The sequence below is a fragment of the Mirounga leonina genome, unplaced genomic scaffold, assembly GCF_011800145.1.
Source record: "Mirounga leonina isolate KUSES-001 unplaced genomic scaffold, KU_Mleo_1.0 Mir_200, whole genome shotgun sequence".
Taxonomy (NCBI): domain Eukaryota; kingdom Metazoa; phylum Chordata; class Mammalia; order Carnivora; family Phocidae; genus Mirounga; species Mirounga leonina.
The window spans coordinates 6,571,230-6,640,342 of record NW_023270503.1 but is presented as its reverse complement, the minus strand read 5'-3'; the positions used below and the strand labels follow the sequence as shown (position 1 = coordinate 6,640,342).

Sequence of the window (69,113 nt, the reverse complement as noted above, 5' to 3'; positions counted from 1 at the left end):
CCATTTAAAAGAATCTGGCATTTGAATTTCTAACAGTATATTACTTTTGTAATAAAACTGATAAATAAAGGACTGTTGAAAGTGACCAGGTAATAATCTATTGCTGTAAATCCAGAGTTTCAAATTTGTTTAAAGCAAGGTACATTCACACTCTAAGTGGATTCTAGCTTGCCAATAGAGTATGACTTTAAGGGAAACCAAATGGCTCCAAAGAGAACATTTTTCCCCTGTGCTTCTTAATAAATGCTCAAAGCTTCAAGGGTCAATTGCTAAAGGCTTTGAAGAACATCTCAAACCTATCATTTGGTAGAAAATATGAAAACGCAATCCCCTCACACTTCTACCCTTGACAGCAACTGTATGATCCCAGTATGGCATCTAGTAGTGTTGAGGGTTGTAAAGAACAGTTACAATCCCTTAAGGCACCTCAAGGGATTGGGTTTTATTGTAAGTTGACACAGAGAGCAAGAAGGAGCTTTGAGAGAACTGTAATCAAAACATCTCAAAATGGGACCTCACTTGTATGAATTGGTCCCTCCTGGGTGCTCTTATTAATACAATTCAGTGACTCTCCATTTCCTTTTAGGTACTGTGTTCCTTCTTGTCCCATCCCCTCTTCACTCCGTGTACCTTTTCCATATTCCTAGTTTCTACTTACTCATAGCTTCTGCTTCCTTACAACTTGGTCTTGTCAAGCTCCTCAAGCTTCTATCTCTGACTCATGGATTCTCTTTGTTTTTAACTCCTGTGTTCCCATCACGTAATTCTCTCTCTCTTTTTTTTTCCTTCTAATTCAGAGTCCCAAGAGGGAGATTTAAGTTAGCCCAGTTCATCTTTTCATGCCAGGTTTTTGGCCAGTCAATAGATTGGTTGTCCTTGAGTCAGGAGTTTCCTTGTGGTCTGATCAGTCGTGGCAAATTGCCCAAGTTCAGGTGGTAAGAAAAAAGTAGCTGTGGGTAGATCAGTTCCCTTTAAGAAGGGTTTTGGGTATATTAAACACTGTGAGTGACTTTTATAACAGGTGTTATGCATAATGTAAAGTTGTTTCTTTTTAGTGAATGTTTATTGAGTAATGTTTTCCATTGCTAGATTCTAGGGCCTTCAAATATAAACAAAACACTAGTTCTCTCTCCCATGGAAGTCACATATTATGAAGCGTAGGCATATAAAGACGTAAGTTACAATACAAACTAAGTAGTGCCCAGTATACAAATATTCATTCATTTATTCAACAAATATGTAATGAGCACTTACTACACGCCTAACTCTGGAGATTCAGCAGCAAACAATTTTAGCTCCATGGAGTTTATGTTTCAGTGTATGTATGAGGAGAGATAAATAATAAGCACTACTATATTTTAGATGGTGATCAGTGACACGGAGGGGAAAAAAGCATGTAGAATAAGAGTCGTTGAGGGTAGGAAGTGCAATTTTTAAAAAAATATTTCATTTATTTATTTAGAGAGGATGCGAGTGGCAGGGAGGGGCTCAGCACAAAGCCCGACGTGGGCCTGGATTCCAGGACCCCGAGATCATGACCCGAGCCAAAATCAAGAGTCCGACGCTCAACTGACTGAGCCACCCAGCTGCCCCAGGAAGTGCAATTTAATATATGAATGGTGTGGGCACCTGGGCTCAGGTCATGATCTCAGGGTCCTGGGATCGAGGCCCACATTTGGCTCCCTGCCTGGCAGGGAGCCTGCTTCTCCCTCTCCCTCTGCCTGCTTGTGCTCTGTCTCTTTTTGTCAAATAAATAAATAAAATCTTTAAAATAAAATAAAATATGAATGGTGTCCTTGAGAGAGTGACATTTGAGAAAGATCTGAAGGAGGTGAGGGAATGAGCCATGAATTTATCTGGGGAAGAAGATTCCAGGCCGAGAGAATTCTAGCCAGTGCAAAGGCCCTTCATTGCCACGTTGAGGGGATACCAAGGAGGCTAATATACCTGGAGTGGAGGAAACTATAGAGAGGAGTGGGAAACAAGGTCAGAGAGGAAAGGGCAGGGTAGGGCACCAGACCATATGGCACTTTGTAGGCAAGTGCAAGGATTTCAGTTTTTACTCTGAGTCAAGAAGCCCCTGCAGGGGGCGCCTGGGTGGCTCAGTTGGTTAAGCGACTGCCTTCGGCTCAGGTCATGATCCTGGAGTCCCGGGATCGAGTCCGGCATTGGGCTACCTGCTCAGCAGGGAGTCTGCTTCTCCCTCTCCCGCTCCCTCCTCTTGTGCTCTTTCTCTCTCTCACTCTCTCTCTCAAATAAATAAATAAAATCTTAAAAAAAAAAAAAAGAAGCCCCTGCAGGGCTTTGAGCAGAACAATGACATGGTCTGACATATTTTAACTTTGGCTGCTGTTAAGAATAGATTCCTGTTAAGAATAGACTCAAGAGGGCCCAGGAGGAAGCAGGGAGGCCAGGTGGAAGCTGTGGCAATAATCCAGGTGAAAAGTAATGGTGGCTTGCACTAGGATGACAGCGGTAGCAACGGTGGGGAGAAATCATAGTCTGGCTATATTTTCTACAACAGAGAGGATTGCTGACAAATTAAATGTGGAGTCAGGGACAACTCCCAGGCTTTGGCCTGAGAATCCAGAATAATGGAATTGCCATTAACCAAGATGGAGAAGATAGTAGTAAGAGCAGGTTTGGGGGGGAGAGCATCAGCAGTTTGGTTGTGGACATACTAATTTTGAAATGCCTGTAAGATCTCCAAGTGGAGATGTGGTTTTTTTTTTTAAAGATTTTATTTATTTATTCATGAGAGACAGAAAGAGAGAGAGAGGCAGAGGGAGAAGCAGGCTCCCCGCTGAGCAGGGAGCCCGATGCAGGCCTCAATCCGAGGACCCTGGGATCATGACCTGAGCCGAAGGCAGACGCTTAACCATCTGAGCCACCCAGTCGTTGAGTAGGCAGTTGGATATACTGGCATGAGTCTAGAGTTCAGGGGACAGTTATGTTTTATTTATTTATTTAGGATTTTATTCATTTATTTGAGAGAGAACGCGAGCAAACACGAGGTGGTGTAGGGGCAGAGGGAGAGGGAGAAGCAGACTCCCCGCCGAGCAGGGAGCCGGATGTGGGGCTCCCTTATTTATTTTTAAAAGATTTATGGATTGGTGCTATAAAATTGGCTGTGCAGTGACACCTGGGTGTCTCAGTCGGTTAAGCGTCTGCCTGCAGCTCAGGCCATGATCCCAGGGTCCTGGGATCGAGTCCCACTTCAGGGTCCCTGCTCAGTGGGAGCCTGCTTCTCCCTCTCCCTCTGCGGCTCCCCCTGCTTGTGCTCTCTCTCTCTCTCTGACAAATAAAATCTTTGAAAAAAAATTGGTTGTCCAATGTGGCAGTCACTAGCCACATGCGGAAATTTAAATTTATATAATTAAATGAAATAAAAAATTCAGTTTCTCAGTAGCTCTAGTCACATTTCAAGTACTCAATAACTACACAGGGCTCATTGCTACTGTGTTGGTTAGTGAGGATATAGAATATTTCCATCATTACAGAAATTCCTATTGGACAACACTGAAGATGACATTTAATATTATGGGCCTGGATAAGATCACCTAGAGGATTAGTGAGAGGGGGGGAAAAGATTCAAAGACTGAACCCTTCAATAAATGTATATAAGTACACAAATTGTGATGATGGTGGGATGGTGGGATGTTAAGGGCAGGCTTCCTTTTTTAAAAAATTTTTTCCCCATGAACTAAATGGATACTAGGACACAAGACATTCTAGGCTTAAGGGAATAACGCGTGTTAATAGAAGTATAAAATAACATGCATGGTATGGTGGGGAACTGTAAGATAGCTGGCATTTCTGGAGCAAGGCCATTTTATTTTAGTATAGTTAAATACACACACACACACACACACTTTAAACCTCTTCTTTGCTTAAACAGTTTGGGACTGAGCAAGCATGTGGTGCTGAGGCTAATCAGTCCAGGTCTAATTGGAGGGCAAAATGAGAAGGGGAAAAATTTTTTCTCATCAACTTGAAAATTGTGAATAAAAATGGATGTAAGAATTAAATTTAGGGAAATGGCTTTTCACTACATAGCAGATACCCCTTGCTTCTTTCAGTGATAAAAATTAAATGTGGTAGTCACTTTCAAATTTTTGAGGCTTTATTTGATAAAGACCTGAAAGGTACTTCAGCAGGGACTGGGTTTCTATCTGGATGAGGGGCAAACTGAAACAAAGTTGATGTACTTAATCAGCAACCGCTTGGATGAAATGTATTCATACACAATCACCAAGCCCCATCCTGGAAGCCAATCATTTCAGAACATGTTTTTTCAGAATGTCGGTTTGTTTTAATAGTAGGTTGCTATCCCCCAAACTACCATATTCTTGGTTTTCTTTTGTTTTTCCTTTTTTCAAGTTTGCAAAAAGCAATAACTTAAGCCACAAGAAAAAACCCACAAAAATGCTTTTCACCAATTACATGTGATTTGAACTAGAATAACCTAAAATTTTAAAAAAAGACTTCATTAGAATAAAAAAACTTTTAAAAGTAGAATCCATTAGAATCTCACGTTGTCATTCTATGCTCCTGCAGTTAAAGACTATGTCATTATTTCCATTATACTTACCTCCTAATTTTCAGGGCTTATTAGCCCGGCTGTAAAAACTTGCTCCAGTTGAAAATTGGCAAGCTGACAAGGCTGCGTGCCAGAAGTAATTTACTATCCAGTGTGGTTTGCAAAGTAAAAGAAGCTATATATAATAGAAAAAGAAATGAAGAGTTCCTGGTTCCAAATATTTTAATGTGTGTAATGTGTGTCACCTCAAACTTTTCAGCTTTTGTTGTTAGCAATGTGAGATAACATGAAAGGTTTGAAAAGTACAGATGCTTTGCATTCACATCAAACTGAGGGCTCCGATGTTCTTAGGCATCAAAGAGCAGTCTGGGTCTATCACTTCTGTTTGACTTTGAAGTCTCCCAGAGCTCTGTGTGGGAGAAGCGGGCAGAAGAGTTGGAACAAGGTAGGGGGAGGGGATTCCAGGTGTGTCCTCTCTCATTATCACTGAAATTAGGTACTTCCCTTTACCTAATAATGATGATAATAATAACAATAACAATAATAATAATGGGATAAAAAGGGAGCATTTCTTTGCTGTTTTTAAGCATTGAGCTGTTCATGAACTTAATCTTTAGATGTGACAATGAATATCCTAAGGAAATGTTCAAGTTTATTATGAAGTTTACTTGTAAGTACTTTGGGGACAAGAATAGATGTTTTAACTTGATTTGCAAATATCTCACTACTGTTCATCTGTCAGAGTCCTTAAGAGATTGTCTTGGGACCCTAACTGAGACTCCCTCTTTTCTGTTTTCCAAACTTGCTCATAAGCACTGCAATGGCACCAAGTGTTTCTCCAACATGGGATGAGCAGCATACACCTTTCTGGGATTACTTTTACTTGACAACCTGGAAAAAAGAATCACAAAAATTTATATTAAAATGAATACAAGTGGCTCCTGGCTGGCTCAGTCAGTAGAACATATAACTCTCGATCTCAGGGTTGTGAGTTCGAGCCCCATGTTGGGTATAGAGATTACTTAAAAAAATAAAATCTTAAAAAAAAGAAACTGTAAACCAAAAAAATTTAAAAAATTAAAATTAAATCTAATATATTGTGGGCTAGAATGTAAAATTTGTATGAACTCTTTTGCAGAGGGAGAAAACTTTGGTCACTTGTGTTTCAGTATTTTGACCCTGCCACATATAAAAATCATAGTTGAAGCTCTTGAAGAGAATGATATCCTCAAAGAGAGGGTCTGGTCATTAATGTTTTCTTTTAAAGTGTAACTTTCATAAGGTGTACAAAAAATTTATTTGAGAGAGAGAGAGCACGAGCTGGGGGAGAGGCAGAGGGAGAGGGAGATAAGCAGACTCACTGCTGAGCAGGGAGCCCAACGTGGGGCTCGATCCCAGAACCCTGGGATCCTGACCTGAGAGCCAAAGACAGGCGCTTAACCAACTGAGCCACACAGGTACCCCCATAAAGTGCACAAATCTTAAATGCATACCTCAATGGATGGATTTCTACATATGCATACACCCATACATATGTATAATGACCACCCAGATCAACTAAGTATAGAACATTTCCAACTTTCAGAGGGCTCCCTGGTACCTCCTACCAGGTAGTACATGTTTACCCATCTGAGTTTTGAAGATCAAATAAAAGACTAAAAGAAATACCAAGTTTTCTGCGGTACACCTTAGAGCTCCCGACTCAAGAGCACTTTTTCTCTGGACCTCCGGTTCCTTAACTAGGTGTGCTCATCTAAGGATTCTGAGACTCAGTGGGCATTATTCAAACACAATTTCTTCTGCCATATTGGGCTTTCTCTAGCAGGTGTTTTTTTTTTTTTTCCTCTTCAAGAGCTCCTTGAGTTGATATTTTAAAATATTTGTGATCAGAGTAGGTGAGTTAATATATAAGGAACTTAGAACAGTGCACATAGTAGCTCAGCATCTAGAAGCCCTAGATAAGAGATAGCTATTATACTGATATTCAGAGGAAACAAAAGAAGGCGTTGCCATTATTATTTATCTATTTAAGATTTTATTTCTGAGAGCACACATGTGCACGCTCACACACAAGGGGGGCAGGGGTGCTGAGAGAAGGGGAGAGAGTGAGAAGCAGACTCCCCACTGAGCAGGAAGCCTGATGCCGGGCTCCATCTCGGGATCTAGAGATCATGACCTGGGAGATGAAGACAGGTGCTTCACTGACTGAGCCACACAGGTGCCCCTGCCATTAGTATTATAATAATTCTTAGAGCAAGATAAACATAGATGCGAAATTTGAAAATAAGTGAGGAGAGTATTTATAGTTGCATTGATTTAAAAATCATAGTTAGCTATCAACTTTGCCTTGAAATGAAAGATTAAAATCTCTCAGCTTGCTGAGCCCCTTGGACCTGAAGAAATTCAGCAAGTGCCTTTTGTTATTCTGTCATGCATTTATTTATTGAGTGCTTATTATTTTCTAGGCACTGTTCTAAGCTCTCAGATATCTAGTGAACAAAACAAATATTCCCTACCTGTTTGGAACTTACTATCTAGTAGCATCCCTACTTTTACTGTTAACACAGGCTGGGGATTTTCTTTACAAAGAAATTTCATCTTTGTTTTACATCCATGAGTTTCTTCCCCTCTCATGTCTTACAGCTGAGGGATCAAGAAATGAAGCTGAAGCCAACCTTTGCTTCAATTCTGAGACCAGTGGGGTAAAATGTGAAAGGGGAAAAAAAAAAAAAGGAAAGGCAGAGAGGTGGAACATGGTTAATTGCTAAACTTAGTCCCCTTTCATAAATCACAAGGTGCTAATGCCAATGTTGAAATAAACAGGTCTAGCAAGAACTCCTGCTTTGGTTTTTTATCATCTTCCAGAACTTAAAAAGAATTCAGCCATGAAGTTATTATTTTAGGTTTAGTAATTATACCAACAATGTCGCTTCCAAGCTGAGTTGTCTGATGATTCCTTCAGAAATGCTAACTTGCGGGCACCTGGGTGGCTCAGTTGGTTAAGCGACTGCCTTCAGCTCAGGTCATGATCCTGGAGTCCCTGGATCGAGTCCCGCATCGGGCTCCCTGCTCAGCAAGGAACCTGCTTCTCCCTCTGACCCTCCTCCCTCTCATGTGCTCTCTCTCTCGTTCTCTCTGTCTCAAAAAAAAAAAAAAAAAAAAAAAAAAAAAGAAATGCTAACTTGCTTGAACAATGGTTTAAGGAGAGTCTATACCGTACTGATTTATTTCGGTAACTCCCAAACTTTTCAATACCAAGCTCCCGTCTTCTAAAAAATATATACTTTCTGATAGCCACCCAGGGCCATGTGTTTTATTAAACGATCTTGTCTACAAAGGCAGAATAATTATTTAAATAATGAAAAGGCCTTCCCATTTAAAAATTAATCGGGCAATTAGAGATTCTAATTGGCACGTGAAAAACCGGTGTTGTCACACTGGCTTACTAAGTCTAGTCGAAAGCAAAGCCATAGTATTAATGGACAGTCCGGCCAGTTTCAGCGTCCTTTACGATTTTCATTACTGACATTTTCAAATGTTTGCTATTGGAAAACGAGGACATAGGACGGCATCACAATAAAAGGAGACAATATTCCACAGAAAGCGCATAGCACGTCTCTCTCAGGTAACCCCTCTAGACCCAGGGAGGTGCTTTCTCGGATCCCCGCCTTCGTCTAGCCTAGCGCGCGTTTAGCACCGCCCCCACGCCGGCTCCGCCCCTCCACTCCCGTCCACGTGAGTAATCCTGCGTCGACCGGGTCCTCGCGGCAATCCCACAATCGGCCACAGAGAAGTGAAAGCCGCCGCGAGGGCCAGAGGGCCTTCTCCAGCGACGGAGGCTGTGGCGGCGGCGGAAGCGGAAAAGGCGGGACCTAGGGCGCACGTTGCGTCAGCACGTGCGAGCGCTAGGGCTGGGTCTCCGAAATAGAAGGTGGGCTCTTCCTGCGCTGGTTGGCGGTTGAGAGGTTCTTTGGTGGGTTGTAGAGTTGTGACCTCATGGCGGAGATAATTCAGGAACGCATAGAAGATCGACTCCCCGAATTGGAACAGCTGGAGCGCATTGGACTGTTCAGTCATGCGGAGATTAAGTGAGAGAGAGCTGAGGAAGTGGAGGGGCTGGGGCGGGCTGAGGGGAGGGGAGGGAGTCTGGCGGGGGCAGGGATGCGAGGGGCACTTAATTGGGCTTATTTTTCTTAATCTGGCAGAAGCCCATTTTCATATTTTGTTGATGCCCAGAATTTCTCCTTCGATGCAAGGTGGTCTGTCCACTACCCACCAAACGTCTGACAGCTCTTCATGGAACCAGTTCTTAGGGCTATAAAGGTGATAAAACTAGGATGCCTACCCATCAGGAGCTACCTGCCTTGTGTGTGCTGGGGGAGACAAATTAAACATTTTGCTTACGGTGCAGCGTACTGTACGTTGATTGTACTAGAGTGTACTGCCCTAGAGATGCAAAGAGTGCTGTTGGAGCCCAGGAGGAGTGGTTAAATCTTTCTAATAAGACTTGAAGATGGGGACTATTTAATTCAATTTCGTGTTCTACCCCAGGGCTTGGCCAACAACGTCTGGCACATGGTTGGCATTCAGTAATTTGTTAGAATTAAGTTGAATATTTTTTAATGGTTTTTTGCATTTTACAATGGTTGTGAATGTAGTGATGTGACTATGGGAGCCTTAAACATTTGTTAGTGAAATGGAACATAGCAATGTGGAGTCTTAATGAGTGTTCAATAAATATTATTATTATTATTATTTTGAGATTTTATTTATTTGACAGAGCACAAGCAGGGGAAGCAGCAGGCAGAGAGAGAGGGAGAAGCAGGCGCCTACTGAGGAAGGAGCCCAATGCGGGACTTGATTCCAGGACCCTGGGATCATGAACTGAGTAGAAGGCAGATGCTTAACCGATTGAGCCACCCAGGCACCCCTGTTATTTTATTATTACTGTTAACTAAAGATAGTTACTAGTCTTGCACATCTTGCGTTAAATTCTTCTAATATACACATGTTGTGTTCTGTCTAGCTAAATACAGTGAATCTCTTCCTGTGAGTCCTTTGTAGTGTTAATAAACCTTCCTAGGTAGAAATAGTAGGGACAATCGAAGTCTTTTTTTTTTTTTTTTTAGTCTGCATGTTGAAAACTCAGAAGTAAGAGGAGTTTAGAAAAGATACTTGATTATTATTAAAACCTAAGTGACCAGAATTTGGAGGAAAGTAAATCTTTACTAGTGTCACATAAAGATACTGTAAAGTACTTAACATTATTTGCTTTGGTGGTGGGAATGTCAGTGGTCCTGGCAGTCTATTAAGATGATTTTCATGGAAGTTTTAAAATACATCCTGATGCCCCTAAGCACACAGAAGTAATCACATAAGAGAATACTTGCTTATGAAGGATAATTATTTGGGAATTTCAGGTTTTGGCAAATGGGTTTTAAATATATTAAAAATAAACTTAAAAAAAACCCAAAGTTCTTTAACTTATGCTCTTTTCAACTGTTACATCTTAAATGGCTTTCTCCTCAGGGCTATCATTAAAAAGGCTTCGGATCTGGAATATAGAATACAGCGAAGAGCTCTTTTTAAGGAAGACTTTATCAATTATGTTCAAGTAAGTGTATAAGTTCATTACATTTTAATCCCTTCACAAATTTTAAATCAGTTCTAGAATGGTGAGCTTGATTCAGATTTCTATAAAATTCTAGAATTGACAATTAAATGGTAATTTTTGACCAGGAATAAAGGTGATTTAGGAATAACTATAGCTAAGGCTATAGTCCTTGGCAAACTGAACTTTTTTTTTTTTCTTTTATAGTGTTAGTAAATCAGGTACTGCCAAATATATTGTGTATCAGGATGTCAGCAAGAGAATTGACTTACTATTTCTTGTGGGTTGGGGGGAGGAGAGTGGGTTTGACAACAATAGATGGTTGGAAAGTTAATATTTATGTGTCTGTAAGTCTGCTACCTTAGAAAGAGGTATGCTGCAAATTCTTCAGTACTATAAATAGATGGAAGATTTGAGTGAATATAAAGTATATATGCTGGACCAATTTTCAGATGGAGAATAGCTAATATGTTGGATGATAAACTCTAGCTTCAGAACCCAGTAGTAAGATGAAATGTTACAATACTGAAGATTCTGACCTTAGATTTAACAAAACAACAGGTGAACAAGTGCGACCTGGCTATGAATCCTATATTTGGAAGAGGTTTGAGAGCTCATAGTAGTTTGCTAAATCAAAATGAGCCAAGAGTATATTACATCAAAAAATATAATCTCTATGTCAACTAAACTTCAGTAATAAGTTTTAGTTTTTTTTTAAGTTTTTATTTAAATCTTTGACCTGAGCCAAAGACAGATGCTTAATGACTGAGCCACCCAGGCGCCCCCAGTAAAAAGGAAAAAGGGAAAGAATAATCTAATTGACTCTATAACAAAAGTAGAGTGTTGGGCAAGTTAGCTGAGGACATGGCAAACAGTAGGCATTGAGAAGATGTTAGTTTGAAAAAAAGTGTTTTGCACTTATCAGACCATGCCTAGAGCATTGTGTTAGGCTTGAGACTACATTTTTTTTTTTTTTTTAAAGATTTATTTGTTAGAGGGAGAGCATGAGTGTGGGGAGGGGCAGAGGGAGAGGGAAGTAAATTTTTTTTTTTTAAGATTTTATTTATTTGTTTGACAGAGAGACACAGTGGGAGAGGGAGAAGCAGGCTTCACGCTGAGCAGGGAGCCTGATGTGGGGCTTGATCCCAGGACCCTGGGAATATGACCTCAGCCAAAGGCAGATGCTTAATGACTGAGCCACCCAGATGCCCCGAGAGGGAGAGAATCTTAAGCACACTTACCCCTGAGTGTGGAGCCCAATATGGGGCTCGATCTCATGACCCTGAGATCATGACCTGAGCTGAAATCAAGAGTCGGACGCTTAACTGATTGAGCCATTCAGGGGCCCTGAGACTACATTTTAAGAACTTTTTTTTTTTTTTAAGATTTATTTATTTATTTGAAAGAGATAGAGAGAGCACGGGGGTGGTGGGGAGAGGCAGAGGGAGAGGGAGGGAGTCCCAAGCGGACTCTGTGCTGAGCCCAACCCCACAACCCTGGGATATTGACCCAACCTGAAACTAAGAGGCGGACATTTAACTGACTGCACTTCCCAGGTGCCCCTATTCTTTTTTTTCAAGTTTATTTGTTTAAATAATCTCTATACCCAACGTGGGGCTGAAACTCATGACCCTGAGATCAAGAGTCATGTGCTCTTCCGACTGAACCAGTGGGAATCTTTTAAGTGTTATGATTTTGATAACATGCATTTTTTGTATCTAAGATGTTTATAACCATGCTAATGCATGGATTTATGAGTTTTGCAGATATAAGGTGAATTTTCAGTGACTGTTAAGACATATACTACAAATTGTGCTTGATAGCAGGTTATCTTGTTTTATATTCTTTTTAATTTATTTATTTATTTATTTTTTAAAGATTTTTTTATTTATTTGACAGAGAAAGACATAGCGAGAGAGGGAACCCAAGCAGGGGGAGTGGGAGAGGGATCATGACCCGAGCCGAAGGCAGGTGCTTAACGACTGAGCCACCCAGGTGCTGCCACCCCCAATCTTGTTTTATGTTCTTGATTTTTATTTATTTTATGATTTTAGCTAAATGTATTTCCTGTATTTAAAAGGTTATAAATGTTAATTGTTTTCTCTTTTTTTGTATGTTTTTTTTCCATAGTATGAAATTAATCTTTTGGAGTTGATTCAGAGAAGGAGAACTGTAAGTAGATATTCTGGAAGTTGGAAAAATTTAAATATTTTATTTATTTGAGAGTGAAAGAATGCGAGAGAGAATGAGCAGGGAGAGCGACAGAGGGAGAGGGAGAAGCAGACTCCCCACTGAGCAGGGAGCCCGATGTGGGGCCCAATCCCAGGATGCCAGGATCATGACCTGAGCCGAAGGCAGACGCTTAACGATTGAGCCACCCAGGCACCCCTGGAAGCTGGAAAAATTTAGAATTAAGCAGCGTGGCTCTGTAGCTAGAACTTTGGTTTGGGAAGCAGTTGGTACTGATAAATTGTGTGGTGATGTGCTCATAATGGATATTTGTAATTATTTGTTTTCTTTATCACCAGTACTGTTTAAGATTAAGAATATTGCTGTGGATAAATGTGATTAAATTGAGGCTTTGTGTATGTCCTTTCTTAGCGCATCAGCTATTCATTTAAGAAGGATGAGATTGAGAATTCCATTGTACACCGGGTACAAGGTGTCTTCCGACGAGCTTCAGCAAAATGGAAAGTAAGTGATCAGAACATCTTTAATTATAAGAGATGTAAAGATATGTATTTTATATACTGTGATTTCAATATTCAATTGCATTATTTATACTTGGGTGTGTCAGTATATAACCGAATTATAATATCATTGTTTGAAATCACTTACCAAACCATTAAGAAAATTGATCTCATTACCTCACCATTATTCTTTGAGGATGGTACTGAAAATGGTAGATTTGATACGTAATTAAGGATTAGAAATTTGGGATTTGTTTGGATAAATCTCTAAGTGAGGTACACCAAAGACCTCACTCACTTGATATTCTTCAAGTGGGCTCTGGGACTGGAATATAGTATATAGAGAATACTTTGGATCTTGGGAATGACAAATTTTGGGTTACTACCTCTGATTGAGACCATTTAAGAGCTGCATTGAACACACTGGGTAGACAACACATTTTGTCTTGGTGCATGGTAGGTGGGAGTGGTGGCCAGATGGAGTTACCATATTTAAGAGATCTAGGGCCTCAGTGAGGAAAAGCCTAATAGGCTGAGCAATGTGTTACCACATTGGCCTTTCTGAAATCTACCTCTGTTTCCAAAAAAAAAAAAAAAAAAAATTAGTGCAAAATTGTATTATATATAAATTTAAAATTCACGCAGCTCACTACATTGCTTTTCTTGCAGGATGATGTTCAACTTTGGCTATCCTATATAGTCTTTTGTAAGAAATGGGTGAGTATTGGGCAGCTGTGTCTTGCTTCCTTATTCCTTCTTTCAGTTAGTCTGCCTTTTAAGTCCCACAGTTGTTTACTGAACCCCATGTTTTCTCCAAAGTTGTAGGGTTAGCAAGTGGGAAAAGAACCCAAGAAGGCTGAACTTCAGTATAATCTTTGTATATCTGAATGACTATGTAAATGGTTTCTAAGCCAGAAAATGATCTTTATGTGTGTATTTCTTCAGTAAAGTTGAAAATTTTTAGATATTTAGGATGTTTACATGTAGTGGTTTAGGTAGAAGAAAACCATGAATGTATCTGTATTTATACGTCCCTACAGCAGGAGATCTTGCCCCATTGGATTTTAAGTTAGTAAGGAAACAGTACCAGATCATTTAGAGATTAGTAACAATGATTTCACTGGATAGGAAGTAGAATTGCTTTTTCTCTTTTACAGGCTACCAAAGCTCAACTTAGCAAGGTATTTTCTGCCATGTTGGCCATTCATTCAAACAAACCAGGTATGGTGAGATCCTCGTCAGTTTTTCTTCTACCTTTTATTTTATTTTATTTTTTAAGATTTTATTTATTTATTTGACAGAGAGATAGTGAGAGCAGGAACACAAGCAGAGGGAGTAACAGGCTTCCCGCTGAGCAGGGAGCCCGATGCGGGGCTCGATCCCAGGACCCTGGGATCACAACCCGAGCCAAAGGCAGACGCCTAACGACTGAGCCACCCAGGCGCCCCCTCTTCTACCTTTTATGTAGACTCAAGCTATTTTGGAATTTACTTTGCTTAATAAACCTACAATATCATTTTGAGAACTTGAGCATAGGTACTTGGCCTTAACACTTTTGGTTTCCAAATAGCTGCCTCTTAGTTCATCCCTGCATATTGTGTACCACTTATTGCGTCAGGTATTGTATTTGTGGGTAAGAAGGACTAAGTTTCTTCTTACTTATTTGTTTGTTTTTAAAAGTATTTTATTTATTATTTTTTTAAAGTATATTATATTATTTTATTTTTTTAAAGATTTTATGTGTTTATCTGACAGAGAGAGACACAGTGGGAGAAGGAACACAAGCAGGGGGAGTGGGAGAGGGAGAAGGAGGCTTCCCGCCGAGCAGGGAGCCTGATGTGGGGCTCGATCCCAGGACTCTGGGATCATGACTTGAGCTGAAGGCAGACGCTTAAAGACTGAGCCACCCAGGCGCCCCTTATTTTTTGTTATTTATTTATTTTTTAAAAATATTTTATTTATTTATTTGGCAGAGACACAGAGCGAGAGGGAACACAAGCAGGGGGAGTGGGAGAGGGAGAAGCAGGCTTCCTACCAAGCTGGGAGCCCGATGCGGGGCTCGATCCCAGGACCCTGGGATCATGACCTGAGCCAAAGGCAGACGCTTAACGGCTGAGCCACCCAGGCGCCCCAATTTTTTGTTATTTTTTTAAAGGAAGCTCTACATGCAGGGCATCTGGATGGCTCCGTCTGTTAGGCATCTCCCTCTTTTTTTTTTTTTTTAAAGATTTTATTTATTTGAGAGAGAGAGAGCACATGAGAGGGGGAAGGGTCAGAGGGAGAAGCAGACTCCCTGCTGAGCAGGGAACCTGATGTGGGACTTGATCCTGGGACCCTGGGATCATGACCTGAGCCGAAGGCTAGTGGAGGTGCTCCAGTGCCTATTTTCAAGTATTAGGCTCAACCAGGTTCACACAGTACAGGTTACATTTGGCACCAGTTAATTCAGAAGGATACAGCAGGACAGCATTAGGTGTGTATCTTTAGTAGAGTACTCTTAGCAGTTAGGAGGCTGGTCTCTGTTTCCCAAGATGACAGTTCAGGTATGAGGGAATGAGATCACACAAATGGGTTGAGGAGCCACTCTGGCTTGGAAGACCTATGGATGGGCATAGCTTCCAGGGATCCTAAAAAGGACTGTGCTCGATTTCAGGAGTCACATGTTCAAGAAAGCCCAGAGCATTGCTCTCTCTCATTCACAACCCTTCTAGTCCAGACGTGGTTACCAACCATAAGTCGTTTTTACCAAAGGAAATCTTATCTGGTGACATAGCTGACTTTTTTTTTTTAAGATTTTATTTATTTATTTGACAGAGACACAGCGAGAGAGGGAACACAAGCAGGGGGAGTGAAACAGGGAGAAGCAGGCTTCCCGCTGAGCAGGGAGCCCAATGTGGGGCTTGATCCCAGGACTCTGGGATCATGACCTGAGCCGAAGGCAGATGATTAATGACTGAGCCACCCAGGCACCCCGACATAGCTGACTTTTATTAAGTTTATTAAGTTGGGAAATAGCTTGAGTGTTAAGGTTAATTTCTTATGTAGAAAGACAAAGGTTTTTGATTTTTATTAAGCCTTTATTCCCAACAGGTGTGGTAAAAAATTTATTTTTAAAATTGAGCCATTCAAAAAAAATCATGAACTATTTAATAATAAAGCAAAAGAACGAAATATTTTTATTTCATTGATTCTAAAATGCATAATTTTCCAGCATTTTCACACTTTTAAAATTTGTATGTGACTTATAATGATGTTGACTTCAGATTGGATGAGGCACATAAGTATCCACGGATATTATCATTTACGTCTTTGGTTCAGACTACTCTAAATAAAGCAGTAATACTTTACAGTTAACCACTAGAAACAGTCTCCATCCCCTTTCTCTTTTGGTAAGATTAAAAAAAGTTCTTTTAAGTATTAAAATTGGAACATTGATCTTTTTTGGTCTGACTCGGTCAACTTACTGAAATGAAGTCTGATGTTTTTCATTTATAGCTTTGTGGATTATGGCAGCCAAATGGGAAATGGAAGATCGCTTGTCTTCAGAAAGTGCAAGACAGCTATTTCTTCGAGCTCTGCGCTTTCATCCAGAGTGCCCGAAACTTTATCAAGAAGTGAGTTGTACCTGTAAGATAAGAGAGTGTTGTCTGAGTTTTGGTCCTTTATGGACATACGTTCTTTATTAAGTTAAAAAAGACTCTGATTTATGGAGGCTAGGGATAAGTAGGGATTGCTGCTGGAGAAAAGGGGTAACAAAGATATTTCTTGGCCATTAATAGGTGTTGACCATGTGCAACTTCCATCTTGTTAGTGAGAGATGAGAACTCTGACCTACCCATTATGTTTGGGAGGGGTAGGGAACTGGACCCTACCTTTTTTAGTTGTGGGGCCAGGGTTCAGCCATCTTTATACGTTTTTTTTTTTTTTTTTTTTAAGATTTTATTTATTTGTGAGAGAGAGAGGAGAGCGCACAAGCCGGGGGAGGCGGCAGGCAGAGGGAGAGGGAGAAGCAGGCTCCTCGCTGAACAAGGAGCCCAATGTGGGTCTTGATTCCAGGACCCTGGGATCGAGTCCCGCATTGGGCTCCCTGCTTGGCGGGGAGTCTGCTTCTCCCTCTGACCCTCCCCCCACTCATGCTTGCTCTCTCTCATTCTCTCTCTCTCAAATGGATAAATAAAATCTTAAAAAAAAAAAAAAGATTTTATTTATTTTAGAGAGAGCATGCATGCATGCATGTGAGCGGGAGGAGGGACAGAAGGAGAGGGGAGAATCTCAGGCTGACTCTGCACTGAGTGTGGAGCCAGACACAGGCCTTGATCTCATGACCCTGAGATCATGCTCTGAACAAAGTTCCTTTTTATGCCCTGAGCTGAAACCAAGAGTTGGACGCCCAAACGACTGAGCCACCTAGGTGCTCTACGGTATAAACATTTTTTAAGAACTTGTTATTTTCGGGCGCCTGGGTGGCTCAGTTGGTTAAGCAACTGCCTTCGGCTCAGGTCATGATCCTGGAGTCCCTGGATCAAGTCCCGCATCGGGCTCCCTGCTCGGCAGGGAGTCTGCTTCTCCCTCTCCCTCCCCGTTTGTGTTCCCTCTCTCGCTGTGTCTTTCTCTGTCAAATAAATAAATAAAATCTTTAAAAAAAAAAAAAAAAAAGAACTTGTTATTTTCACATGTCTTGTAACAAAGTTCAAAGTCCTAAAAATTCTGGGGATGTCCAAGTTTACATGTTAGTTGTGCATGAGTTTTTCTTCATAATGTTTGACGGTAAATATTTGCCATTGATTTTTTATTTTGAAATAATTATAGATTGACAGGAAATTATGAAGATAGTACAGTGAGGTCCTGCATTCCACTAATCAATTTCTCCTGATGGTTGCATTTTATAAAATTACATAATATGAAAATCAGGAAATCAGCATTGGTATGATGTGTCCATATGGTTCTATGTCATTTTTTTTTTTACATGTGTAGATTTGTGTAACCACTACCACAATCAAAATACAGAGCTGTTCTGCCATCACAAAGATCTCCTTCCTTACAAATGTTTGCTAGTTTCATAACAAAATATTATACTACTCCTAGACTTTCCCAGATCTGATACTTAATGGGTGTAAAATGACATCTTATGTATTTCTGATAAAAAGAAATTATTTCCAAAGGTTTTTAGTTTATTTTTTCCCTTGTGTAGTACTTTAGGATGGAGTTGATGCATGCTGAGAAACTGAGGAAAGAAAAACAAGAATTTGAAAAAGCCAAAATGGATGTGGTAAGATCCGAGTGTGTTGTTCCATGTCAACAATTTGTAGTGTTTCGAGCCTGCTTAGGAGTAAGAGAAAATTTTTGGAAGGTATTTTTGTTCCCAATTTAATGTCTTATTTTGAAACTTTAGAGTTGATTTAATTAAATGGGCTTATTAATAAAAATGGAATTTTGTGCTTTAAAAATAGACATTTGGAGTAATTGAAGTAGTCCTCAAGATTATTTATTACTGATGGAATGGTAAATGGTCTTCTTTAATACTTTATAGTTTCATTAAATGACATACTAATCAGTTGAAGGAGTTTGAGGGGGGGGTTATGAAATCTGTGGTTCCTAGCCTTCTTTCTTTTTTGTTTTGTACAATTTTTTTGGTGTCAGTAATTTTAAAGAAGTTTTAGAATGTTAGAGCTGAAAAAGGAACTTTGCTATCATCTGTTATTGTGGTTTCCAGCTGTGAACTTTTTTATTCAAATAAGAGTTGACACATAAGGATAAGCAAGGTGTGTAAATTCTCACCTGTTTGGGTCTAAGTAGAGAGTCCGACCTTAAGCCGTGTGATCTTGCTATCACTCTAGGAGCCTGAGAGAACTTTCACTGTGGAAGTTCAGTGGTCTGGTTTAAGCTGCACATTTTACAAGTGAGGGAACTGGCCCAGAGAGAGACGTGATTTGCCAGAGGTCATACATATGGCACAGGTAGTCTAGGACTGTTAATTTTCATCCTGGTGCTTTTTCTAGTTACTGGCCTATCTGTTAAGTTATGTTTAATATAATACGCTTTAGGGGAATCTAGATTATCCTGAAGAAATCCTTAAGGGCGAGTTGGCACGGATCATCTACAAAAATTCTGTAAGCATAATTAAAGGTACGCATATTTTGAAATTTTATTTATGATGGGAGAGTGAAACATTCTATTTATAATAAGAAAGACCTTTAGCTAACTTGGAAATTTTCTATTAGAAATTCTGTTAGACTGTGCATAAAAATTCTGTACGAATAGTGTTCTCTTTCTTTAAGAAAAGGTTGATTGCCCCTTAGGATATACTTGAACATTTCAGTGAGTTTATTGAGTACTTTAGTCACGGGGGGGTGTTGAAAAGAAACAGGTGATTTAGAACATTTCTTTATATCGGGAAGAAGTTTAGAAGAAAGGAAGAACTTATGAATACTCCCGAATATCAATAATGGTTTTGATTGTGTAGTGGGTGCTTTGTTTATCTGTTTTGTCCTATTTCTTAATTAAAACCCCAAAACAAAAGAACTCTAGCATATAAGAAAGTAGTACTTTTTTATAGAAGAAAGTGATACTTTAGAGTAAAATGAGACTTGAGAGTCTTACTCCCTTCCCCCACTTTTTAAATTTTAGGTGCAGAATTTCATGTGTCACTGCTTTCAATTGCACAGCTATTCGACTTTGCCACAGACCTGCAAAAAGAAATTTATGATGAGTAAGTAAAGTCATGGAAAGGTGAATATGTCTATTTCTAATCTTGTGGCAAAAGTTTGAGATTGGGTGTTTAGAAAGGGGGAGAGAAGTTACCACGCTAAATCCTTGGAAGAAAGCAAAGTTTTAGGACTGTTGTATCATAGTAAGTTATATAAAAAAATAGATTGCTGGAAAAGTTGTTTGACACCCTTATGGGCTTCCCTTGGGAAATAGTTTGTCTTTATTCAATAACAGATATCCTACAGCTTATATCAAAATGTATATTCCTGCTTTGCTGGCATGTCTTTTGTCCATAAAATGAGAGTGGTCCTTGTGAATGTTTATAGTTGATTGCTGCAGGTAATTTTATTCTTTAATGTTTGAGCATATGGTTTGAGAATTATTTGCAGCCTACCTTATGAGTACTTCACTCTTACGTAGCACCCCTTACTTTCACAGGAGATAAAATAGAACATGGATCAGTTTGCTCTTTGGATTTTTCAGGGCTTTGGTAGAGGATTAGGTTGTGCTTTTTCTTTGCCTCTATTATAGAAAATCAAGAGCCTGGATATAATAAGGTTCTCCAGGGCTTGAAGAGAATTGTCTTGTCACACATACCTGTTGATTTGACTTTGAGAGCTAACTTGAAAATTAACATTTGAGAATGATATCTAAAACATTCTGAAACCTAATGTGGCACAACTCTGATCGATTGACAAAATTTATATGGTGAGTGTGAAGCTATCTGGAGAGCCTAGTGGGGAGTTGTCTCGTGGTAATGGAATTGTTAAAGGGGTGTCCTGGGTCCGTTTTTAGAGCATAGGGAACTGTCTCTGATATTCTGAGTTAGTCTCATGTCACAGGGCTGACACGAGTAAACTACTTTGCAGCCTTCAGGCTCTGCACACAGATGACCCTCTTACTTGGGATTATGTGGCACGGCGAGAATTAGCGATGGAGATGCAGCCAGCCGGAGAGCAGCCTGCCACGAAACAAGCCAGAGCAGTGGAGGTGGGCCGGAAGGAGGAGAGGTGCTGTGCTGTGTATGAAGAGGCAGTAAAGACTCTCCCCACAGGTGAACTTTGCCAGACCTTGGTGTAGTATACAAGTGGTAATATTCACAAATGTGAAACTGAAGCTTCTGTTTCTGTTTCCAAAATCAGTTTTCAGGAATCTTTCTGTGGTAGTTGACCATGTGCCTGGCTTTCCAACTTCTTGTTTGCTGGTGGAAGATGGAGCTTTTAAGACTTTCCTCGACAGTAGTGATGTTTATGTTCATCTGTTTGGGGGAGATGATACTTAGGAAATAGTAATTCAGAAGATTGTCCTTCCCTAATTATCTTTTGACACAGATTTACTTTCAGATTTTGTAATATGGGAGTATTAAGGTAGAAGGGATATATAACATGGATGAGGCTTTTACTTTTTTTTTTTTTAAAGATTTTATTTATTTATTTGACAGAACACAAGTAGGCAGAGCGGTAGGCAGAGAGAGAGGGAGAAGCAGGCTCCCCACTGAGCAGGGAGCCCGACGCGGGGCTTGATCACAGGACTCTGGGATCATGACCTGAGCCGAAGGCAGACGCTTAACTGACTGAGCCACCCAGGCACAAGCGCCCCCGAGGCTTTTACTTTTTATGTGTGGTTACTCAGTTGCTTTTCCCCCCAGTGTTTGAGATGTTGATTGGCTGTAATGGGAATAACTAGTTTTTTTTTTAACAAGACTAGTTTAAATTCTTCTTCTGGGGAATCTTTCCTTCACAGAAAAGATGTGTGATGACTGTTAAACAGAGAGACTGGCGATCTGATCAGTGTAATCTCTCTGACTTTTCCAGAGGCCATGTGGAAGTGTTATATCAACTTCTGCTTGGAAAGGTTCACTAAGAAGACCAGCAGTCAGTTCCTCAGAGAGAGGGTAAGGGACTTAAGTTACATGCTTATAGTGGCTGACTAGAAAGTGACTGTTTTCTGGAAGAAGAGCAGACACATGGCTCCTTTGGGGCCTGGGACAGCTTCCAAGAGCTTCATGCTTAACCTAAGTTCTTTCTCTTTGTGGGTGACCTAGTCATTCTAAAGGTCTGAGTCTGCTGCATCCTTATTCGGGCCACCTGGTTAGGAGGCGCTCTCTTACTGGACTGTGCTTGGTGCCGCTTTTTGGCTGGTCTAATCATAAGTGAAACCACTTCAAGTTCCTTCTCTCTGTTTTCAGAAATGTGCAAAACTGCACTTGTTCCTGTCAGAGGCCAAAGACCCCTACTGGGATGTTATAACGAACTGAAGGATTTTTCTGATTTCAGAGGCTGGAAAGAACCATGATGGCATTCAGGAAGGCACATGAACTCAGACTTCTACCAGAATTCCAGTACAAGCAGTGGGTAAGGACACATTCACTGCCAATAACACATACTTAATTCCAGTTAGTTCCTGCTGGTGTCATGTGTTTTTAATATATAGTTATATGACTAAGCCCATTTGGAAGTTTGGAGTGGAAGATGTAGAGACATTACATTTGTCTCTCAGTATTTGGTGTATGCCAAAAGTGAAATGTGTACCAGTAAAGGGAGGAATGTTATATAGTGGGAAACACTCAGAATAAGGAGTCACAAGTTGGATTTATTTTGTTTGTCTCCTCATCCATCTTTTCCTGAACATCCTTTTCCTGAATATATGCCTGACCCAGAATAACAATTGGTATGGTAACAATAAAGACAAATTAGATGTGTTCCTATGTTTCGGAAGCTGATATTTTAGTAAGAAGCTTATTAACCCATCCCTGCTCTCTGGGGTGGGTAAGGATTATTACGGTGACCAGGATAATGTGCTGAAGGAATACATAGTCTAGATCGGGTTTTGTCACTTAATAGCTAGGTAACTTGGGCAAGCCACTTAACCTTTCTGAGTTTGTTTACTTGATTTTAAAATAGTGATAGTTATCTTTTTTTTTGCCAGCTCACAAAGTTCTTGACATGTACAGAAATGTTCATACGTTAACATTTAAAAAATACTTTTTACATATAGCTAGGTAATGCATATACTAGTTTGCTGTATTATACCAGGACTGAGATACCCTTTTCCCATTATGGCATCTATCTGGGAAAAATCCCAGGCTTGGATGAGTTCAGCTGCTCCCATTTGAGCTATTGAATACTGGCAGGACAGTCACCCCCTATAAATTTAGGTGGACTTTGCTTTGAGTATTGCTGTGGCAGCCCTGCTCTCTTTCTGTAGTGACTATTTGGTCATTCACCACTCTGGCTATTCAGACATCCTCTGCTCCCCAAATCTCTGATGCTGCCCTTCCTAAGCCTACTACCTCATTTACCTCATCACTCTGGTGCCCTTGCCTTTAATGAGAGCTGCTCAGTATACTGCCTCTAAACTTAAAATGCTTAGCTGATTCCTACATCCATCGTTTTTCCACATTATTCTCCACAGAATGAGCTTTAAAAACCGATCAGATTATTCTGTGGCTTCCACTGTCCTTTGGATAAAGCTGGTCATTCTCCCTAATACGGGTTGGCCTCACTTGCCAGTTCTCTAGTATACATTCTACCCCTTCAGCCATGTTGAACTTGGATTTCCTTTTGTATCCTTATGAGAACATAAGCTGTCTCTTATGCACATGCTTGTTGGGAGAGCCTTCTCTAACTAATGCCTACTCTTCCTTAAGCCTAGCATAAATGGTGTTTTCTGTCTCATAGCTGCCATAGACCCTGTTGGGTGTTCCTGCTTTGTACTCTTATAGCATGTGATTCTTTTTCTGTCAAGGCAAGTATCAGACCGTCTCTACTTCTAGACTTGAGGCCCTGGGGCAGTGGAGAACGTACCTGATTTCCTCATTATTAAATCTAGCATGTATAGCGAGCAATAAAAATGCTTGTCGAATGAACAGACTACATATTGCCATTTATTTGCTGTTCCACAGTTTTTTAAAAATTGAATTGGTTTGGGGCGCCTGGGTGGCTCAGTCGGTTAAGTGGCTGCCTTCAGCTCAGGTCATGATCCCAGGGTCCTGGGATCGAGCCCCGCATCGGGCTCCCTGCTCGGCGGGGAGCCTGCTTCTCCCTCTCCCTCTGCCTACTTGTTCTCTCTCTCTCTCTGTCAAATAAATAAATAAAATCTTAAAAAAAAAAAAATTGAATTGGTTTTAGTTTTTTTCCCTCTTCTGTTAAAATAGTGTGGATTTAAGCATTTTGAACATGTAAGATTTCCTTCTGTGTTGGCTTATATTTGTTAAAATTTCCAAGTTTAAGATATGAACACTTCCATGACTCTTGTTACACAGTGTCAAATTACATTTCAGAAAAATGGTACCAGTTGATTGTGTGCCCAACTCCATTTGAATGAATAAACATGTTTCATTATCAACCCACAAATACTGGTTTTGTCTGATTTTTATATTGTTTGGTGGGTGTGGGTTTTATTATAGTGAACTATTAAAAACTTAACTTTCAATCTAAATTATTTAGGCCCTCTATTTTGTATGTCTTACCTATTTTTTGGTAGCCTTTAGGAATAAGAGCAGGCAATGGAAGAGAATTTGATTGTTTACTTTGTGCCTGTTTGGCAGCCATTGCCAAAGGTTAAGTGGAGATGATGTTGAAATCACTGCCTTAAATGAGGTCTTTTTTTGTCTCCCCCCCCCCCCCCCCCCCCCCCCCCCACCCCACGTAGATGATCTAGCTTTCAGTGGATAATTTTCCAGTGATCCTTTGTCTTACCCAGATCGAGTTGTTGCTGCATCAGGACTTTTTAAAGGAAGCTCTGGAGGTAGCAGTAGCCGGGACTGAATCGTTTAGAGACTCCGTGACGATGTGGCAGATGAAGCTGCAGGTGCTGATTGACTCTAAGAGCCCTGATGTAGCCGGGCTTTTTGAAGAAGCTTTTGTGCATCTGAAAGCCCAGGTCTGTGAGTTGGGTCTTTTGTATTTCATTGTGTTTGGGAAACCTTTTGAGACTGAGCCAAAGCTCATTTGAAGTGTGCTTGTCTGATGAGGGCTGGCCCTAGAGTGCATGTGTGCCTATATCAAGGGTCAGGAGTGGAAGAATTCTCTTCCATTTACTAGCCTATTTCTAATTTGTTATTTGAAAAATGACTAAATAAGGGGCACCTGGGTGGCTCAGTCATTAGGCGTCTGCCTTCGGCTCAGGTCATGATCCCAGGGTCCTGGGATCGAGTCCCGTGTCAGACTCCCTGCTCAGTAGGAAGCCTGCTTCTCCCTCTCCCACATCCCCCTGCTTGTGTTCCTTCTCTCACTGTCAAAAAATAAATAAAATCTTTTAAAAAAAGAAAGACTATATGAAATTCTCTATTTTATTTTGACATCTTATAAGTGAGAAATACTGAGTATTTTTCTCCCTTGCTTCCAAAGCTGTATTTAAGCCAGAGTTATGTATTTTATTTTTTTAAGTTTTTATTTACTTGAGAGAGAGAGCAGGGGGAGGAGCAAAGGGGAAGGGACAAGCAGACTCTGTGCCTAGTGCAGAGCCCAATGCAGGGCTTGATCTCACGACCCTGAGATCATGACCTGAGCCAAAAGCAAGAGTTGGACACTTAACCGACTGAGCGACCCAGGCCCCTCCAAAGCCCGAGTTTTAAACAGACATATATATATATATATATATATATATTTTTTTTTTTTTTTTTTAAGATTTTATTTATTTATTTGTCAGAGAGAGAGAGAGCACAAAGCAGGGAGAGTGGCAGGCGAAGAGGGAGAAGCAGACTCCCCGCTGAGCAGGGAACCCAATGTGGGACTCCATCCCAGGATCCTGGGATCATGACCTGAGCCGAAGGCAGATGCTTAACTGACTGAGCTACCCAGGCGTCCCTAAACAGACACATATTTCTAAATCTTAAAGCTTTGCAGTCAATATTTTTTTAAAGAGATATTTATTTATTTATTTAGAGAGCAGAGGGGGAGGGTAAGGGAAGGGAGAGGGAGACTCTCCAGCAGACTACTTGCTCAGCGCAGGCCCGATTTGGGGCTCGGTCCCATAACCCTGAGCTTATGGCCTGAGCCAAAATCAAGAATCGGACACTTAACTGACTGAGTCACCCATGTGCCTTCTAGAATCTTTTTTTTTAAGATTTTATTTTTAAGTAATCTCTGCACTCAATGTGGGGCTTCAACTCACAACCCCAAGATTAAGAGTTGCACGCTCCTGACTGAGCCAGCCAGGCACCCCCTTTTATATTAGTAGGAAAAAAGTATTCTGGAAGTTAAAGTGGGGAAAAAATCTTAATTCTCATTTGTGTGTGTCTCTGGGGCATGAGTGAAGATCAGATAATTGAGTTTGGATTAAGTAGTACTTGTGTCGTAGGTCTTAGACAGCAGAGATGTGACCTGGGTAGCTGTGGGTCTGACCAGCTATGGACACTTCATTGCTTAATTCACAGATAGCTGATGGTAATAACTGTAGGTAGTACTCCAACAGAAGGGTGCTAGTTTTGACAGGAGAGTGCTGCTTTGGGGGTCTTGGTCACAAGTCTGTCTGTGCTCTGGCAGGCCATCCCTACTGGGCACTGAGAATTTGGTCATGGTGAGGACAGCCTGGGAGTGAATCCGTATTTTACATATTGAGTATCTCAGTAGGAGCCTGTCTTTATGGTGACTAGTTTTCTGAGCATAGAGCTAAGCCATCAATTTCTAACTTTTTTTTCTTTCTCACTGTGACCAGGTCTGTCTGCCATTGTGGATTTCTTGGGCACAGTGGAGTGAAGGTGCCAAAAGCCAAGAAGACACAGAAGCCATTTTTAAGGTCTAGGCCTTAGGTTCTGAGTCTTGTGGTGGGTGGGGAATGAGCAGATAGGTTCACTAGTTGGCTAGTTTTAGGGTTATTTTTATAGCAGATGTTCCTAAAGCACTGTTAATTGAGCAGCCTGGGATGGTTCTGGGAAAATTTGTTTTGATATTTATAAATATCCTCATGTAGCTTGTGTCTTTTTTTTTTTTTTTTTTTTTTTAATTGTAGAAAGCTCTCTTAGCCGTCAAAGGTGCTAACTCAGTCACTCTGAAGGATAAGTACCTGGATTGGGCTTACCGAAGTGGTGGCTACAAAAAGGCCAGAGCTGTGTTTAAAAGGTGCTCACAAACTTTCATCACTGTTACTCGTCTCCCCACCCCTCACTCAGCCTCCCATGCCCAGGTTATATGTATGGCAAACAGTATCTGAGGAAGTAATCCAAGAGATTTTTTTCAGAAAGTCTTTTGTTGAACAGTAAAAGCAGTTCATACCTATTGGTGGAAAATTAGAAAAAGAGGGAGATAACTATTAATTCATTGTAATCAGGAGAAAAAAACATGCTTAATGTATCATTTAAAAACTTTGTTTTCGGGGCACCTGGGTGGCTCAGTCAGTTAAGCGTTTGCCTTCAGCTCAGGTCATGATCCCAGGGTCCTGGGATCGAGCCCCGCATCAGGCTCCTTGCTCAGAGGGGGGCCTGCTTCTCCTTCTCCCACTGCTTCTCCCCCTGCTTGTGCTTTCTCACTCTCTCTCTCTGACAAATAAATAAGTAAAATCTTAAAAAAACAAAAAAAAAACCCTTTGTTTTTGCATGTTTGAGATTATACTATAATCACATTTTGTATACCGCTTTTGTTGGTGAACATTGCACTGGCCTTTTTCCTGTCAGTAATAGTTCTTCATGAATGTCATTCATTAGAAATAGCTGTATGGTACATCGCTCTGGGGATGTACCATGGTTTAGATGGTCATAGTAATACTGCTTTGGTGAACATTTTTGCACAAATATTATTTGTTCATACTGGAAATTACTTCCTTAGAATATATTCTTAGAAGCGGAATTATTGGTCTCCTTCAGAAAGACCTTGAGATGCAGTAGAGGGAACTTTAAACTATAAAAGTGGGGAAGAGGAGAACAGGAAGAAAACTGGGTAGGAAAGAGTTTGGTGGGGGTGAAGAGTAAGTCACTGGACACTGAAAGTGTTGAGAGTGACTGGTGGTCAAATCCAGTGTTTGTGGCCAGGTCTTTATTAAACCATGCGTTGTGGAGGCACGGGCATAGGGATGTAGTTAGAGTCATGGGATATAAGAGGCTTGTTGTCTCTTTGGACGATAACCGTTTTCTCCTTTTCTGTAGTTTACAGGAAAGCCGTCCATTTTCAGTTGATTTTTTCAGGAAAATAATCCAGTTTGAAAAGGAGCAAGTAAGTGTTCTATTCATTTCTTGTCTGGGAAAATGAACTGGTGGTTACTCTCCTATATGGCAGCATTTTTGTCATTTAAAAAGTTCTCATAGGGGCGCCTGGGTGGCTCAGTTGGTTAAGTGACTGCCTTCGGCTCAGGTCATCATCCCGGAGTCCCGGGATCGAGTCCCGCATCGGGCTCCCTGCTCAGCGGGAAGCCTGCTTCTCCCTCTGACCCTCCCCCCTCTCATGTGCTCTCTCTCTCATTCTCTCTCTCAAATAAATAAAAAAAATCTTTAAAAAAAAGTTCTCATATATAGTATAAATTTCCGGTCCCCTCACCTAACCATTTTTTCATAGAGATGGTTAAGGAATGGTAATCAAGCAAAGAAGAGAAAGTCCATGTCTGGAAAATAGAAAACTCAGATGTCACCTCATAGAGGAAACCCTCCCTACCAGGTTGGGCGAGGTGCTGCTTCTCTGCCTCCGGAGCACCCTGTTTGTCTTTCATATTGGGTCATGAAGTAGAGAGTAGGCAGTAACTGTTTCTGGTGTGGGTTTTTTTGTTTTTTGTAAGATTTGTTTATTTATTTTAGAAAGAGAGCGAGTAAGCATGTGTGCACAAGTTGGGGAGAGGGAAAGAGGGAGAGAACCTCCAACCAGATTCCCTGCTGAGTGTAGAGCCCAATGCAGGACTTGATCTCACTACCCGTGAGATCATGACCTGAGCCGAAACCAAGAGTTGGACACTCAACCGACTGAGCCACCCAGGTGACCCATGTTTCTGGTGTTTTTAACTGAACTTGTGAGTGAGGGAAAATACAGGAAGGTCTCCGTTTAAAAAATAATACACGAGGGGCACTTGGGTGGCTCAGTTGGTTGAGTGTCCAACTCTTGATTTCAGCTCAGGTTACGATCTCAGAGTTGTGAGATTGAGTTCCCTGCTGGGTATGGAGCCTACTTAAGATTCTTTCTCTCCCTCTCTCTCCCCCTCTGTGTCTCCTCACCGCTCTCTTTAAAAAAAAAAAAAAAAAAAAAAGTGTAAAAAATAATACACGAAAATCCAAAGGTGTCTGTAATCCCATCACAGTAATTCAGCCAACCATATTTATTTTAATTTTTAGTTTACTTTCAAGTTTTTGTTTACGTGTATACACACAAGTTTTATTTCTGTCTTCTGTGCCATGTGGAGGTTTTCTCTTACTTTTTTTGACTTAACGTTAATTTGTGAATACATTCCTGTGTTTTTCCATGGTTGTCATCTTGAACGGTTGTGGTGTTATTCTTAAACCCACAGTTTTAACTAGTCCATTACATATAGGTTGTTTCCCAGATTTTTGATACTGAAAACAAGAGTGCTGTAAACATTTTGTTTAGACAGCATTTTTTTCTTCTTTGGAATTCTCTTTTTGAGGTAAATTTCTGGGACTGGAGAGAACAATCCTTTTTAATGGTTTTTTTTTTTTTTAAAGATTTTATTTATTTATTGGAGAGATACAGAGAGAGAGCTAGAGAGCACACGTGAGGGAGAAGGAGAAGCAGACTCCCCACAGAGCAGGGAGCCCGATGTGGGGCTCGATCCCAGGACCCTGGGATCATGACCTGAGCCGAAGGCAGACACTCAACAACTGAGCCACCCAGGCGCCCTTTAATGGTTCTTCATATATTGTAAGATGGTCCTTCAAAAGAAGTGTACTTCTTTATAGTGATAATCAGGAATATCAGTATATTTATTTCCTCACACCCTCTCTAAATCTGCAGTTTTGCTTTTTCTCCTTTATTTTGGTATTTTGATTGGTGTTTATTATTTTTACTTGAATTTTGAAAAATTACTAGTGAGGTTGAACTCTTATTTTTATAGTTTTAATCATTCTGTGGGTCATTTATCTGTTCTTGTTCTTTTCATACAAGAGGTAATACAGCGTAATAATTAGTAACCAGGCTTTGGATTAATAACATAATAGGTATGTGTTTTGGGCAGTTCTCAGCATTGGCATCTTCTTCCGTCAAGAAGGTCATAATATCTGTTTCAGGGATGTGCAGATTACAAGGCCAGGAGGGGGTACTACGTAGAAAGCACTTTGCACAGTCCTGTGCACCTTATGAGCCCTTAACAAAGTGTGATTCTGTTCTTAATGCATGTGTATGATACGGAGTGAAGTTGACTTTCTGTAAAATAATATAGCCTTAGGGAAGAGAAATTTGAATGAGGAAATAGTTACATGACTATACAAGAGTATTTTTAAACTGTAGAGGTTACTCTCCTTTGAAAATGAAACAAAAGAGAATACGTTTAAATGGAAATAGAAGTAAAGAATGAACATTTATTGATTGTAAAGTTAGTACCAGCTACTCTGCTAGGTTCATAATTAGTCAGCATTTTTTTTTTTTTTTAAGATTTTATTTATTTGACAGAGAGAGACACAGCAAGAGAGGGAACACAAGCAGGGGGAGTGGGAGAGGGAGAAGCAGGCTCCCGGCAGAGCAGGGAGCCGGATGCGGGGCTCGATCCCAGGACCCTGGGATCATGACCTGAGCCGAAGGCAGATGCTTATGGCAGACGCTTAACGACTGAGCCACCCAGGTGCCCCAAGTCAGCATTTTTTAATTGAATCCTTGTAGTTGCTGTAAGAGATATCATTATCCTTCTTTTATGGGTGAGGAAACTTCTAAGGTCAGAGGGTTTAAAAAACTCGGGGAAGATTATATAATTAGTATTTATATACTAATATAAATTTGACTTCATATAAAAAGTTTTAAGGTGGACATAGCTAATATTTGCCGGGGCCCAGACACACAAAAGAAAGAAATCCTTAGCCACAGGGAGTAAACCTTCTCCATTTATTTATTTAAATCCTAGTCTTCCCTCAGGGCTTTCAAATGTATTTTCCTGTGAAGCTGCCCCTGTTCCCCCAACTGAGAATCAATTAGGCTTTTTTCCATGCTGCCAGAACAGAGTGCTTTTATCACCGTTTGACATTGACTTCACTCTGGTGAGTGCTGCGTTTGAGTTTTCTCTGGATAAGGTGAGAGCTAGGCTGTGTTCGTCCTAAACCCTGAGCCTTCTCCCCTTCAGATACCTAATAGGTGGTAGCTGTTTTAACAGTGTGGTGGAAAGGAATTTGTGACATTATGAATTAGGCTTTTGAGGCAAGATTGTCTGATTATTTTTGTTAGGAATCCTGCAAGATGGCGAACTTAAGAGAATATTATGAGAGGGCTTTGAGAGAGTTTGGATCTGTAGATTCTGGTAAGTAAACTTCAGTTATAGACACATCTGTTTGCAGGTGTGGTCTGTAGCCCATCAGTATGGTTAGAACAGTGCTTAACTCTTTTTAGGTCATGGCCCTCTTTGAGAATAAAACTTACATCCTTGCCCTGCCTTCCCCCTTACTTTGTGTGTAAATACTTGCAGACATAATTTGGCTTATAACTTCAAGTTCACAAGGTCAAGAGTTTATGGATCTTCCATTAAGAACTCTGGAGTAGAGAACAATTTGCTTGGCTTGGTTCTCTAAAAAAATGTGATATTTGTAAGGGAAAGGTTAGTGTAGGTCAGAGTAAAAGTGGGAGTGATAGGAAAGGGGTAGTGGGATGCTAACTGACATAAGTTGTCATTGGCTGTTGCCACACTGTCCTCATTTTTATAGGACTTGTGAAACATTTCTGGGTATAGGTATGTCATATAAAATCTGTTTACTTATGAACTCAGAAACAGTGTCTAGTAGTTAAACTTAGATTAAAAAAAAATACGTTAGCTTTTACAAAGTTTTAGCAGACCTTCTGGTGAAATGAATGAAAATGGCATTTTTAATAAGCCAAGCAAGTTTTATTAGGCACATTTAGAGTGAATGTATTGAAGCTCAGTTTCACCTTGAAAGAGACTGAGCAAAATCCTCCCTCTAAAATATTTAGTATTTTTGGTGTATGAACTACATAGACTGTCATGATTTAAAGTGAAGTTTTCCACTTTAAAAAAAGTTTGATGTGCCTTAGTGTAAAGAAGCTGAGAGAGGTATTGTTTCACTCAGGGCTCTAGGGAAATGACAGCAACAAGTTGTTTCTTAGAAATCTTACACTGAATCAATATTAAATAAGTTTACATGATAAAGTCTTGTCAGTGATCTAATTGTATGTTTACAGTAATTTTTCGTTCCTTTTAAAGATCTTTGGATGGATTACATCAAAGAAGAATTGAACCACCCACTTGGTAGACCTGAGAACTGTGGACAGATCTATTGGCGAGCCATGAAAATGTTACAGGGAGAGTCAGCAGAGGTTTTTGTAGCTAAACATGCAATGCATCAAGCTGGCCATTTGTGAGAAGAGGGAAAACACAGCCAACTTTGTGAAATAGTGTTATAAGCCCTCTGGCCAGATTTGTGTTGTGGGTTCTTCTGCAGTTTGTTAAGAGATGGCAGACAAGATGGCGGTCTGGTTTTTGGACATGCTTTAATTTTGTTAACTCGTTAATCTTTAATTCCAGAAAAGAGAATTGCTATTTAGTGGCCCAGAGGCTACTTGTTAAGGCCGGACTTACTGTAGGTCCTAAATGTTTTCCAAAATGTATAGAAATCCTAAACTTGAGTTTCTTTTGTTACCCCTGGTCAAGAATGAGTATCTCTAATCTGGACCTAGGGGGCCAGTGAAAGTGGAGGAGAAAGTACAATTCCATTTTTTCTTCTTATTAAAAAAGTATACATGGTGTGCATTTGTTGTAGGAAACATGGAGTGAGCAGAATAATGTGGGGAAGAAAATAAAAGCATCCCGTAACCTCATCCTCTGGAGTTAAACTTACTTCCTTTATGAGAATTAGATTTCTACTATTAGATCATTTACTCATTCATTCATTCATTAAGTGTTCATTATTAGCAGGAAAGAAGAGAAGCTTTTTGGGATGGAGGTAGGGGTTGGAGGAACAGGGCTGGACATCCCGAGAGAGCTTGTTGATGCCACAGAAGAGGATTCTGGGTATTGGGGTCAAAAGACCTTTGAGAGGATAAAGACATTATAAAAGTGTCTTCTATCCCTGGGACTGATCCTTAGAGAAGTGTCTACAGTGGGGAGGCCCAGCAACAAAAGGAGGGCAATGGGTAGGGAGTAGATTAGAGCAGCAGAGAAGGCCTTCAGAGGCAAAGGTGGAGGATGGCTTGGAGCAGAGAGGACATTCTGGGAGCAGGGGAGGCAACTGTTTGAATTTTACATCCTTTAACTGAACATTGATGTCACTGGGAGAAGCATTCAGTTTAGTTTGACTTAATATTGTTACACTTGTGTTATTTTTCCATGTCATTAAATAGGCTTAAAAACATTTAATGAATTTTTAACATTCTATTGTATAGATGAGCCATGACTTACTTTGCTAATCTCTTGTGATTGGACCTTGTCATTTCTAATTTTTTTCTTATAAATGCTGTTGATGAAGATTCTCATAAATCTTTGTCACATCCCTGATTATTTAGGAGATTGACATTTGATGGTAGAATTACTGAATTAAAGGATATAACTTTTGAAGAATATTGACATGTATTGCCAATCTGCAATGTATGAGAATACTTTGAAGCAGTGTAGGAGAATGTCAATACCTTTACCTGTATTGGGTATTATGTTTTAAATTTTTACCATTTGAATAGGTGAAAAGTGGTATGTCATTGTTCTGATATGCAATTTTTATATTAATGAAGTTAATGTGCTTTTCCTGGTTCTCTTGTTTTTTAATGTTGACTGTTTTCTAAACTTTTTTCTTACTAATTTGAAAATTTTTTAAATATTAATTTTTAGTTTGTCTCTCCTTTATTACAAATAATTTGCCCCTAGCTTTTTGTTGTTTGTGTGTGTGTGTGTGTGTGTGTATGTGTATGTGTATGTGGTGGTTTTTGATTCCCAGAGGATATTTTGGCGTGTGTATGACTTCTGTTGTTGAAAACCCTTCCTCTTGCTGAAGAGAACTCTTTTTTTTCCCCCCAAGGAGTTAACTAAATTTTCTACAATGTGGTTTGTGGCCAGTCATTTTTCTATTGATTTGTGGTACTTTTTTTTGTTTTAAGATTTTACTTGAGAGAGAGCGCACACGAGCAGGGAGAGGAGCAAAGGGAGAGAGGGAGAAGCAGACTACCTGCTGAATGGGGACCCCAGTGGGGGCCTTGATGCCAGGACCCTGGGATCATGACCTGAGCGAAGGCAGATGCTCGACCGACTGAGCCACCCAGGCGCCCCCCCCCTTTAAAAGATTTATTTTTAGAGGGAGAGGGAGAGAGGATCTCAAGCAGACTCCCTGCTGAGTGGGGAGCCCAATGCGAGGCTCAGTCTCATGACCCTGAGATCATGACCTGAGCCAAAGTCAAGCCGCAGTTGAGTTAGATGCTTAACTGACTGCACCACCCAGGCGTCCCTGTGGTACTACTTTTATTACATATTAAGTTCCTATGATATTAGAATCTGTTTTAGGACATTTTTACTTTGAGCTTTTGTACTCTAAATGTTTGCTTGCCACTTGTTTTAAAATTTCCTCTCTCACATTTCCATTAAGAAAGTTTAGCATTCTAAATCCTTGATGGCATTTTTGTTTTAGGAAGAAGATACATGTCAAGTTGCTTTTAAGAGATGAGAACAAAGAGGGTGGTGGTTGGCTCTTTTTTTTTTTTTTTTAAGATTTATTTATTAGAGAGAGAAGGTGTGGAGGGAGGGGTGGGGGGAGGCAGATTTCAAGCAGATTCCCTGCTGAGCGCAGAGCCCATTGTGGAGCTCCATCATGACCTGAGTGGAAATCAGGGTCCGGCACTTAGCTGACTGAGCCACTCAGGTGCCCCCTGGTGGCTGGCTCCTTAAAGCAAGGCTATGAAGGTGGGTCACCCTGGGGTCATCACAACCCTGTATCTGGGGCTCACTGTTGCAGGTTGTGAAGATACATCTAGCTAGTGCACCCAGAGCTTCACTGTTAGATATGGTAGCTTCTAGCCATGTTGGCAATTTAAATCTATTGAAATTAAATATTTTCTCATTTACACTGACCACATTTCAAGTTCTCAACAGCCACATGTTTATCATACTGGACACTACAATTAATAGAGCTTTTATTTCCACCATTAAAGGTTCTAGTGGAGAGTGTTGACCTCAGTCCAGTTCGATTGGGGAAACCTGACTTAAGGGTCAGAACAGAGCACACATTAATTGGTCACATTCTTTTCTCTGCAGGAAGTCTACATAGAGGAAAGAAAAGGTACTGTGTATCAACTGTTAGGCTAAATTTTTTTATAGTAGGAAAAATTTTTATTTAAAATTTTAAATTTGAGTGTAGTTGACACAATGTGAACATCAGTTTCAGGTGTACAACATAGCCGATTCAACAACTCCATATGTTATGCTGTGCTCCCCACAAGTGTAGTTCCCATCTGTAATATCATTGACTATATTTCCTATACTGTACTTTTTATCCCCGTGACTTACTCATTCCATGACTGGAAGCCTGTGTCTCCTGCTCCCCTTCACCTGTTTTGCCCCCCCCCACACTAATTTTTTTCAAATGTCTTTGATGGTTCACATTCGTTGAGGGAGATGAAGGAATAAGCTCTCTAATGTCCCACAAGATTGTCATAAAGTGACCTTGTGAGCAGGAATCCCAGTTTCTAGGTTTTCTGCTACTTCATTGTTAAAATGATTATCACACCCTGAGCAGGTTTCTTAAGAAGAGTTTAGGCAGCCTGGGGAAAGGCAAGGAAGGGTGACTTTAGAGTTGGGTTTATCCCCAACTCAGGCCCTGCCCGTCTGCTCCTGCCCTCAGGCTATAGAGGGCCAGACTTTAAGCATTACAAAATAGGAGTCCAGGCCAGACTACTGTGACAGCAGAGAATGTTTAGGGTTACTGTGACTGTCATATGGGTGTCTGCACGTCGTTTTCATCATCTATCCTGGTTTCTAATCAACTTTATAAGAACTTACCATTAACAGGGTGGAGAATCCCTGGGCACATCCATTTGTGGGTGGGTTATAGTCCCATTCCAGCCTGAGTTCTGCAAACACCTGTGACGAGAGAGTGAAATGTGGTTGGAGCTCAATTGCAGTCAAACTTTTGAGAGCTGAGCTTTGTAGACTATCAGGGAGACTCGGGTAATTGAATATCCTAGCAGGAATTCGAGGTTTGGGGGCCGAAGCACATCCAGCGTGGTGGGGCAGGGATAACGGTTGGCACTGCAGACTCAGCTAGTCGTCAGCCCTGGGATGGGCACCCGCAGGAGCACCAAAAATCCGATCCCGGTACCCGTAGGTAGAGGGGCTTCGGCTGCCGCGCGCACGCGCCCCGCCCCTCCCGCGCAGCCCCGCCCCTGGCTTCCTCGTGACCCGTGTTCCGCCCCCCTCGGCCGGGAGCGCCCCCGGCTGATTGGCCCCTCCGCGGCGTATCCTCCGGCTGGCAGCCAGGCGGGCGCGTCACGTGGCCGAGCAGCGTCCAGGACTCCGATCCGCGGGCCGCCAGGCATGGACCGTCAGGCCGCAGGAGTCCGGGCGCTGGGGGCCGCCGAGCCGCCTCGGGGTCCGCCGCTGCCGAGCGCGCGGGAGGCGCCCCCCAGCCCGGGGGTGAGCGCAGCCGCCAGCAGCGGCCCGGGGCGGGAAGTTGCGGGGCTCGCGGGCCGGGCCCGGCGGGGCGGGGTTGGGGGCCGCGGGGCCGCGGGAGCGCCGTTTGGGCGCGCGCTCGCGCTGGAAACTGCCGGGCCGCGGCGGCTGAGGGCGTGGGGGCTGGGGGGGGACGAGCGGAGGCGGGGGGTCGGGCTGGCAGTCTCGGGGGCGCCTCTGCGTACTTGCTGAATGGGAAGTGATGCTGACGACCGAGAGCTGGGGGCCGCTGCCGGGGGCCTGGGCCGGGGCCAGGTGAGGGCGGCGAGGAGCGCGCTGTCCCCGAAGGACCTGTGACCAGGGGTGGGGATGCACGGCTCACCCTGAGCACCGCATGATGTCTGATGCACTCTCTCCTTTTCTGTTTACTGAAACCAAAGGCCCGGCTTGACGCAGGGTTTCCAGAAACTTGTTTTCATTTGCGCGCCAGACAGCTCCTGGTTTTTCAAAGACCGTTATTACAGTCGTCACCTGTCCTTGTTTACAGCCAGTCAGTTCTGCTGGGTGGTGAGCTCCTTGAGGGTAGGAACCCTCTGTTGAGTGCTGTTAACCCGGCTCCTCGCGTCCTGCCTGCCACGATAGACACGGCTGTTAATGGGAGGGAGGAATGGAATGCTTGTTTAAGCATCAAAGATGGTACTAAACCCGAGTAAGATAGGAAAAATGCAGTGATAGACTTATAAAGAAAATTACTTAGCGGGGCGCCTGGGTGGCTCAGTCGTTAAGCGTCTGCCTTCGGCTCAGGTCATGATCCCAGGGTCCTGGGATCAAGCCCCACATCGGGCTCCCTGCTCGGCGGGAAGCCTGCTTCTCCCTCTCCCACCCCCCCTGCTTGCGTTTCCTCTCTCACTGTGTCTCTCTCTGTCAAATGAAATCTTTAAAAAAAAATTACTTTGGAGTGCAGACAGGGTGAGACTGATTCTGCCAGGACGTAGCAGGAAGGGATGTGTGCTTCCTCTCCAAGGTAACAGGGTGGTAGTAGTGCCTGCAGAGGCGTGGAGGTGAGGAAGGACAGGGCAGATGGCTGGGAGCTGGGGTGGCAGAGCCTCAGGGCCAGGGGAGAGAACTGTGCTCAGCAGGTCGAGGGGCCCTCATGGGTTGGTGTGAATGCCATGGCCAATTTTATGTTCCCACGTGGAGGGCTGTTGAAGGTTTTTGAGCAGAGTGAGGCTGTTAAGGCTGGGCAGGGTGGGTGAGTGGGAGGGCAGGGAGCTATGACAGTGGTCCACGGGAGAGATGCCACCAGCTGACCTGTAGCGGTGACCAAGGGTTGTCACTGACTACAAGAGGTGGAATTTATTCATTAAATCTAGGGATGACTAGGTCATGGGCTAATTGGGGCAGGTGCCAAGTGCACTTCAGGTGTAGGAGCTAAGAAGGCGGATTTAAATTCAACAGATACTACATTCCTGCTACGTGCCAGGTGTTTTCATAAGTGTTACCTTGTCATAAGCCCCCTGCAAGGTCAGAACAGTCATCTCCAGTTTCTGGAGAAGGAATCCCAGGTGTGGGGGTTGAAGTGGTCTATCAAGGTCACACTCTGAATGAATGGCAGAGCTGGGATGGAAACCATGTCTTATGCAGGCTGTGAACATTTCTTGTTCCATTTACAAAGCAGTCTTGGAGGTTATAGGATTTCAGGAACTTTTGAGTGATGGGAGCAGAAAAGCATGTAGTTGGCAGTAGGGGAAGACTTCTTTCTCTTCAGTGTCACTTAGGAACTACAGCTCTGTTGCCCCCTTGTATCAGGAGACAGAATTTGCTAGAACGTGAAGTCACTGAAAAGGTAAAAATGAACATGGCAGTAGCACCTGCAGGAAACAGCTACCAACCCTAGGGTTGAGGGAACGCAGGAATGAGGTGGGAATGATTAAAATTTACAGGCTCAGAGGGGAGGCTTTGCAGAGCTGAAATTCCAACTTCTGAGGAGGAGGTGCTGCCCACAGCTACTGCTGGGGTCTCCGAGCTTGGAGGAGGGGGCCTGAGGGCCTGGGACTCAGACCCCCAACGGGAGGGCCCAGGGAGGAGGTTGGCTCCGCCAGTGCTGGCAAACTGAACTGGATCCAGTGGCCGCTGTAGGAGGGTGCTGTTGCTGCCACTGCCGGGGGCAAAGTGTCACCCGGGGTGAAGTGTCACCGGGGTGGCGTCTGCAGGAATAGGAAGGAGCGAGGCCCTTCTCCCTCGGGCCTTGCTGCATCTCCTAGGGCAAAGCAGAAGTGGGGGTTTACAGAGCCCCAGCCCCACCCTCACAAAGGTGAGAGTGCGAGATGATAGCTTAATACCGGGTCCTGGGTAACCTTCTCTTCTTCCTGCAGGCCAGCTTTGCTCCCGCTGACCACTCCGGGCAGGAGAGAGAGACCAAGAAGGCCATGGATCGGCTAGGCAAGTAGACAGTGGAGAAGACGGGGGTGGATGTGGGGAGGGACTGTCTCTGCGTCTTGTTGACCCCTTTCCAGCCAGTTCTCTTTGCTGCTGAGTTGCGTTTTCTGCCTGGTGCTTCCACAGTGCCCTCGTGTGGTAGCGCGGCTGGAGCTTCCTTTAGGGAAGTCCTGACCTTTTGTCCAAAAAACCCTCCCCTTCTGCTGAGAAAGGCAGCTTAGGGCAGCAGCAAGAGTATGGGGCTTTGGAGGCAGACAACATTGTTTTCACTTTCAGCTCTGGCTCAGAGTCCTGGGCTCCAGTTTTGAGGCCTTAGATAAGTCACTTACCCTTTTTTCCTCTTTAAAATGGGGATGATAATGCTTACCTCAGAGGGTGGTTCTGAGGATTGGGTGGGAGGATCTCGAGCTGTAATAACCACCAGCTACTGGTGCTCTTTAAATCTAAGCGAATTATAATTAAATACAATGAAAACCTCAGTTCCCTATTCACATTAGCCACATTTCAAGGGCTCAGCAGTCACACGTGGTTCCTGCTAGCTAGCCTGTTGGAGCACAGATGAGAGAATATTACCATCATCACAGAAACTCCCGTTGGATAGCCCTGGTCCAAAAGAAGCACTGTGCCCACACGGACATGTAGGTCCGGTCATAACAGCTGACACTTGCTGAGTAAGGGCCAGATACAGTTCCAAGTGTTTCTTTTCCCGTTCCCCCCTTTTTAAAATAGCTCTCACAACAATCCTATTTTCATATTTACAGATGAGAAAACTGAGGCACAGAGTAAAAATTAAAAAAAAAATGTGGTCAAACACATACAAAATGTACCATTTAACAGTTTTAAAGCATAGAGTTCAGTGGCATTTAGTCACAATGCTGTGTAACCACCATGGCTATTTAGTTCCCAAACACTTTCAGCGCCCCATAAGGAAACCCTGAACCCGATAAGTAGCCACACCCCCTTCCCCAAGCCCCTGGCGACCACTGATCAGCCTTCTGTATGGATTTCCCGTGCCAGTGGAATGATATGCCATGTGGCCTTTTATGTCTGGCTTCTTTCACTCAGCATAATACTTCCAAGATTCATTCGTGTAGCATGAATCAGTACATTCCTCTTTATGGGCCGAATCCTCCCGTCATCTGGATACACTACCTCTAGCTTGCTTATTCATCCCGTGGATGGGCATTTATTTGACTTGTTTCCACCTTCTGGTGATCGCAAACAGTGCTGTCACGGACATTATTGTACCAGTCTTGTTTAAATACCTGTTTTCTATTCTTTGGGATGTCCGTTTAGGAGGGGAAGTGCTGGGCTGCGTGCTAGTTCTGTGTTTAAGTTCTCGAGGGCGTGGCCGAGTCCATTTCCGCTCAGTCACACAATGACTAATCGGCACAACTGGTATTTGGACCGGGGTAGCCCGGCTCCAGAACCCGTGCCCTGAACTACTGCTTTTTTGCTTGTAGCTGCCATTATTATACAGTGTTAGTAGCATGGCTGTGTTCAGGCTGATTGTTTTCCCAGCTCTGACCTGGCTTCTCCATAGCATGGTATGCTGGGAGGTCCATTATCCTCCCCCAGACTTTCTTCCATTATTTTGAGACCTTTTGAAAGTATACTGTCCAGCCCTCCCTGGTACAGGGAGGAGGAGACGTGGTGGCTGTTTGTTGTCACTGGATGGGTTCCGCTCTTCTGCCTGCTTTCCTCCCGCCGTCCCCTTGTCCTGTGCTCCTTGAGGATGAAGAGAGAAATAGAGTACAAATTCAAGTTTGTATTGTGAAAGCTTGTCATTTTCCAAATGCCCTTTGCCTCAATTACCTGTAAATTACCTAAACATATAAACTGTGCTTGATTTGCTTGATTCCCTGTGTGAATTACAAGACCTCGTTTAAGGCAAAACGTTTTACTGAAAAAAAAAAAAAAAATCAACCCTTCTTCGAAAAAGGTAAACAGAAGAACATTTTTTTCTTTTTTTAAGTGCTCAGGTGGCTAAGGAACTCTGTACCCTTGTTTTGCTGTCTCAGGAGTCTGCCAGACGTTTTCCAAGCACACGAGTAGGCCCTATGTCGTTGCTGGTGGTTTTAAGACCTTCTTCCTTCTGTTGATTTCTTAGCCAGTGGAGCACAGAGCGTCCCTAATGGTAGTCCTACCCACGGTGAGGGCATCCACTCGGAAGAGGAAGGCTTTGCTATGGATGATGAGGATTCGGATGGGGACCTGAATACGTGGGAGCTGTCAGAAGGGGTGTCCGACTGTCCGCCCAAGGAGCAGGCTGCTGATCTTTTTAACGAGGACTGGGACTTGGAGTTGAAGGCAGATCAAGGGAATCCGTATGGTAGGTGTGGCGTTTCTGGGGTCCTAGGCCAAGGTTTGGAGACCCTCCTACCAAATTATCCCAAAGGCAGACAGTTTGGAAGATGGACTCAATCTGTGAGCTTAGCCTGATACCTGTTACAGGGCTGAAATGTCTGTGACAGCTTCTCTTTCATATTGGGAAAAATATGCAAATTTTGTAGTTGACTCTTAAAATATCTGTGTGAATCTAGCAGCTGCAGAGAGAAGTGCTGTCTTCTGCAGTTGCAGCCTCTGCACTGCTAAGGGCCCTCCCCTGAGAAGCACCAGTCGGGGGTGCCTCAGAACACACGCGTGTGCAGTCCAAGGAGGGCTCTATGTGTGTGCTTTTGAACTGCAAGTGTCTGTCTCCTAGACACTTTTTGGCTGTCTCCCCTCCCCTCCTACCTTTAATCTGTTTTTTTTTTTTTTTTTTAAACTGCTTGCAGATGCCGATGACATCCAGGGTTGCATTTCTCAAGAGGTCAAACCTTGGGTATGCTGTGCCCCGCAAGGAGACATGATCTATGACCCCAGTTGGCACCATCCACCCCCGCTGATACCCCATTATTCCAAGATGGTCTTCGAAACAGGACAGTTTGATGATGCTGAAGATTGAGTCTGTAGCTTCTTGCCTGGTGGGTGGGCCTGCCCTCCAGATGAAGGTCTCTCTTCCTTTCATTGAGGTGAGAGGTCACATTTGAGGACCCATTCCCAGCGATCCCGGAGTCGGGAACACAGACTGGTGTTAACTAAGGTCCCAGTGTCTTCCAGTTCTGTTGTTGTTGTTGTTTTTAGTGAGCTCCTCCTTGGGACATGTGAATGTTTGTGTCTGTGTCAGGAGGAGTTGTGTTCTTTATAAATAAAGGTAGAAAAAATTTGATATGCTTTTGTTTATTCCCCCACTTTTAATTGGATACTTACCAGCAAAGCTTTACTCCAGTTCAAGTCCCTGGCTTACATTTTAAGGATTGGAGGTACTCGGACCCTTAAAACTACTCTATGAAAGAAAATAATTTTTTGGCCAGAGATTAGAATCCAAGAAATGTTGGTGATTTTGTGGCTGATTTCTATTCCTGCTGATGAAAAATTGACTGTTTACTTAGTAAACAAGCAAGCTGGAACATGAAATGGCAAATAAATTAAACCAGCAATTATATAGCCCTCAACTGGTATGAAAGGATTTTGAAACTTATTTTCCATTGAATTATTTGCTCTTTATAATTACTATATGAAGTCAACGATTTTTTTAAATTGCCTTATTTTATTTTATTTTTTAAAGATTTTATTTGTAAATAATCTTTACACCCGGGGCGCCTGGGTGGCTCAGTTGTTGGGCGTCTGCCTTCGGCTCGGGTCGTGGTCCCGGGGTCCTGGGATCGAGCCCCGCATCGGGCTCCCCGCTCAGCGGGAAGCCTTCTTCTCCCTCTCCCACTCCCCCTGCTTGTGTTCCTGTTCTCGCTATCTCTGTCAAATAAATAAATAAATAAATAAAATCTTAAAAAAAAAAAAATCTCTACACCCAATGTGGAGCTTGAACTCACAACCCCAAGATGAAGAGTTGCATGCTCCCCCTGATTGAGCCAACCAGGCGCCCGAAAGTTGTGTCATTTTCGAGATGAGGAAAAAAAGACTCAAAATGTTTTGACTTCTGCAAGATCCTAGAGCCAGGAAATGGCGGAGCCATGCCCTAACCCCACACATGACTCTGAGGTCGGCTTTCCTTGGCTGCTCACCCCCTTGTGAGTACAAGCCTAGAGGTGGGTTCTGGGGGCTGTGCCTTGGCAGGTCTGTGATGCACCAGACTAAGTCGCCTTTGCGTCTCTTGCCGGCTCAGGGATTGCTTCTTACCTCCCTGCCTCCCTCTTGAAGCTGAATCAAGAACAATTTCAGATCTGAGATCCGAGTGAAGTCCACAGCTGTTAAATGAACATTTAACCATTTAAATGATTTTTCAGAGGCCCCACAAAGTGTGTGAGCAGGGCAGAACCTTATGAGGCAAAGCGGTGGCTTTCGCTGTGAGGGGCCTCATGACCAAAACTACCCTAGGGAGAAAAAATGGCCCTCTCCACCATCCTTGCTAAAGGGACAGTCATAGACCATATCACCACACTGCTCTGTCTTTCCTCCTCCTCCCAGTGCCGGAGCTGTTAGACCCGTGTGAAAATGAGCATTTCTGGTGTGAAAAGGTGAACTTGAGAGACTGAGCCAAGGAGTGTCAGGGGCTTGAGGAGGATGGCAGAACGGCAGAATGCAAGGCTGTACTCTTGACAGGCTGCGTTGGCCCATGCGTAAGCTGGGGCAGTGAGGTAGCTGAAACTGAACAAAAGTGAATAAAGGCCCAAGTCGTAAGGTGGGAGAATGTACGGATGTTGGAGGGAGGGAAGAAAACGTGGCACGGAAAGGCCATGTGCGTGAGAGGCTGAGCAAAGGAAGTTCACCAGGTCCTGCTGCTGTGATCCGAGGAGCAGCTGAGAATCTAGGACACTCTTGTTTTGTAGGAGTTAATCTTTGCGGTTCCTCCTTTTGGTTGTTTCCAACAAAGTGGGTAGGAGGGTAATAGGGTCCACTGGAGGAAGGATGTAGAAAGTTGGGTATGTCGGGAGAACAAGAGAAGGAGGGAGCTTCGTCAATTGTGATTCAAATAGTGTTCTGGTGCCTACCCCCCCCCCCCCCCGCCACCATTGGGTGATCAAGCATGGTGAGGATGTAGACGGTAACTCTCCAGGCTGTGAACATCGGTTATCTTGAGGGGGTGAGGTTGGAAGTAAGGGGAGAAAAGTAATGAAACGGAAAAATACTAATGATACAGTAAGTGAAAATACATACTATAAAACTGCTTTGATAATATTGTAAAGATGAAAAAATTGCATATGCAAGTGATAAGGATTAACACGAACAAATGGAAACAATCTGATTCTGTGGTGGAGTTGCAGGCAGTTTGCTTTCATAATTTTTTAAAAAGATTCTGTTTGTTTATTAGAGTGTGCGTGAGTGGCAGGGAGGGGCAGAGGCAGAGAGAGAGAATCTCAAGCAGACTCCATGCTGAGTGCTAAGCCCATCGTGGGGCTCAATCTCACCCTGAGATCATGGCCTGAGCCGAAACCCAAGAGTCGGACGCTTAACCGGCAGAGTCACCCGGGCGCCCCTTGAACTTTTAAAAAGAACTTTTAGAAAAGTCTTTGTGTTAAATTAGATTAGGATTCAGTTAGGATTCCTTTCCTATTTATTTATTTTTAAAAATAGCATAGAGGAATAGAACAGAGAGAAATGTCCAGAAGCAGTGAGTTTTCCAACTGTGCTTTAATCCAAAAGCCTTCAATCAACGACCAAGTAAATTTTGTTCTCTCAAAACTAGAGTGTGTATGACAAATGACTTTGTAGGATAAATTATTGGATAGACAAAATTGTGGTTATTTTAAAAATAATTGAATAAAAGGAAATATTGCAATGATTTCTAACTAGTGTCCTATAATGAAGAATTGTAATTTTTAGGTATTCAAGAAAATGAAAACAAAACAAAACACCAACAACACTTCTATCTATTCAGATCTCTGAATGCCAAGCTGAGAAGTATCAATCTCATGGGGAGATATGAACTTGGATGTTGCTTAGTTTGGCTTTGTACTATGTGTAGGAATCCTCTCTGCTCACTTCTAGTCATGGGGAGCTCACTACCTCAGAAGGGGCCTGTCCACTGCTGGCTAGTGCTCTTTGTTAGAAAATTCTCCCTTGGGGCGCCTGGGTGGCTCAGTCGTTAAGCTTTTCCTTCAGCTCGGGTCGTGATCTGGGGATCCTGGGATTGAGCCTGGCATCGGGCTTCTGCTCGGCGGGCCTGCTTCTCCCTCTCCCATTCTCTCTGCTTGTGTTCCCTCTCTCGCTGTGTCTCTCTCTGTCAAATAAATAAATAAAATCTTTAAAAAAAGAAAAAAAAAAAAGAAAATTCTCCCTTGTATTAAGTTGGAATCTACCCATTTGGCCCTGGTCTGCTCTCTGGTCCTGTCTTTCAAATATAGGAAATTAGCAATCTTACCCTCCCTCCCCTCTGGCTTTTTGTTTTCTAGCTAGTCAACAGACAATTGCGTATATATGTCTGGAATCAGAAAGGGAGAGGAGGAGGGAGGGAGGGAGGGGTGGGAATGTGGTGGGGATTTTTGAGGTTTTGGTAGGTGTTGTTGCATTGACAGAAGTCGAGTTTGTTCTGTGAGGGCTTGTAGTAAGGAGAGGGCCAAGGACAGGACCTTGCGGCACATTAGCAACGAAAGGATAGATGAAAGGATCGGATCCCAGAGCCAGGCTGTGGCAAGGAAGGAGGAGGAAAACCAGGGGAATATAGGTGCCACACAAGCCAAATCTAAGAAGAAGAGAGTTTTAAGGAGGGGGGACAGTCATCTTTTATAGAGAGACACCAAGTAAGATGAAGGCTAAAAAGGGCTTTTTGGGATGTGGGAATGAGAAAGTATTTATATAATGTATCGACTTGGGGCAGGTGCGGGGTGGGAGCATGGACATTTCAGCTTAAACATTTTGGGGGATGCATGCGGCCACTTGAGCTGCTGCCTTTGGCACTCTTGTTTTTCTTGACTGGGGGGTGCGGTGGGGGTTGGGCAATGGTGCCTTCCAGCCAGCTTCTCTCAGGATGAGATGTGAGCTAGCCTGGGAGGAGTCTACAGAAGTGGGCAGAAGCCGCTGGAGAAATGTAGGTGCTCAGGGACTGTTAGGAGGAACAAAAGAGAAGCTTTTATTCTGACATTTCTTGCAAGCAGTATCACTTGCCAAGAAAAGAATCACAACTGACCACAGCAAAAGTTTTGAGTGAGGGAAAGGAGAGTAAATACGTGTTTCTCAAGTGACCGGATGACATTTGTGATATGCCTTTGTTTCTCTCACGCCCTCTCTCCGTGCAGGCATTCTGGTCATTGCCTTACTGGAGGCATGTGATGGGGTCAAAGACAACCAAGACATTTTTTCTATCTTTTCTTTTATAGAAAGCAACTTATTTTGTTTTTATATGTTTCTTTCTCTTTCCTTCCTTCCTTCTTTTTTTTTTTTTTCCACTTGTAAAGAGGCAGGGGGATTTTGGACCAAAAGGCTATGTGTCTTGAAGAAATTTGGAGGGAAAGAATGATCCTCCGCCCCTCTCCCCCAAATCCCCTGGATTGTGAGAAGAAAGATGGGAGAAGACATAGAGATCTGGGGATGCTAAGAGCAGATGGGACAGGAGTCCTGCTTCATGGTGTGTCCCTGGGAGTTAGGTCCTCAGTGATAGATGTTGGTGCTTCATTTTTTTAATTAAGATTTTATTTATTTATTTGACAGAGTTACATAAGCAGGGGGAGTGGGAGAGGCAGAGGGAGAAGGCTCCCCGCTGAGCAGGGAGCCTGATGTAGGGATCGATCCCAGTACTCTGGGATCATGACTTGAGCTGAAGGCAGATGCTTTACTGACTGAACCAGCCAGGCACCCCGATGTTGGTGCTTGTAGGCAGTCAGGACAATCTTGCAAAAGATGCCCAGGCCTTGAGCATGCAGAGAAGCCAGTGGACCCAGAGGGGCCACAGGACAGGGAGAACCATTGAAGATGGACATGGGATGACCTGATGCCCACCGCCCTCATTTGCCTTGGCACTGCATGAGGAAGTAAGGAGAACCCCAGAGGCCTTGGAAGGAAGCTCAGGGTTGGAAAGTAAGATGGTCAGAATGGTAGTTTTGCTTCTTGAACCCCCAAATGCAAGAGAGGCAAAATTAAGCTTAACAGATGAGAAAAAGTTACTGCTCGGGCTGGGGGACAGGTCATCAGCTAGGCAGAGATGGTGTATTCAAAGTATCATCATGGGTTGCTTAATACCAGAGTGCTGATAATTCTTTCTTTTTCTTTTTTTTTTTTTCCTATTAAAGATTTTATTTATTAGAGAGAGAGTGAGTGTGGGTGAGCATGAGTGGGAGTGGGCAGAGGGAGAAGCAGACTCCCTGCTGAGGGGGAATCCTGACATGGGGAGACATGGGGCTCAATTCCAGGACTCTGGAATCATGACCTGAGCTGAGGGCAGATGCTTAACTGACTGAGCCACCCAGGCGCCCCTCTTTGTTTTTATTTTTCTATCTGGATGAAAACCTTTCAGTTTTTGTACTGTAGCATAACAAACAGAACCATGCCATTCACAGTTTGTATAAATAATTTTGTGTTTTTTTGATGACTCCAGTATATTTCTCTTATGACTTTCTTCCCTTTGGGAAATTCTGGGGGGGAATATACCCTTTCATTCTACCCCTAAATTAGTTTGGTTTAAGGTGGGGACAGTTTGGTCATCATGAGACCCCAGGAGGGTATGGTGGGTGGAGCTTCCCCAAGCTTTGCTCTTTTTTCTTTTTTTAAAAGATTTTATTTTTAAGTAATCTCTACACCCATCATGGGGCTTGAACTCACAACCCCGAGATCAAGAGTTGCACGCTCCACTGACTGAGTCAGCCAGGTGCCCCCCGAGCTTTGCTCTTAAATGCCTGAATGGCTGGGTAAGTTGACTGTAGAAGCTGCAGGCGACCACTCTATGTATCAAAATAACTGGCAGGACTCCGCAAAGCTTGCCTGCCCTGAGGAAAGACGGAAACACTCATCGGCTAAGTAAGTACCTTGGTGCTACACTGCCCTTGGTTTTCCAGAGTTTGCATTCTTGGATCCAACTTTTCATAAGATGGTTGAATATGGAGAAAGAGAAAAACACCCTAAACCCTGGCCATAGCCTATCTGGATTCTGCCTCCCAATTCTCCCTACACAGACTCCCCACCCAAATAACTAAGAATGCTGGATCTGGAGGACTGTGTCTGTGTGTGCGTACACGTGTGTGTGAGCGTGGCAGGCCAGGGAGAAGAAGTGGGAGGGTGTAACAGGAAGGCGAGTGGCGGGGCTGGCTCCCACTTTGTTGACTTAGTGAATCTGGCTGCAAAGTGAAGGTCTTTGGAAAGAATGGCCTCCCTGCTTCTGACAGTTTCTACTGAGCTGGTTCCGGGACTGAGCTAGATCTTGCAGGTGTTCATGGGCAGGTGGACTGTTCCCTTGGGTTCCGGGGCACCAGCGTTTGCAGAAAATCCACCAGGATTTGTACTTGATGGTGGCCTGTGGAGTAAAACATAGGCATGGTTTCTGAAGAAGCTATTTCTCTCCACCTTAGAGGGTTTTCTGGTGCTCCCCTTTGAGTCAGAGAAATTTCCCCAGGAGGCACACTTCCATTTCTGACCATTGCAAGGTGCAGTTGGTTTTCCTTTAAAAAAAAAAAAAAAATTCTGGTGAGATAATTCTGACTTAAGAAGCAATTTCCTCTGACCGCTTCTCCTTAGCTGTTCAACAAATGTGGCAGATTTAAGTTAGAGCCATGTGTTTGGCAACTCTGGGCGGACGCGGGAATTTCTCTAGGCTGCTGCCTGTGGCCCTATTCCATTTCTCCAGCAGGTGGCAGTAAAGACCCACTGACGCGCTGTCTTCCGCGTGACCCACTAGGTGAGGGGCCCTGGAGGAGGTGAGGAGTGGCTCAAGGTTAACTTCCTATTAGTGGGCTTCCCGCGGGTTGGCAAACTTACCTGTGAATTCACGGGCAGGATTTACTCCTGATTTTAGACGTGACATTTCTCAGAAAAGGTTATTGTGAAATCTAGGGTAAGAGTCACCATTGCACCTACCCCAGGGGCTGGCTCATGCTTAGTATGTGAGTGCTTAGTATGTGAGTGCTTAGTATATGCTTGCTGACTTTAGCCGAAGTGTGCATATATGTGAAGGAAAGTAAAATGCATCTTGCATTTTACCAGATGATACATTAGGTGGTTTTCCTTATGAAGTCAGGCTTATAAATCTCATTTTACAGAAGGAGAAGTTGAGGTTCAGGGAGGTGGAAAAATTGGCCAAAGTTCACAAAGATAGGATCTGATCCCTTATCTGGGCTTCTGTGTTTGCTCTCCTAAGGTGGGAAACACTGAGATTTAGCAAACGTCTAGAACAAATTTCGTTTCAGAAAAAGCAAGGGAATGCAACGCAGGTTTGATCTTTACTCATCAGTTTATTTCTGAACACCTGCTATATGCTGTGTGCCGAGGCCAGAGGGGTGGGGGACCCGATTCCTGCTCCCGGGGGGCTCAGAGCCTAGGGGGAGGGTGGCGGCACACGAATACACCATTATGGGAGTCCGGGAGGACTGTGCATGCGCAGCGTGCCGTAGGAACCCAGAAGAAGGGCGGGGTGCTCCAGGTGACCCCTTGGAGGAGAGGGCTCTGGTGCTGAGTCCTTGAGGACTTGGCCAGGCAAGCCGTGACGGGGATCGTCCAGGCAGAGGTGCTGTGTGTGCACAGGCCCCAGCTGGGAGAGGACTCGCGTGTTTGGGGAACTGGACGTGTTTGGGAGGGACGTGGTGAAGGTGACATGAGGTGAGCCAGGAGCCCTGAAACCTAGGCCGGAGGAGCTTAAGAGGTTTTCAGCAGGAATGAGACACTGGCAGACCTTCATTTTCCGAAGCTCCCTCTGGTTCCTGGTGGAGAACATGGCGGTAGAGGCCAAGATGGAAGGCAGGGAGGTGTCTGGGGGTTGTAAGCTAGTAAGAGGATGGTGACCTCAAGTAGAGTGATGGCTGTGGAGCCGGAGGGACACTGACAGGTTGGAAGGTAGAGCTGGCAGGAGTGGGGACAGAGTGAGGGTAGGGCGAGGGACGGGAAGGAGTCTGGGAGAACCCTGGGGTCCTGGCTTGGGCAACTGGGTGGATGCGGTGGTTTCTTCTGTGTGAATGATCTTGGCAGTTCATGAGCCCTTTCCCATCCAGTGTTTGTAGAGGAAGGTGCTCTGTGGTCCAGATGTTCACCTTTGTTCTCAGGGTTTGGAGGATGGCTCTGTGCTGTGCAGCCCTGCACCTTGAACATGGGACAGTCACGCCTTAGGGTACCCTCCATCTTTCCTATGCTTTTCTCTCTCTCACAGATCATCCCTCAGATGCTCAGGAGATGGTACTGGGGTGGACATTCTGGTTGCCTCTCCTGCGTCCATCCCGCTCCACCGTAAGACCACCCCTTTCTTGTGCAGCTTGTGGACCTTGGGGAAAGCTAACCCCACCCCTGGACGTAGGGGCGGGGCATGGCGTTTAGGCCTAAGTTAACATGCATAATCAAATCTCCCATCCTCTGTGTTTGTCTCCTAGGCTGCCTAACAAATTACCATGAACTTGGTGGCTTAATTTGACAAAAGAAATTTATTTTCTCACAGTTCTGGAGTCCAGAAGTTCAAAATCAAGTTATCATCAGGGCTGTGCTCTCTGAGGGGCTCTAGGGGAGATGATGTTCTTTGACTCTTTCAGCTTTTGGTGGTTGCCTGCCTTCCTTGGCTTGTGGCTGCTCACTGCAGTCATGGCCTCATCTTCATGTGGTCTTCCTCTGTGGGTCTGTCTCCTCTTCTGTTTCTGATAAGGATATTTGTCATTGGATTTAGGGCCCACCCACTACTCCAGGATGATCTCATTGTAAGGGCCTTAGCTTCATTGCATCTACAAAGACCCCTTTTCCAAATGAGGTCACAGTCACAGGTTCCAGGGGTTAGGAGAGAGGCCTATCTTTTTTGGGGGGGCTGCCATTCAACCCAATACAGCTCTGTGGATGGCAAGACAGAATGAAATTGGGACCATGATGACATCATTGAGCCCCCTATCGAGCAGCCCAGCAGCCTGCCTACTTCAGGACTTCTGGTTATGTTATTCAATTAAAGTTCCTTACCGCTCTAAGCCAATCTGATGGACCTTGTCCCCCGTCACTTGCTGCTGAATGTGCCCCTCTGGAGTCCCACATGTAGGCAGTTGGGTGTGAGGGAGAGATCACAGCGATTGGAATTTTCTGCCGGTCTCTGTTGTTGACTGTGTGACCTTGGGCAAGCGGCAGCCCCACGGACCGCTGGTTTGAATATATAAATGGGGCCCTTGTCCCTGCAAAAGGCCCTTCAAAATGGAAGCCACTGTGGTTTCTGTTGTTAGGGCCTCTGCATTCCAAGAAAGACGTACTAGAACTGGAAAGGGGCCAGACAATGGAGCGACGAAGGGCTTTTCCCATCAGGGCACACTCCTCGATTAGAATTCTTCAGGCTGGAAAGATGGAGGCTGGGGAGGAGGCGTAATCCCCATCCTATAGACGACAAGACTCATTGACAAGGTGGGACAGACCTGTTCATTACATCCCAGAATCTTCAGCAGCCGAGGGTGCCACTCCTAACAGTTTGAGAAGCTGTTTTGGGGCAGGCCATAGGAAGTGCTCCTTTTCATGGTAGGGAGGTGAACTTGAGGCTCTCGGGCAGCCTGGTGCCATCCCCTGCAGTCAGGCGGGCCTGGCTTCCACTCCTAGCTGCGGCGCTGTGCGTGTGAGCAATCTGCTTTTCTCCCCGTGTCTCGGATTGCTCACTAGTAAACTGGGGGCAATAACTACTGCTTTACAGCTCCCCACCTCTGACACACACGTGATCAGCTTCCTGCTTATTCCCGCAGGTGGCCTGACTGCAGACCCCCCACTCCCCTCTGCCTCGCTCAGGCCACGTAAGCGATTCTCACACACCTTTCCCTCGTTGTCTGTTTCCCCCTTCCTTCTGAGATTATTCTTGCGCGCACAAGAACCCTGATTGTCTCTCCCATCTGAAAACAACCCTCCCTCCGTCCCACTTCCCCTCGAGCTCCTGCCCACTTTGTCAGCCCCACTTGGCAGCAAAACTCCTTGGGAGAATTGTCTGTACTTGTCTCTTTTGCTCAAGGAATCTTTGTAAGATGGATACACTCATGTAACTACCATACAGGTTAAAGAAAAGGAATATTACCAGCATCCCCAGGTGCCCTGTCCTCTTCCCAGTCACTCAGCCCTCTCTACCCTCCAAGGAAACCACTCTCCTGATTATAACACCATAGATTAGTTTTATCTTTTTTAGTTTATTGTAGTAAAGTACATATAAAGTTTACCATTTTAACCATTTTTTAAAAGTAATCTCTAGGGGCGCCTGGGTGGCTCAGTCATTAGCGTCTGCCTTTGGCTCAGGTCATGATCCCAGGGTCCTGGGATCGAGCCCTGCATTGGGCTCCCTGCTTGGCGGGAAGCCTGCTTCTCCCTCTCCCACTCCCCCTGCTTGTGTTCCTGTTCTCACTCTCTCTCTCTCTGTGTCAAATAAATAAATAGAATCTTAAAAAAAAAAAAAAAAGTAATCTCTATGCCCAACATGGGGTTTGAGCTCATGACCCTGAGATCAAGAGTTGCATGTTCTTCTGACTGAGCCAGGCAGGTGCCCACCAACCCCCCTCCATTTTAACCATTTTAAAGCATACAATTCAGTGTCATTCAGTATACTCACAATGTGGTGCAACCATCCCCATTACCGAGGTCCAGAATATCTTCATCACTTTAGAAGGAAACCCCACAGCCATCAGCAGTCACTCCCCATCCCCTATTCTCCATTTTCCTCAGCCCCTGGCAACCACGAATCTGCTTTCTGACTCTATGGATCTGCCTATTCTGGACATTTCATATAGATGGAATCATACCGTATATGGCCTTTTGTATCTGGCTTATTTTACTTAGCATGATGTTGTCCAGGTTTATCCATGTAGTAGCAGGTACCAGAATTTAATCCTTTATTATGGCTAAATAATAGTCTCTTATATCACTATACCACATTTCTTCATCCACTCATCAGTTGATGGCCATTTGGGTCGTTTCTACCTTTTGGTGATCATGAGTAGCGCTGCCGTGAGTGTTCATGTGCAAGTTTTTTTTTTTTTAAGATTTTATTTATTTGAAAGAGAGAGCATGAGCAGGGGGAGAGAGGCAGAGGGAGAGGGAGAAGCAGATTCCCCACTTAGCAAGGAGCCTGATGCAGGACTCGATCCCAGGACCCTGGGATCATGACCTGAGCCGAAGGCAGCCACTCAACTGGCTGAGCCACCCAGGTGCCCCTCGTGTGCAAATTTTTGTGTAAACACATTTCATCTGTTGTTGAATAAATTGGCCACATGCTTTTTATTCTCTTCCTGTCTGACTTTATACTCTGCCAAGATTATGTTCTGTGACCTGAGATTCATCCACATTATTGCAAAGCAGTAGCATTCTTATTTGCATAGCTGGGTAATATATCATTATGTGAAGATATCCCCATTTATTGAATCTACTGTTGATGGATTTTGTCCAGTTTATGTACTTATTTGAGAGAGAGAGAGAGCGAGAGCGTACAAGCAGGGGGAGGGGCAGAGAGAAAGGGAGAAGCAGACTCCCTGCTGAGCAGGGAGCCCAACTTGGGGCTCGATCCCAGGCTCCTGGGATCATGACCTGAGCTGAAAATAGATGCTTAACTGACTGAGCCACCCAGGCGCCCCCCAAGGAGTGTTTGAAAGTTCCAGTTGCTCTGACATTTTCACCAACACTTGACATTTCATCTTGAATGTTTAGTAGACATCTCAAACCCAGCAAGTCTCAAACATAACTTCTTAGTGTGTCCTATAACCCTGCTCCCTATTCAGCCGACAGCAGTGTTGTCCTTCCAGAAAGCTTGGAGTTATTGTGATCGTTCCTGTTTTTGATACCTCACGTCCAGCGTCAGGAACCGATTTGGCTTCCAGACACATTCGAACTATGACCTCGTCTCCCATCCTGCTATCGGCCTTGTTGGAGCCCCCGCCATTTTTCACCAGATGACTTTCTGTTTGGGTCTCCAGGCTTCCATTCCACATACTCTGAGCATAGCAGCCAGGGTGGTCATTTTTTTTTTTTTTAGAAATTGTGGTAAACCACACAGAACATAAAATTTACCACTTTAAACGCACACGGTGCAGCGGCATTAAATACATTCACAGCGTTGTGTGGCCACCAGCACAGGGCGATCCTTTTAATATGTAAGTTAGATCACCTTACTCCTCTGCTCCAGCTCCTTCCGGGGGCTCAACATTGCGGAGAAAGAGTCCATGGTTTTATGGTTTTATAGTTTTATAGCGGCCCACCAGGCCTTGGCCAGCCTGGTCTCCTGTGACTTCTGTGACTTCATCTCCTTTTCCTTGGCTCTCTCCACGCCAGACCCTGAGGCCTGCTCGCATTCCTGGAACGAGCTGGGCATGGCCCTGCCTTAGGCCCTTTGAGCCTGGATTGCTCTGCCCCTAGATATTCCTACGACCATCTCTCCTGCCCCCTTAAAGCTTTGCTCACTTGACTCGAGGACTTTTGCCCACTATATGAATTTAAACATGAGAGCTGGCTTGTGGTTCAAGAATTCTCCGGGTAAAAGTTTTTTTTTTTTTTACTTTCCACCCACTTCCAGTGTTTATTTAACATGGGCAGTTTCCTTCACTGCTCTGTGGGGAGTTTTATTTCATGAGCCGATTGCTAGTCCACTCCTGTGCTGGAGATGTGGCCCAGCTTGACAGGAGGCTTTCGGTCAGATTCTCCACCTTGACTGGGCGAGGCTCTCTCTCCCCTTTCATGTACTCTCTCTGGGCCTTGAAAAGCCAAGCTCAAGGTTGCTTGGCTTTGGCATGTTTCCGCAGGGAGAAAGCCAGTTTCCACATCCTGTCCGGGTTCCTGCTTTCCCTTCTTTTTTTGGCCTCTGACCCTTTCTGCCAGCTCACTTTGTGCCTTTAAAGGAGTGAAACATTCCATCCAGCACTTTTAGTGTTTCAGCAGGAAGTAGTTCAGAGTGTCTAGTCTGCTCTGTTGCCAGAACCAGAAGTGCATTAAATGTCAGATTCAGGAAGGCAGCACATTATAGTAGAAAAGACCGGGGTTCAGGAATCCTTGGTCCCGATCCCAGCCCTCAACTGGCTGTGATTTTAGACAAGTCACATGGACTCACACGGACCCTCTGGGCCTCAGCTCCTTCCTCAGAAACATAAAGGCTGAGGGGTGGGTGGCCTCCTAGATTCTGTGACTCCGTGGTCCTGAGAGACTGTCTCTGTTTTGAGGGAGTGCATGACCGGGGGTGGGGAGCAGAAGCTCCCACTTCAGGTGGCCTCTCTGTGTGCTCTCAGTGGTCTGCAGGGCCCTGGGTCTGGTTTTGAAGAAGAGATGACAAGTGCAGAGTCGGTGGTAAGAAATTTGAAATCAAGAACAATAGTCAAGGGGTGGGTCAATTGGTTAAGAGACTGCCTTCGGCTCAGGTCATGATCTCAGGGTCCTGGGATTGAGCCCCACATTGGGCTCCCTGCTTGGCGGGAAGCCTCCTTCTCCCTCTCCCACTCCCCTTGCTTGTATTCCCTCTCTCGCTGTCTCTCTCTGTCAAATAAATAAATAAAATCTTAAAAAAAAAAAAAAAAAGAACAATAGTCAATTCCTCACAGATTGGGGGAGGAGGATTTGGGAGAGCAGGGGGAGACCAATTTATAGTCAGGGCCATTGTTTCTGGGTAGGTGGGCAGGACGGGGGATTGGGGGACAAGACTCAGTAAGTCTGTGGGTGAGGATCTGCCACTGGGCTGGTAACTAGGCCCCCCCACTGAGAGGAGGATCCTGAAAACAGAACTTTAGGACCTGACCCACATCCCCCCCTTTCTTCCCTTCTGACACCTTACATTCAATGCCAGGAAACTTCCCTCAATCCCTGAGTCCCTCTTATCCTTTGTCTTATATATATGTGTATATCTATAAAATTTTATATTTTCTAGTTTTATATTTAATTATGTGGATTTACATAAATTTATATATAAATTGAAGTTATTTATATATAACTTCAATTAATAGACTTTATTTTTAGATTTTCAGAAAAACTGAGAAGACAGTTGAGAGAGTTCCCATATAACCCCACGCCTGGTTTCCCTCTTTACTAACATCTTATGTTAATGTGATACCTTTGTTACAATGAATGAAGCGATGTTGGTGCATTGTGATTAACTAAAGTCTATAGTTTATTTAGATTTTCCTAGGTTTTTTTTTTTTTAAAAGACTTTATTTATTTATTTGACAGAGCGAAACACAGCGAGAGAGGGAACACAAGCAGGGGGAGTGGGAGAGGGACAAGCAGGCTTCCTGCCAAGCAGGGAGCCCGATGCGGGGCTCGATCCCAGGACCCTGGGATCATGACCCGAGCCGAAGGCAGACGCTTAACGACTGAGCCTCCCAGGCGCCCCAGATTTTCCTAGGTTTTGCCTAATGTCTTTTTCTGTTCCGGGATCCCATCCGGGAAACCACATTTACATTTAATTGTCAGGTCTTCTTAGGCTGCTGTTGTGGCAGCGCCTCATTTTTTATTTGGTCTATTTTTTTTTTTTAATTGTGGTGAAATACACAAAACACACAATTTAGCCCCTTTTCAGCCTACAGCTTAAGTATATTCGCACTGTGGAACAGTCATCACACTGTCCAACTCAGAACTTCATCATTACCACTGATCAAACTCTGTACCCATTGAACAATAACTCCCCATTTCCCCCTCCTCCCAGCCCTTGGTAACCTCCATACTACTTCCTTTCCTTCTTTTTAAGAAAAGTTTATTTATTTATTTTTTCACTAATCTTTACACCCGACATGGAGCTTAAACTCACGACCCCGAGCTCGGGAGTCACAGGCTCTTCCGACTGGCGCCCCCTGTACTGTTTTCTCTAGGAATTTGACTATTCTAGGTACCTCATACAAAGCAGCACCGTACAGCATTTGTCCTTTTTTGTGACTTCCTGTTTTTGTTGACCTTGACGGTTTTTGCGGAGAACTGGTCAGGTATTTTGCAGGATGGCCCACTATTGAAATTGGTTGGATGTTTTTCTCATGAGTCTGGGTGTTCGAAGTATGTTTGTTATTCTATGCCACACAAGATCCTATTGTGCTAAAGATTCAAGGATAAAAGCCTCGGGTCTTAGCTTATGCTCATTTTACAAGGGACACTTAATCTCAGGGAATTTTACTTACTTGTTAGAATCATGCAGTCATTCAATAGTAAAGATGGCATTGAACTCATCCTTTTGACTTGAGAGCTGCACTTGCCCCTCCACACTCCCTTTGTCTAGGCCAACCAGCGCCTGCGCCCCTCCCCCTTCTTGGGGCATTCATAATCAGGGGGACAGCGTGGGTCAGAGCTGGGCAGGCTGCCAGGTGCAGGTGGGGGGCACCTCTTCTTAACCAGCAGCAGCTCGCCAATGAGATTTTTCTGGAGGTTTTCTTTTTAAATTCGAAATACTTTATATACACATGTGAGTGTATATAATGCATGGGGTCAGTTTAAAGAAAAATAATAAAAAAATACCCAGGTGCTCAGCACCTAACTTAGCAAAGACAGGATTTCCAATACTTTCTACATGCCCTGTGTGCTCCACATTCCACCCTTGCTACTCAGTACCCCTTGCAGGTGATCACCATCCCGGATTTTGTGTTTGTCACTCTCACCTGTCTGATTTTGCCACATAAGCCTGTGTCCCTAATATGTTGTTTAGTCTGGAGAGTTTTTTGGACTTGTATTAAAAGAAATCACACTGGGTATGTTCTTTATATATATATATATATATGTATACATATATATATTTAAAGATTTTATTTATTAGACACAGAGAGAGCACAAGCAGGGGCGGCAGACAGAGGGAGAAGCAGGCTCCCCGCTGAGCAGGGAACCCCATGCGGGACTCAATCCCAGGACCCTGGGATCATGACCTGAGCCGAAGGCAGATGCTTAACCTACTGAGCCACCCAGGCGCCCCTGGATATGTTACATTATGATTTGCTTTATTTTACAATGGTTTGTTTGTTTTTTTTTTTTTTACTATGTATGGGGCACCGGGGTGGCTCAGTTGGTTGGGCCACTGACTCTTGATTTTGACTTGGGTCATGGTCTCGGGGGGGCATGGGATGGAACCCCGCATCCGGCTCCACCCCCTGCAGGGGGTCTGCTTGGGATTCTCTCTTTCTTTCCCCCTCTGCCCCTCCCCCACTGGTGTGTGTGCGCACACGCTCTCTCTCTCTCTCTCTCTCTCTCTTTCTCAATAGATAAATGAATCTTAAAACCCCAATGTGTTTACAGTGTGATGTTTAACATTGTGTTTATGGCATTCACTCATGAAGTTGTGGCTTATGCATATTCATGGCTATGTACTATTTTAGTATATAAACAGAGTATATATATTTTTAATACATTCTCATGTCCATGGGTGTCTGGGCCATTTGCAGTTTTTGTTTTTATGAGCAGTGCTACTTTGAACATTCTGGGGCCCATGTGGTGGGAGAGTTTCTCTAGGTATATTATGATGAGCAGAGTTATTGTGTCATAGAATACATACCAGATAACACCAAACTGTCTTTCAAAGGCTTGGGTCCATTGTCACTCCTACCAGCAGCGTGTGAGGGTTCCCCATAGTCTATATCCTCAGAGCTCTCTTTGGTGCTGGTCTGTCCACTCTGCTATGCCCACAACTCAGATGCCCTTTGACCATACTCAGGCCTCACTCTGATTTGGTCATCCCAAGGCTGACCTGGACTTCCTGTGTCCCCTGAGAGTTCGTCCTTTCACGTTTTGTTTGTTCAGCCTCTGGGTCCAGGCAAAGAGCCCCTGGATTCCGGGTCCCAGCAGGACCCTATGGCTCCTGGGGGGGTCAGGGAGGTAAGACCTGACTTTTTCTTGCCAAGCCAGGTAGCACTGGAATTTTCCAACAGTGTTGTCTCTCCACACACCCGAGAACCAGGAATCCTGAAAGAGAGCTCTAAGGGCTTTTCTTGAGGCCTTTTTGGCAGGTTAGAGCGAGCACTATCAGCACTGGGAGGAGGACGTGACATCTGTGCTGGCCCCAGGGCAGGCCACATGGATATCTCTGTGCACAGCGCCAGCTCATCCAGCCTCGGGCCTAAGGTGTGTGTGTGTGCACAGAGCGGGCCCTACCCTGCCCGGACAGCCCTGGAGCCCACCTCCTACTGCATTCACCTTACTGCCAGATTCTTCTTTTTTGGCAGTGGCCGTGCTGGGGATGGTGCCCAGTGTTCCAGGCTCAGAGTGTCTGCGATTTCCTTGTCATGGGGAAGGCTCAACAGGTGCATCATGGGTACCGACATAGGTCAACTTGGGTTAGAATCCTGGTTCTATCTTTTACCAGTTAACTGTGGTATCGTGTGCTGGTGACTTAACCTCCCTTAGCTGCTGTTTCCCTTCATTTATAAACTGAGAACACCATCTATGTCTACAGGGTCATTAAATGAGAAAGAGTATGTAAAGCATTAACATTCTCCCTGGCACTCTGGACCCTAAGAACTGTTTTGGGTAGTTATTGTGACATGGTGGGAAGAACTGGGTTTGAAGCTAGAAGGACCTGGGTTTGGTCCTGATATTGTCACCTCTTCATTGTATCATTTAGCCTGTCTGAGCCTCAGTTTTCCCCATCTGCAAAATGGTGATCCGAACTTCTACTTCATTGGATTAATTGAACTAAAATATGTCACCACCCCGGGCGCCCGGGTGGCTCAGATGGTTAAGCGTCTGCCTTCGGCTCAGGTCATGATCCCAGGGTCCTGGGATCGAGTCCCACATTGGGCTCCCTGCTCCTTGGGAGCCTGCTTCTCTCTCTCTCTCTCTCTGTCTCTCATGAATAAATAAATAAAATCTTTAAAAAAAAAAAATGTCACCACCCCTTGGCAGAAGGGGTTGCTTAATAAACATCAGTGACTGTCATTACATGAGATGGAAGGCTTTTGTTTTCACTAATGGGACATAGAGACTCAGTGACACAGAGAGTAATCATTTCCTGTGGAACACCCCAGACGTCGAATTTTTAAGTATTTATATTATTAAAAAAAAGAATATAAACATTTTGGAAAAGAGAAAAGGAGAAAAACCCCTAGAATTCCCCCAAGATCCTACCACCTGAACACAAGTATTGTGATCATGTGGTGTCCTTCTTTCCAGGGCTTTTTCATGTGGGTTTAATGAAGTGGTTATAATTGTCACTTATATGCATGTCTGTATTCTTTTTCCCTTTACGCGCAAATACTGTGTCACAAACATTTTCCCATGTTGCTATATGTTATTCATAATTGTAATTTTTTAATGGTTGCATACCACTCTTAAGTAAGATCTTTTAACATAAACTTCTCCAGTATTTCAGGTTTTTTCCTAAGGATTCCAGAAGTCAAATCACTGGGTCACCTTTTATGGCTTCAGATTCATATAGCCAAATTGCTTTCCAAAAAGATGGTATCAATTTGCAACGCAGTAATGTCTGATAGAGCTCATCCAACTGCATAGTCACTGGTATTGGGTATTATAAATACAGTTTTCTTTTGGCTGATTTATGAACTATGTCTTGTCTTTGTTGGCAGCAGTTGCCAAGCTGGAGAAAGTAAAAAGGACTTAAGAAGTCACAACAAACTTCATTAATGCAGAATCATGGAGTCAAAAAGAGCTTGAGTGGCATATTAACTTCTTGTCCTCTCTGATTTTACCCTCTGCATTTAGACTGCAAAAATGGATGGATACTATATTTTAATTTCACATAATTTTATTTATTTATTTATTTATTTATTTAAAAGATTTTATTTATTTATTTGAGAGAGAGCACATGAGAGGGGGGAGGGTCAGAGGGAGAAGCAGACTCCCTGCCGAGCAGGGAGCCTGATGTGGGACTCGATCCCGGCACTCCAGGATCATGACCTGAGCCGAAGGCAGTCGCTTAACCAACTGAGCCACCCAGGCGCCCTCACATAATTTTTTTTAAAGATTTTATTTATTTATTTGACAGAGAGAAACACAGAGAGATGGAACACAAGCAGGGGGAGTGGGAGAGGGAGCAGCAGGCTTCCCGCTGAGCAGGGAGCTGGATGTGGGGCTGAATCCCAGGACTCTGGGATCATGACCTGAGCTGAAGGCAGACACTTAACGACTGAACCACCCAGGCGCCCCTTAACGTAATTTTTTTTAAAGTTTATTTTTTCTCTTGTAAGAATAAAATGTGATTTTTATTTTATTTTTTTAAAGATTTTATTTATTTACTTGACAGAGACACAGCGAGAGAGGGAACACAAGCAGGGGGAGTGGGAGAGGGGGAAGCAGGCTTCCCGCAGAGCAGGGAGCTGGATGCGGGGATCGATCCCAGGACCCTGGGATCATGACCTGAGCTGAAGGCAGATGCTTAATGACTGAGCCACCCAGGTGCCCCAAAATGTGATTTTTTAAAAAAAAGATTTATTTATTAGAGAGAGCAAGAGCATGAGCAGGAGGGGTAGAGGGAAAGGGAGAGGGAGTCTCAAGCAGACTCCACACAGAGTGTAGAGCCTGACTCGGGGGCTTGATCTCACGACCCTGAGATCAAGACATGAGCCAAAATCAAGAGCCGGATGCTCAACCCACTGAGGCACCCAGGTGTCCCAAGTAAAATGAGATTATTAAAGACACTTTGGAAACTACAGAAAAAGTTGAAAGATAAATCATTCTTAGTCCCAAGGTTAACATTTTGATACATTTCCTCATTTTCTTCCAGTCTTTTTTCTCCAATTTTTTTCCTTTTACATAACTGAATATACTATATGTACAATTTTTAACTTACCTTTCTCACTTAACAGTATAATATAGGTATTTATCTATGTAACTATAAACATATATAGACATCCTTTTTATAGCTCATGTATTTTATTTTTGTCTTTATTTTTAATTACTTTTATTTTTTTAAAGATTTTATTTATTTATTTGACAGAGAGAGACACAGCGAGAGAAGGAACACAAGCAGGGGGAGTGGGAGAGGGGGAAGCAGGCTCCCCGCAGAGCAGGGAGCCCGATGTGGGACTCGATCCCAGGACCCTGGGATGATGACCTGAGCCGAAGGCAGACGCTTAACGACTGAGCCACCCAGGCGCCCCAATTATTTTTATTTTTTTAAAGATTTTATTTATTTATTTGACAGAGAGAGAGCATGAGCAGAGGGAGTAGCAGAGGGAGAGGAAGAGGAAACCAATCTCCAGCAGACTTTGTGCAGAGCACGGAGCCCCATGTGGGGCTGGATCTCACCACCGCACGATCATGACCTGAGCCAAAACCAGGAGTCGGAACCTTAACTGACTGCACCCCCCAGGTGCCCCTTGTCTTTTTTTATAAAAGGAAATACATACTCATGATGTTTAAAAAAAATTTTTTTTAACCCATGAAGCCGGGTGTACAATGAAAAGTCTCTTTGCCACCCTTGACCTCAGTCACCCTCCGAGAGGAATCATTGTCATTGCTTGCTTGTGTATTCTGAGAAAATCTATGCATATGCAAAAAAAACCACGAGCTTTCCCCCCTACACAAATAGTAGAATACCAGACATTGTTTTGCACCTTGCTTTCTTGATTTTTTTCACTGAATGTATCTTGGCAATCATCCCACAAAAGCACATATGGTTTTGACATGGTCTTTCTTTTTAACAGCTACTAGTATATATATTGCTTGGATATACCATAATGTATTATCCAGTCTCCTATTGAAGATTAGTCCTTCCTCTTGTTCTTATAGACAGTGTTTCAAGCAACAGACTTACTCTTCATGCACATGTGTAATATCTGTAGGATAAATTCCTGGCAGTGAAATTTTGCCAAGTCAGCAGATTTGTTTTAAAATGTATACTTTAGGGGCTCCTGGCTGGCTCAGTTGGTAGAGCATTCGACTCTTCATCTCAGGCTTGTGAGTTTGAGCCCCACATTGGGCATAGAGATTACTGAAAAACAAAATCTTAAAAAAATATAATAAAATGTACACTTTAATTTTTGATAGATACCATCAGGTTACCTTTTATAGGAGTTGTACCGATTAAAACTCTACCCAATACCATATAAAAGTACATGTTTCCCCATACCATTGCCAGCACAATGTTAACAATGCCTTTGATCTTTGACAAACAAAGTCAAAAACAGTATTTCAATTTTACTTTAATATACATTTTTTTCTTATAAGAAAGCCTGAATAACCTTTCAGAGCTGCTTATCTTTTGTTTTCTGAACTGACTAGATACCATTTTTAATTGCTGAAAAATATCCCGTGGAGAGGATTCACTGTAATGCATCTAACCATTCCTTCATGTTGTTCCTAAATTTTCACTGTTATAAATGATATGATAGTGAACAGCTTTTTTGCATTAAGTTCCCTTAGCATTCTGTATTGTTTTCTTAGAATGAATTCCTGGAAATGAAATTTGTGGGTCAAAGGGTATTGGCATTTAAAGACATTGCTCCTGGAAAGGCTTATGCTAGTTTGCAACCCCCCTAACAATGGACACGTGTGCCAACTCACTTTCCCATCACCAGCATCGGCTTACCATATTTAAAGGATCTCTCTGGACACAGCTTCTGAAGACATATTGTGTGCTCTAACCCAGCGTTAGCCTAACTTTAAAGCCAGGAGACTTTTTCTCCCTTTGTATCACGAACCAAATCCTTCCTTGTCAAACCGGGGCCCAGCTTTGTTCTGGAAGAACTCAGAGTTCTGCATCAGAGATGTCAGTGTCTATTTTCCTCTCTTTGTAAAACCCCACAGCCAGGCTCGTATGAATCACTGTGGAAGAAAAACATTGCCATTGTTCCAAGAAGTGCTCAAATGCTTCTGGACTGGCTTACCAATTAGAATAGATTGCCTATGGCCCAGGAGGCATGGGGGCAGCACAGGATGCCCGGCTCTGCCCAGGGAGGTGCTGTTTGATTCCCCCTCTCGCTGGGTGTGGCATAGTCAGTGAGGGTGACCCTGGGCCAGGTGTCCTGTGTGCTGGGCCGCATCAGAGCCGGTGTCGCCTGGAAGAATAGACATTTGCTTTCATTTGCTCAACATCTTTTTCCTCTTTTGATAATAGGACTTCTCTCACTCTTGCAAATTACTGTACTGTGGCCTAGCCTTGGCCTGTTAGAATCCCCCTTCCTCTTGCCCTGGACCCAAGAAGGACCAGTCACAGTCCCTCTGGGATTTTGACACGTATGGATGCTAGGAGAAAGAAACTTTATTTTCCCATGAAGTTTGGTAATCTGGGATGCTTTAGGCTTAAGGCTGCTGGTGGTCCTCTTTCCCTCCATGCAGAAAATGCCGTCTGCAGTAGAAGCCTGGGAGTATGGAGCTCAGGAAAGACACGAAGAGATGAGGGAGGAGGGGTGGGAAGAGCCCGTCTTCACACCAGCCATTTGAGTACCTGTCTGAACTGGATTTCTTTCCGCATCTACCGTGGAAAAACTACAGTTCACCTGGAGAGGCCAGAGAACTTACATCTGAGAGGTGAGCAGAGAGTTCTAGAAGAGGGAGCTGAGGGCTGGTACTCGAGGAAGATATCGGTTGTCAGATTCAAACATCTCAGCTGTCTGAGATGACAGTCGGGATGGGGCAAGGTACGAACTGGTGGCCGGGAGTCTGAGAAGCAAGTCAGGAAGTACAAAGCCAGAGAGATGAAAGAATTGGTTGCATTCATCTGGGTACAAGACGGCCTTGAGCCACGTTTGCAGTGGGAATGACAAGGAAGGAAGCCACGATCGTAAGGAGAATTGCAAAGAAAGAATCAGCAGGACTTGGTGACTAACTGGTAGCCTGTATTAGTCCGCTCGGGCTGCTGTAACAAAATAGCACAGACTGGGCTGCTTAAACAACAGAAATCCAGTGGCAGAAGTCCAAGATCAAGGTGCCAGGCGCGTTGGCTCCTGGTGAGGCCTCTGTCCTCATCTTGAAGATGGTGCCTTCTTGCTGTGCGCTCACCTGGCCTTTTCTTTGGGCATGCTTGGAGAGAGAAAGAACTCTGGTGCCTTTTCGTCTTCTCATAAGGACGCAGGTCCTATCAGATCAGGGCCCCATCCTTGTTAACTTGACCTCGGTAAAGGTCCTATCTCCAAATAAAGTTACACTGGGGGTTAGGGCTTTGACATATGAATTTTGGGGGGGCCAAAACTCAGTCCAAGATACTAACCAATTAGAAGTAAGTTTTTGGAGCAGGATGACTGATTTGTTTGGTTTATTCTTTCTTGTGCTTTGAAAAGATATTTGTAATCACGGGTACATGTGATTTAAAAAATTCTGTTCTTGGGGCACCTAGGTGGCTCTGTTGGTTAAGCGGCTGACAATTGATTTCAGGTCAGGTCATGATTTCAGGGTCCTGAGATCAAGCCCCACATCAGGCTCTGCGCTCAGTAGGGAGTCTGCTTGAGGATTCTCTCGCCCTCTCCCTGTGCCCGTCCCCCTGCCTGCGCACTCTCTCTCTCTCTAAAATAAATAAATCTTTTTTAAAAATCTGTTCTTTTCACTTATCATAATATCATAAGCATTTTCCCGTATTGCTATGTAGTGTTCATGACCAGCGTTTTTGAAGGCTACGTTGCATTCCTGGTGGTACCCTATTATTATTCCTCATCTTCATCTGAACTAGTTTCCCTTGGGTAGCCATCCAATGGCAAGCCCTGTCTATCCTTCCTTTTATCAAGCTCCTTGTCTCCATTGCTTTCTCCCTGATGGCCAACACCCTGCCTTAAGGTTGGATTATTTGCATACCAGGGGCTTCCTCGCTGGTCCAGGGGTCATTCTGCCCTTCATTGGGCCCACTCCTCCCACCCAACACAGAAGACCCAAATGAATCTTTTTTTTTTTTTTTTTTAAAGATTTGATTTATTTATCTGAGAGAGAATGGGAGACAGAAAGCATGAGAGGGGGAGGATCAGAGGGAGAAGCAGACTCCCCGCTGAGCAGGGAGCCCGATGCGGGACTCGATCCCGGGACTCCAGGATCATGACCTGAGCCGAAGGCAGTCGCTTAACCAACTGAGCCACCCAGGCGCCCGACCCAAATGAATCTTAATGCTATGTTTTTCATGTCCCTCCTCTACCTTAACATTAACTGGATGATAAAGTCCAAACTCTTTCCCTAGGCATTAGAAGTCTTGCACCATCTAGTATTAACCTAACTTGGTTACCGCTCACCCACTCTGTTTCTGTATGAACTTTTTCTGGAGTCTGATTGGCCCCTGACTGTCGATCCAACATTTCCTGTCGTTCCCAGCTCATTTACTTTGTTTCATCTAGATGTCCTTCTTGTTTATCTAGCTCTGTTCAGGTTGGTTTATCAAAACATATCTACCTGCATATTTGATTTTCCCACTAGACCATGATGTCCTTGAAGGTAAGGACTATGCCCGACTCATTTCTATAATTTAGGTGCTGGCACACAGCCCGGACTCAAATCCTGGCTCTGTCATGTACAAACTGAATGACCCTGGACAAATCACTTAAAATCAAGCGTCGGTTTCCTCATCTGTAAAACTGGGAAAATAATAGCACCTAATTCATACGGCTATTGTGTATAATGTGCATTATGTATGGTTATATATAAAAGTTACCTCACAGAGACCCAGGACAGCAATGCTTTAATAAACCTTATTTGTTTTCATGCTGATGCTGATGAGCACTCTGGAAATGTTTGTTGAATGAATTTCAGACTTCGCTCCTGCACAGACAGAAAGGAACAATTGCTTCTCTTTCCCTTGATCCCTGGCCTCCTCTCTAGAACCTCTTGGCAAACATGCCCACCATCCAGCCCTGACTCAACAGAGCAAGAAGCCTTGAATGCTAAGGAGCCTCTCCTGGCAGCTTGAGTGGGTTTGTCTTCAAGGCCCCCCAGCTTCTTCTCAGGAACCAGCTTCATGGGGTTTGACTGACCTTTCCAAGTAGGACACCCCGACTTACTTGGGCTGGTGCCCTCCACGAGCATCTGCGGGAGCCAGCAACGGGTTTCCTGCCCACAGCCAGGACCCCTGCAGCGCCTCTGATCAGGCCTGCCCCTAATGTCCAAGGGGCCCACGACGAGAACTCAGTAGGGGGCCTGTAGACGGTAATCCGTCCGAATATTTAGAAGTTATGAATCAAATGAACAAAATGTTCAATGTGTTCCATCCTCCTACCTTGACAAATGTACCCTCATAATGACAAGGTTAAAAAACATGTGTAAATATGTGTAAAGATATGTGTACAGCTATGTCATTCCTAGTACTGAAAGTGGTATAACTGTGACCGAATTTAACCGTAATTGTTTCTGTCTGGGTGCTCTGTATATGGACCAGCAATGTTTGAATGAATATAATAAAAACATTAAAAATTAAAATTGTTTTTATGTATGTTTTAAAAGTTAATTTTGAACATTTTAGAGGAAAACTATATTAAAATTAAAAGATATCCATGGGGCGCCTGGGTGGTGCAGTCATTTAAGCCTCCAACTCTTGGTTTTCGGCTCAGGTCATGATCTCAGGGTCCTGGGATTGAGCCCTGTGTCAGGCTGTGCTCTCAGCAGGGAGTCTGCTTGAAGTTCTCTCTCTCTCTCACCCTCTGCCCCTCCCTACCCTGCGCATGTGCTCTCTCTCTCAAATAAATAAATAGATCTTAAAAAAAAGATATCCATGAAATCCCCATTTTTTAGATTTTCTTTAATGCGTTTTAAAAGAGTTTATAATTTTCTCCATAAAACACTTACATAGTTTTTGTTAGATTTATTCATTTCAGTTTATATTTTTGGCATGATTATCTTTTCAAAAATTACTTTTTTTATTTGTGGCTGATTGTAGAAATTCATTGACTTTTGTATATTGATTTTTTAATTCAGCAACCTTGCTAAACTTTCTTACTAAAGCTAGTAATTTCTCTATAGATTTTTGTGTTTTCCATGTAGCAGTTAATATAGACAAATAATGAATGTTTTATTTCTTTTTTTATTTCTTTTTTATTTTTATTTTTTAGATTTTATTTGAGAGAGAGAATGAGAGAGAGAGAGCACATGAGAGGGGGGAGGGTCAGAGGGAGAAGCAGACTCCCTGCCGAGCAGGGAGCCCGATGCGGGACTCGATCCAGGGACTCCAGGATCATGACCTGAGCCGAAGGCAGTCGCTTAACCAACTGAGCCACCCAGGCACCCCTATTTCTTTTTTTAAATCTTATACCTTCATTTCTCTTCTCTTCCTCCAATACAATGTTGAATGAAAATATAAGCAGTTACTTTTTTTTTTTTTTTTTTGGTCTCAAAGGGAAAACGTTCAATGTTTCACTCTTAATGGGATTTTTGCTGTCAGTTTTCTGTAGATACATGGTAGGAGGCTAAGGAAATTCTGCCTCTAGCTTTGTAAGGATTTATTTTTACATTTATTTTGTCATGAATGGATATTTAAATTTGTCAAAAATGTTTTACTTTTCTGAGATGATCATGTGATTTTTCTCCTTTAATCTGTTAATTATAGGAATTGGTTTTCTAACATTAAAATAATTTTGTATTCCTGCAACAAGCACAACTTGGTCACCATTGTTTTATGCATTGCTGGAATTTGTTTACTAATTTTTATTTTTATTATTTATTTACTTTTTCTTTCAAGTTCTTATTTAAATTCCAGTTAGTTAACATACAGTATAATATTAGTTTCAGGTGTAGGATTTAGTGATTCATCACTTACATTCAACACTTAGTGCTCATCACAAGTTCCCTCCTTAATCCCCATCACCCATTTAGCCTCTCCCCCAATCACCTCCCCTGCAGCAACCCTCAGTTTGTTCTCTACAGTTAAGAGTCTGTGTTATGGTTTGCCTCTCTTTCCCCTTGCCCCCATGTTCATCTGTTTTGTTTCTTAAATTCCATGTATGAGTGAAATCATATGGTATTTATCTTTTTTCTGACTTATTTTGCTTAGCATAATACTCTCTAGCTCCATCCACGTCCTCACAAATGGCAAGATTTCATTCTTTTTTTTTTTTAAGATTTTATTTATTTATTTGAGAGAGAGAGAGCTTGAGAGGGGGGAGGGTCAGAGGGAGAAGCAGACTCCCTGCCAAGCAGGGAGCTAGACGCGGGGCTTGATCCCACGACCCTGGGATCATGACCTGAGCTGAAGGCAGACGTTTAATGACTGAGCCACCCAGGCGACCCTTCATTCTTTTTTTTTGGCTGAGTAATATTCCATTGGATACACACACACACACACACACACACACCACATCTTTATCCATTCATCAATTGATGGACATTTGGGCTCTTTTCATAATTTGGCTATTGTTGATAATGCTGCTATATAAACATTGGGGTGCATGTACCCCCTTTGAATCTGTATTTTTGTATCCTTTGGGTAAATACCTAGTAGTGCAATTGCTGGGTTGTAGGGTAGTACTATTTTTAACTTTTTGGGAAAACTCCATACTGTTTTCCAGAGTGGCTGCACCAGTTT

The 69,113-nt window shown here is 43.4% G+C and overlaps 2 protein-coding genes across 2 annotated transcripts; both read left to right on the top strand.

The window, feature by feature from the left end:
- The first annotated feature begins 8,412 nt into the window (after window positions 1-8,412).
- Window positions 8,413-33,453, top strand: UTP6 (UTP6 small subunit processome component). The gene is made up of 19 exons (XM_035027772.1): window positions 8,413-8,628; window positions 10,070-10,154; window positions 12,282-12,323; window positions 12,753-12,845; window positions 13,511-13,558; window positions 13,999-14,062; window positions 16,337-16,455; window positions 18,033-18,110; window positions 18,886-18,967; window positions 19,469-19,550; window positions 20,419-20,603; window positions 21,364-21,443; window positions 21,826-21,903; window positions 24,254-24,433; window positions 26,210-26,290; window positions 26,504-26,613; window positions 27,633-27,699; window positions 30,856-30,928; window positions 31,844-33,453. Exons 1-19 carry the CDS (start codon window positions 8,537-8,539, stop codon window positions 31,999-32,001), a joined length of 1,797 nt encoding a protein of 598 aa, XP_034883663.1. The 5' UTR covers window positions 8,413-8,536; the 3' UTR covers window positions 32,002-33,453.
- Window positions 33,454-36,047: 2,594 nt separating this feature from the next.
- On the top strand, window positions 36,048-41,876 carry COPRS (coordinator of PRMT5 and differentiation stimulator). Its single transcript, XM_035027771.1, has 4 exons — window positions 36,048-36,250; window positions 38,602-38,668; window positions 40,776-40,997; window positions 41,443-41,876. The coding sequence occupies exons 1-4, from the start codon at window positions 36,152-36,154 to the stop codon at window positions 41,610-41,612; spliced, it is 558 nt and encodes a 185-aa protein (XP_034883662.1). The 5' UTR covers window positions 36,048-36,151; the 3' UTR covers window positions 41,613-41,876.
- The last annotated feature ends 27,237 nt before the right edge of the window (window positions 41,877-69,113 follow it).

What these genes read in the sequence shown, in the direction of transcription:
- COPRS (XM_035027771.1), top strand. Translation starts at nt 36,152, where the DNA reads ATGGACCGTCAGGCCGCAGGAGTCCGGGCGCTGGGGGCCGCCGAGCCG. An exon ending in AGGCGCCCCCCAGCCCGGGG is followed by an intron (nt 36,251 to 38,601) that starts GTGAGCGCAGCC and finishes TTCTTCCTGCAG; the next exon opens with GCCAGCTTTGCTCCCGCTGA. An exon ending in AGATCAAGGGAATCCGTATG is followed by an intron (nt 40,998 to 41,442) that starts GTAGGTGTGGCG and finishes AACTGCTTGCAG; the next exon opens with ATGCCGATGACATCCAGGGT.
- UTP6 (XM_035027772.1), top strand. Translation starts at nt 8,537, where the DNA reads ATGGCGGAGATAATTCAGGAACGCATAGAAGATCGACTCCCCGAATTG. An exon ending in GCCCGAAACTTTATCAAGAA is followed by an intron (nt 16,456 to 18,032) that starts GTGAGTTGTACC and finishes TCCCTTGTGTAG; the next exon opens with TACTTTAGGATGGAGTTGAT. An exon ending in TTCTGTAAGCATAATTAAAG is followed by an intron (nt 18,968 to 19,468) that starts GTACGCATATTT and finishes TTTAAATTTTAG; the next exon opens with GTGCAGAATTTCATGTGTCA.